General features: G+C 43.7%; 3 protein-coding genes across 7 annotated transcripts in view; 2 read left to right on the top strand and 1 right to left on the bottom strand.

Moving 5' to 3' along the window:
• The window catches only part of nup214 (nucleoporin 214), a 78,583-nt gene extending 63,664 nt beyond the window's left edge, over positions 1–14,919 (top strand). Inside the window, exons 34-37 of one of the 2 annotated variants that reach the window (XM_029709343.1) lie at positions 4,960–5,111; positions 6,154–6,187; positions 14,605–14,645; positions 14,742–14,919. In XM_029709343.1, the coding sequence (XP_029565203.1) occupies positions 4,960–5,111; positions 6,154–6,187; positions 14,605–14,608 (190 nt within the window). In that variant the 3' untranslated portion in view covers positions 14,609–14,645; positions 14,742–14,919. The remainder of the gene's footprint in view (positions 1–4,959; positions 5,112–6,153; positions 6,188–14,604; positions 14,646–14,741) is intronic. The other variant, XM_029709342.1, reaches the window with a different exon arrangement.
• A 15,884-nt stretch (positions 14,920–30,803) lies between these two features.
• On the bottom strand, positions 30,804–52,571 carry fam78ab (family with sequence similarity 78 member Ab). Of its 4 annotated transcripts, none has more exons than XM_029709341.1 (3): positions 52,466–52,571; positions 48,840–49,143; positions 30,804–35,115 (listed from the first exon to the last, which is right to left on the bottom strand). In XM_029709341.1, the coding sequence occupies exons 2-3, from the start codon at positions 49,100–49,102 to the stop codon at positions 34,590–34,592; spliced, it is 789 nt and encodes a 262-aa protein (XP_029565201.1). In that variant the 5' UTR covers positions 49,103–49,143; positions 52,466–52,571; the 3' UTR covers positions 30,804–34,589. The 4 variants fall into 4 exon arrangements, with proteins under 4 accessions (XP_029565201.1, XP_029565199.1, XP_029565200.1 ...); XM_029709339.1 differs by lacking the exon at positions 52,466–52,571 and adding an exon at positions 50,365–51,590; XM_029709340.1 differs by lacking the exon at positions 52,466–52,571 and adding an exon at positions 50,718–51,590.
• On the top strand, positions 51,574–59,389 carry LOC115159531 (inactive phospholipid phosphatase 7). The gene is made up of 3 exons (XM_029709336.1): positions 51,574–51,813; positions 52,052–52,761; positions 57,622–59,389. Exons 2-3 carry the CDS (start codon positions 52,284–52,286, stop codon positions 58,008–58,010), a joined length of 867 nt encoding a protein of 288 aa, XP_029565196.1. The 5' UTR covers positions 51,574–51,813; positions 52,052–52,283; the 3' UTR covers positions 58,011–59,389.
• The last annotated feature ends 12,700 nt before the right edge of the window (positions 59,390–72,089 follow it).

The raw sequence follows: 72,089 nt of genomic DNA, 5'->3' as shown, positions 1-72,089 counted from the left end.
TTTTTTATTTTTACCCATCTACCAATAGGTGCCCTTTGCGAGGCATTGGAAAACCTCCCTGGTCTTTGTGGTTGAATCTGTGTTGGGAATTCACTGCTTGACTGAGGGACCTTACAGATAATTGCAGTGTGTGAGGTACAGAGATGAGGTAGTCATTCTAAAGTCATGTTAATTAAGCAATAAGGCACAAAAGGCAGTGATGTAGCATGAATATAGTCACAGGTATATGGTGTTGTTCGACGCGATAAGTAACCCATTTACTTATTGCTTTTATAAAACTGTTACCAACCTATATTAAAATAATGAATTACATATTTTCATTAAAATGTTATTTTGATCAGTCAATTCATACAATTTCATTATTTGACCAGAAGCTGTACAGTAGTTTGGACAAAAATCTGGTTGTTAGTTCTTTTGGTCATGTTGCTACGGACACGACCCAGTTAATGTTTTTATAGTTGCTATGCAAAAAGGCCAAAATGGTTGCTATGCAGTCTGGATAACGTTCTTTTCGCTTGCTTGCATGCTAGCTTCAGTTAACTCGGTCACATTAAACATTAAACTTGGAATGACAGTACACTAGCTGCATTTTTGTTTCATTTAGCTTTTTTTTACATTGACATTTACTTGGATACGTCCATGATGATGCGTGATTTCGACTGGCTCAGAAAAAGTTCTCACCTGGGCACTGTTCACGCTACACGGAGTGTACAAAACATTAGGAACACCTTCCTAATATTGAGTTGCACCCCTTTTCCCCTCAGAACATCCTCAATTCGTCGGGGCATGGACTCTACAAGGTGTCAAAAGCGTTCCACAGGGATGCTGGCCCGTGTTGACTCCAATGCTTCCTTCCCACAGTTGTCTGCATGTCCTTTGGGTGGTGGATCATTCATGATACACACGGGAAACTGTTGAGTGTGAAGTTCCCAGCAGTGTTGCAGTTCTTGACACTCATACCGGTATTCCTGGCACCTATTACCATACTCCATTCAAAGGCACAAATCTTTTGTCTTGCCCATTCACCCTCTGAAAGGCATATTTACACAATCCATATCCCAGTTGTCTCAAGGCTTAAAAATCCCTATTTAACCTGTCTCCTCACCTTCATCTACACTGATTGAAGTGGATTTAACAGGTTACATCAATAAGGGATCATAGCTTTGACCTGGATTCACCTGGTCAGTCTATGTCATGGAAAGAGCAGGTGTTCCTAATGTTTTATACACTCAGTGTATGTACGGTACTACAGAGATCAAAATTCAAAAGTGAAACATTGTTTCCAGGTCAGACAGACCAAACTTTGCTAGGCTGGAAGCGAGGGGAAATTATGTGCGAGTTGGGATGAATACAAGAGATGATTCAGACGGCAACATTTACATGATATTCTTATGGCGGTGCAGTGATAATGTTTTAGATGGTACTGTTAGCAGGTATAGGTGTGTCTGTGACGGCCAATACAGCACGGCTTGGAATGCTGCTCATCCAATCAGCATCCAGGATCCAAACAACCAGTTTTATAAACATGTTCTTGCACACAAAGTGAGTCCATGCAATGTGTTATGTGACTTGTTAAGCAAAGTCTTACCATAATAATGGGGTAGAATACTTATTGACTCAAGACATTTCAGATTTTTATTTATAATTAATTTGTAAAAATGTCTAAAATTATTCCACTGACATTATGGGGTATTGTTTGTAGGTCATTGACACAAAATCTAAATTTAGCCATTTTTAAAATTCAGGCTGTAACACAATAACATTTGGAAAAAGTCACAGGGTGTGAATACTTTCTGAAGGCACTGTACTGAATAAAAATCTAAAGTTCAATGTGTTTCCATTTCATTTTCAACCGACTGTTGCGTTAAATAGCAAATGTGCCTACTCTGGTCTTGGTATGTGTGCTTTACCCAACAGCTCGCAGATGCAGTGCGGGTAGTCTACATGATGACATTATTATGGATCATTTAATGTCATTCAAGCATCGATCATCATGTCACCAGAATAAGACCCAAGTCTATTTATTGGAGAGGAGCATGTAGCTCATCAACGTGCACTTTCACCACTCTGTGACGTTCATCATAACTCATTTAATCTGTATTGTAATAAACTACATGGTTTCCAGATTTGTAGTGGGAGGACTACACACTATGTCATCGGGTGACTCCAAGTTTACTTCAATATGATCGTTATTATATCAATATTTTCATTAAGGCATTTCCACTACCATTTCTCACATAATACAATTTTTCGACACAAAAAGTTCCCACCATGTCGAATGAACAAATTATCTGTCAGCATTTATAAAATTGTACTCAAATGTCCTGTTTTTCTATACGGTATGACTTGAAAATATGGTTACTGGCACACGTGTGCTTCGTCTGCCTTCAATGAGTTTGAAATTTCATTTAGAAAAGTCCACAATAGTTTAGGGCAAGCATTGCTGGTATGTTTTAAACACAATTCATCAGGGGATGGGATTCAGTCAGCTCTAACGACCCAGACCCCCTGCTGAGTCAACCTCTATTCTGAGTTTAACTGCAACCCTCATTGTAAGATTATGGGTGAACATGGGATTATTCCTCCATCCCCTACCGCTCAGCTCCCTATTCCCCCCCACGTGCAGGCCTGCTGGGGCGCTGCGCACCTCTGCCAAGACCCAAACCATGGAGCCATGCAGAGTTAGATTATTCCACCTAGATAATCCCACTCTGGGGTCATACTGCCAGATGATTTTAAAATGGGCTGGTACCCGCCTTCTCTCTTCTATCTATCCTCTCCCTCTTTCCCCCCTGGGGGTCGTGTATTGGGCACAAATTGTCAGGAGGGGATTACCGCCTAAATCCCCACCCCTCAATCCTCTACCACCCCCTACTCTCACACACGCACACACACACTTTACACCATCTGCCTTAGGTCCTGTGGGTTTCAGGAAGACGAGCTAGCCTTGCCCTGAAGTCATTTCTCAGTTTTTCTTATTTTTCTCCTGTTCTGTTTTGTCAGGGTTTAATCCCATGGGACTGTCAAATGGCAGCAGGCTTAGTGTTTTCAGTCATTCCTTTCCTCAGTTCAGTCAGTTTTTTTCAGTGTTCTTTTCATAATGTCAGGACTCGTGAGGTAATATTTTTACCGCTCTTTATTTCGCTTGTCATCACCCGTCATCCTGTTCACAAAGATAAATATTGAAGTTGTTTACGAATGCCGGTTCTAGTTTAGTTGTTTCAAAACCTCTGCAGAGATTTATTAAAAGATAGTTCAAAGATAAAACGCCTCAGGAATCCCCACAGCCAGTAAATGTCACCCTCCCTATCTTTAGAAGTGGTTCCTCAATTTAGCAGTGTAGAGTAGGCTTGGGCGATATCCAGATTTTCATACCGTTTCTGTACCCAAACGGGTGTACGGTATTACCGAAAGTACACACAAGGGGTGCTATTTCCAAAAATATATTTTTTGTGGGGACGCACAAAACAATTTAGGCGACAGGGATCTTGATCCAGGAGGGTATTAAATGTCCCTGCTGTAACCAAGAAGCTTGATTTTGACATCTAGGCAGTAGGCAAGTTAGCAAACCTAATGCATAGCTGGAACCCTGAGCTGGATATCATTTATTTGACACATCTTAGATGTATTATAGTTATAATCAACCTATAATAATAAATAAGCACTGGCATTGCATGAAGCCCCCGCGAGGTATTGGAAATCATACCGGTGGTATTTCTAAATAACCCTGTATACTGTTTATACCATATACATCTCCCAAGCCTAGTACTTAAAGATGAGTCTGGTCCCGGATTGACCCAAGAGCGGGTAAAGAGGGCCGGCCAGAAGGCCGGCCGGCGATTGGCTGCTGTATTAAGGTCAGAGGTCAGCCTATATTTCGGTCCGGGGGTCTGCTTCCCAGATTAGAACCAGCAGAGCAGCTGAGCTGGCTGAATGGCCTGGACTATTCTCTACCCCTCTCTTCATTACTCTCTCACTCTTTTCTTTAATGTCACACTATCTTTTCGCCCTTGTTTCTGTTATCTTCCCCTCTTTCTTTCTCTCTCCTCTCTGAACGGCCACACACACACATGCTATATTGTACGTCCATTCCCCTTCCTCCTCCCCTTGTCTCTGCTGATGTTTGATGATTCTCAAAAACTAATCCTGGAGGTTCAGCTGTCTGACTGGTGCTGCTCTTGTATCTCACTCAGGGCAACTGAAGCCTCCATGTCAGAACGAAATATCTAAAAATATAAGATATGCCATTTATCGGACGCTTTTATCCAAAGCGACTTAGTCATGCATGCATACATTCTACATATGGCTGGTCCTGGGAATCAAACCAGCTATCCTGCCGTTGCAAGCGCAATGCTCTACCAACTGAGCTACAGAAGACATCTAGCTTTCCTTTAGACTGTTCTACTACACATTTAAACTGAATAAAACATGAAAACACACTCTGCTCCCTGACAGTGTCCCAGCCTCCACATACAGATCCCAGATCAGTAAGGGAAGCGCCGTGGGAGCGTTAGCGACTTATTCCATTGTAATTCAAATAAAGTATTATTGCAATATGCTTTGATGTAATGGGCTCTGATATTTTTCCAGGCAAGGCTGTTTCTCTGCATATTTTAGGAACCTGTCCTCTGGGTTAGAATGGTAATGTGAGCAGAGTAGAGGGACTGGGGCAGTGTGCTACAGTAACTATACTAGACAGTCTGTAACCTGGAGGGGAGGAGCGCAGGTCATAGTAATTCCACCTCCCTCTGTATGGCTTCAGGGGGTTCAGGACTGATGTAGTATATAGGGTGGATGTAAACTGACCAGCATATTTCCCAGTTTGTGTGTCAATGTAATAAATCAATTGTACCAATGGTTATTCTAAGCAACACATCTTCCTGAATTTTTATTAGGTTATTGTTAGATCTATTAAATCTGAATCTATTTTTAGTCATTTGTTTCTCTTTCCCCTCACAGCTTTGCCTCCACTCAACAAAGTACACCGTCGTTTGGTGCACTGGCCAACCAGAGTGCCCCATCGTTTGGTAACCTGGCCCAGCAGCAGCAGGGGTCAGGGTTCGGAGCTCCTCAGCCCAGCGGCTTCTCTGCGTTCGGACAGCAGGGAGGAGGTGTGTACTGCTATCTCACCCATTCAGTTCTTTCAGATCAGTGCAGAGGATGCCAGTCTAGAGGATGCACCCCAAGTCTTTATTGACATGTTCCCTTCCCTCCCTCTTCTAGTGACCAAAACTGTACAAAGCATATGAATGACTCCAACACCCGGCTTAGTTTTATCTGCCCCTGCAGTCTCCTCCCCACTCTCCCAGCCACGCTAACAAGGAACAAATAAACAAGAGCTCAAGTCTTCGTTTGAAGTCATGCCAATGAGTCTCTTCCCATATTCCCCTGAAGCAGAGTCACTGGTTAGCTCAACTCATTAGTGTCTGGATAAATAGCAGTCAGTTAGCCTAGTGGCTAATGCTATCCCCCAGCACTCTGTCTGCTGTGCAGTACAACAGGGCCACAAGATGCAGTGCTAGGCTAATGCTAGGATAGCTGTGGGGATGGTGGAATCCCACCAGTGGCTTCCTATTAACCCAAATACCTGCTATGGCCGCATGCCGCCACGCAAGCTACTTTCTGTCGGAATAATGTTTGTGCATGGCCCAGTTTTCTCAAAATGGGAAGAGGAGGGTGGGAAGACCACTTTTACCATCTTAGTTTCGCTCTCTCGTTCTCTTTTTCTTCTTGTTCTCTCACTGTGTTTCTCTCTCATTCCTCTACTCCCTCACATGCTTGCCCTCTTTCCCCCTTGCTTTGTGTCTAGCTCTCAATATGTCACTCTCTCACACACACTTACACACACACACTTTTTACTTTTCAAATCATCCAGCCTCCCTCTTATTTTTCCCTCGGTCTCCCTCCGCTCCTGCTCTGGAGCCCTGGATGGTGCTGTTTGCGTATGTCCGATCGTTAGGTCTAGAGGAGCTAGAACAACAGTCATATTATTGTGTCTTATGTGGTTGACTGGCTCTGTACCAGAGGTAATACAGTGGAAATAGTAGTAGTTTTCTCTCTGATTCAGTCTACATTTTACAGAGTTGTTTTAAATTGTTTCTGCTGGTACGTCTTCTTCTACATGGTTAATTGTGTTTGTTGGTTTTCTTGCAGGCTTTGGGTCTGCTGGTGGCTTTGGGTCCAATCAGTAAGTATCACTCATCGTTGGGCTCTTCTGTGTGGGGGGGTACGTGTTTCGGTAGTGTGCGCTCATTTGTTGTGTTCACATAAGAGTGTGTCTGTGTTTATCTTTGTTCTGGAGTGTATACATTTGTCTGAGTGTTTGAACCCTCCCTACACACACACACTCGCATGTGTGTCTCTGGCAGTAGTGTGTGGAGGAAAAGTGTGTGTGTGACCACAGCGCACTTCTGAGAATCTGAAGGGCAGCATGAAGTCACAGCTGGCTTTCCTACTTTATCATCCCTCCTTCCCCCCGACCCTCTTTTCTCCCCCTCTAGTCTTCCTCACTCCTTTCTCTTCTCCCTCCTGTACCTTTTTCAACCCTCGCCCTTCTCCTCCCTCAAACCACTGATCTCTGTACCCTTACCCCAGACACTTGCCTCCAATACCCTCTAATTGCTCTCCTTTTCCCCCTACCTCATCTACCACTCTCTCTACACTCTACCTCCTCCCTCTCACCCGCTCCCCTCCTTTATTTTTCTCTGCCCTCCTTTTCCTCCTCTTCCTCTCCTTCCTCCTCTCCCTGTGCTGCTGTGTATCCCCCAAGGTGCATTTTAGTGGAATGCGATCTGAAGGGCTCAGGAGAGTGTGGCGACGCAGCCCGGGCTTTGTTAGATAAGCCCCTCTCTCTCCCTCTGTTCTGCTTCACCCTCTCCCCCTCCTGCTCTTCTTCCTGTTCTCCTCTTCTTCTATTCCTTTCTCTCCCCTCCTTATTCCTCCCCATTTCCATCTTTGCTCCCTCCATCTCCCCCATCTTCCTCTTCTTCCTTCTCCACTCTCCTCACTCACTCTCCTCTTTGTCCCTCTCATCCTCTTCCTCTCATCATACCCATTTATTATTATTGATGAAAGCAAAATGCTGTGCCAACATGCTCTGAGAAGGGATATCTGTGTGTTTTATACTGAACAAAAATAAAAACGCAACATGCAACAATTTCAATGATTTCAGTACATATAAGGATATCAGTCAATTAAAATAAATTCAATAGGCCCTAATCTATGGATTTCACATGACTGGGCAGGGGCGCAGCCAATCAGAATGAGTTTTTCCCTCACAAAAGAGCTTTATTACAGACAGAAAGACTCCTTAGTTTCATTAGCTGTCCGGGTGGCTGGTCTCACATGATACCGCAGTTGAAGAAGCCGGATATGGAGGTTCTGGGCTGGTGTGGTTATACGTGGTTTGCGGTTGTGAGACCAGTTGGACGTACTGCCTAATTCTCTAAAATTACGTTGGAGGCGGCTTATGCTATAGAAATTAACATTTAATTATCTGGCAACAGCTCTGGTGGACATTCCTGTAGTCTCCATGCTAATTGCACGCTCCCTCAACTTGAGACATCTATGGTGACAACTGCCCATTTTAGTGGCCTTTTATTTTCCCCAGCACAAGGTACACCTGTGTAATGATCATGCTGTTTAATCAGCTTCTTGATATGCCACACCTGTCAGGTGGATGGGTTATCTTGGAAAAGGAGAAATGCTCACTATAAGGGATGTAAACAAATTTGTGCACAAAATAAGATTTTTGTGCATATGGAAAATGTCTGGGATCTTTTAGTTCAGCTCATGGGATCAACACTTTATATGTTGCGTTTATATTTAGTTCAGAATAGTTTAATTTCTTCAAAATAGAGTGTATGTTTAAAGAAACAAGGTTTATATTAATACACTTCACCACAAGTAAACATGACCTTTCGAGTCACTTGACTTTGGTGCATATTATTTAGTAAGTTGTTCTTAAATATCATTCTGAATACATTTTTATGAGCGGCAAAGCATTTTCATGTAGACGGAACGTATAGTACATAACAACTACAGCTATATGTACTTCTTAAATGAAGTACATTTCATTCTCCGTCCCATAGAAACTGATACCACTCTTCATGTAGCTGCCTAACAGTGTTGACTTTATCTGGACAGATCTCATGTCTGAAGTCCTTCTCATCATTCCTGCTTTCCTCTTCCCTCTCTTTCTCTCTTCTCCTAGTCCCATCCTATTTTTCTTCTCTCCACTTCCCTCAGTTCTACACCCCTCTCTAAACCCCCTCTATTATTTTCTGTTCCACCCATATCTTCCCTCTACTGTAGTATGTGTGGATATGTGTTCTGTCCAGGACTCCCTCCTATATTTTGTGTGTATACAGCAAGGTTATTATAGTAAATGAAAACTAAAAACAAAAATTGGAAAAACAATTTAGTGATGAACTATCCTGAGACTTATCTTTGACTGCAATTATTTTTTATTTAATAAAATTGTAATCCAATGTTTTTTTGTTTTTTTTCAATCTGGCAGTGAAATGCTGCCAGTAGATGGCGATGTTTCAAATAGGCCTAGCTTGTGTATCAGTAGCTAACAGGGAAGAAATCCGAGGGCGAGTGCCGAGGGCGAGCGTGAGCGTGAACATAAACCATAGGCTTGTACATTGGCGGCAGCAGAAGGTAAAGCCCTGTATAGGATTGTTTGGAGTATATTGCTGGAAAGGACAAAAGCAACTGTATTGTTGTCAGAAGATGGCAGCCTGTGTGGAACAGAGATCAAAGGGAAAAACCCAACGAACCTCAAAGTTCATCTGAACAGCACCCACATAGAATTTCAGGCTAAAGACAAGGTTAGACAGCCAACAGCTATTAGTAGCTGCACAACCAACTTGAGCAGTTTGCATGAAAAGAGCAGAAACATGGCAACCTCATTCAATTAGTTAAAAATAAAAAGAGAAGAAGCACTGGTTAATTTATTAATCCAGTCTGGCAAGTCCACGAGACTGTGCAATGAGCCACTTTTCAGAAAATTCAACCAAACACTTGATCCCAAATGTAAAACTCAAGGCGCTGCTAGAGTAAACTGGTTGATTGCTTTGCAAATGGATACAGCAACCCAGAAAGTTAAGAAGATTCTGAAAGAGGCATGAGAAATAACCCTGTGTGTTTATGAATGGAGCAAGAAAGGACTGACTGCTTTGTTTATGGGTGGCGCACAATTGGCCCAGCGTCGTCTGGGTTAGGGGAGGGTTTTGCCGGTAGGGATGTTCTTGTCCGGTCGCGCACTAGCAACTCATGTGGCGGGCCGGGCGCAATGCACGCTGACACGGTCGCCAGGTGTACGGTGTTTCCCCCGACACATTGGTGCGGCTGGCTTCCGGGTTAAGCGGTCGTTGTGTCAAGAAGCAGTGTGGCTTGGCTGGGTTGTGTTTCGGAGGACAAATCTGAGTCAGACACCGATGATTATCCTTTTAAATCCAAGTCACATTAAGATTGATCTATGATTTAAACCTAACCAAACCTTTGACCAGACCATCACCTTATGTATTACTGTCCCCCAGTAGCAAACAGTGACATCCCAAAAAAGCTGACTATTGGCCTACAACACATAAATGGCTCCTAGCCTGCCGCGCATAGGCTAGTTTCTGTCCCTAAAACTAAAATAATATAAAAAAGAAATAGAAATAATTGTATAAAACACAAATTAAATAAAAACTAGTAAATCAAGTCTGATATCTACCTGAAACTAAACTGAATTTCAAATACACATCTAAAAACTAATACAAACAAAAAATATGATATATCGGGTGGGTCTAATGCTGGTTGGTTAAGTGCATTCCAGTCGGTGTCTATTCTACAATTTACCACCGGCTAAAGCTATGACGATTAAAATGCCTATTTACTCTGTTCCATTTGACTGCGCAATCCACTGTCTCATCAGCCCAGCCAGGCAAGTTATAAACTTGATCTCCACTATAAAAAGCATCTAGACATTATCTCATATTTCGGTTTCAACAGCAGAGATTTGTATAAACTTTGCTGTCTGTGTCTCTGACATTTGCAACATTGTTTCAATATTCAAATTGGATCTCCAGCTGTCCCATAGTAATGAACGTGTATGGGTCGGGACAAGACAGGCAGGCAGCGTTTCTCAGTCACTCGAAATCATGAATCAGCTGGCATCATTTATTTTTGCAGTCTTTACAGCTTCAGTATTTGAAGTGATTGTGTTAGCTGTGTTGTTGGCTAGCTCCTCTGAACAATTTGTGTCAGGACTAACGTTTTTAATGAAAATATGTCAATCATTATTTGAATATGTTGGTAACCGTTGTATAAAAGTGATAATGCCCTCGAAGCCGGTGTTTGGAGCCTAACAACACCTATGCTAATATATCCTCCAAACACCGCCTTTGAGGGTATTATCACTTAAATAGAAAATCTCAAAACTATAATAACCTTGGTATACAATACTTACATACATCCCTCACAGTACTGTCAGGAAGCACTAGTACTCCTCATATTGATCAGTCGGGGCCAGGCAGGGGCTAAGGGGAAAGTCCAAACCATCACAAAGGTTGCTAGCTTCCCAACCAGACTCCCATTTTCAGCAACCTCTTTTTATATATATGTTTTTTGGGGGGTTTGTCTTCATGTTTTTCCCTCCAGATCTTCTCAAATGTTTGGAGCCAGTTCGGGTTGGAGAAGCTAGTTTTTGTAGACCCCCCCCCCCATTGGCAAGTGCACCCATGCTGTGTGTGGCCAGTCAACACTGCTCTCTGCAATCAAGCTCTCTGAGTAGACGTCTCTTAAAGGGTGGAGGGAGAGGGTGGGGTGTGGGTGGAAGCGGGGTGGTTGAGATGACAGTCCAAAACTAGTTGTATAGTATGGAACTGACCTTACAGACCATCGCAATAAACTTACGTCAAGTACATCAGTGGCCAACTAAAATGTGGAATGTGTAGTTGGATTAATTAATTGACATTTTGTGTATCAATTTTTTAAAATCAGGACAGTAATTATTTTTTACTTAAGTTTATCATCCACTAGGAAACATCTCTAAGGGCACCTAATGTAAAAATAAATAAATAAATAAAAAGGTTTTGGTCATATTTCAATAATAAACGTATCATGAACTTCCTTGGAATAACACCTGTATTCATATGACATAGAATACTGTTTGTATAAATATGTTATCCACTGTGGACTGTAACTCTAGTGTAGATTTATGTTCATCCATCTGAACTTTGCTTTGCTCTATGAAATAGTAATGTAGCCTTGTTGTTTGCACTTACTTTGAATCAGGGAAAAGTTCTAAGCTTTCATTTGAAGTTTTAAGATATCACATTTTCCAAGCTTTAGCAATTATAAGAATCATGTCCTCTGTTTCTCAAAACTCGTGTATTTTCTTAGTAAAGAAAGTTTTAAATACTGTAATCAGTAACTGACTCTAGGCAAGACTTGGACAGGTCGTTGATAAAAGTATCCTCTCTTGATTGCATACAATGAACTGAAATATTAGGAAAAAATGTATTCTGCTTTTTATAATCCATACTGCTGGAACCCCCTATTCCTATAAATGTGTATATTTTATACATGGAAAATGGGAAATAAACTTGGCAATTCTAAAATCTGTATCTAATGTAGTCTCTTTCTTTTTTTGGCATCCTACTGATGATGAGCACTAATTGATCGCCTGTGTTGTTTTAATGATGACAGCCTCTGGCTATTTTCCTCTTGCCTTTGTGTCTGGCTGTGTGCTTATTAAACAGAGATTTCATTTACGATTAGCCTACTGTTTAAAAGGCCCAACAATTAGACCTCTGGACTAAATGTTGATGTATTTAATGAGCCAATCTTTGATTAAGAGTTTTTGAGTCATTAGTCCAGAGAAAAGAGGTGCTGAAGGGTTTTGTCTATGGCATTAGCAGGCCGGTTAATGTAATAAATGTTATCATTTTAAAGCAGCATGGAGAAAGGTTAGGAAGCTCTGGGCTATGTTTAGACAGTGATGGGGACTTTGCTAGCTGCTAATTAGCGTACCATCCTTGACGTGAAGCAGCTTGCGTATGGTTTTGTAGCCCTCTCCTTCATCAAGGAATTCACTGGCCCTTATTAATAATAGACATTTGGATGTAAGCCTAAGACATTGCAGGAATGAGAGTATATTGAATAGAGGGGTGCTGGTCTTGTGTAGTGGCATCTGGTCTTTGGCATGTGGCTGTCATCAGATTGCCATCAATGGTCACCGCCATGGAGAATGTCACTGTCACCCTGTCCCCTCTGGTGTGCCTGGCGATGGATGGAAATGTTGCAGGCCCGCTGGCCCTGCCAATCAGACACTGAAGTGGTTGGGGAATGTTGGGTTCACAGCATGTGATCAAGAGTCCTAGCCTCCCACTGTAACAGTGGAATTCTCCTCGCCAGCCCGCTATGATATGATTGGTCACACACACTGTGTTCAGGGCAGCTAATATTAGAGATGGATAACGGTGGTATTAGAGGTGGGCAAGACTAGAGGGAGGAAGTTACATTTGTATTGGCCTTCTGGATGTTTTTCTACTGCTTGTCCTTCATACTGATGTATGTTTCCTGGGCCAGGGAGGCACAGTACGTGTGTGAAATGTAAATCATAGGTATACATATGTGGAATAGCTGATACGTTTTGATGACTCACTTGGCAATGCATTATAGATTTTGCGACGGAGGCTGTCATGGAGCTAAAACTCTGCACTGTTGTGATTTTGTAGCTAAAGAGGTTAAGCTGAAGAGGTTTTCAGCACAGTACCCTCTCTCCTTCCCGCAATTGACTTATTTGAACACGTCAAGGACTGTCTACGTTGTAGCTGTGCAGCACTGATTCATACTCCCGTGTCATGTTGTGCTCAACAATGACAACTCCCAGAGTGCAGCACTGTGTTCTCTCTCTCTCCTCGCCGTCAGTGCGTCTCTCTGACAGAGGGAGCAGGCCGGTCACACAGACACTCATGGGGATGGCAGCTGTTTGAGGAACCCAGATAAAAAGAACCATTCTGTTTCTCTCTACCTCACTTTTTACGGAGGGATGATTGGCATTGTTCTCGCTTCTTTATCGGTCCGGCCTTTTCAGCTCACTGGCTCGTCTGCAAGCCGTCTGAGACTGTAATGCAGTTAACCTGCTGAGAGTTAGATGCTGAAGGGATGTGTGGGGGGTCAACCTATGTTAATTTACCCAAAGACCTTCTGTGTAGTATTTAGAGCTATAAGCCCTGAAAGGGCTTACTTGCTTTACAACCCGTTCATCCCTGGAGAATTGGAATTGATTGTCTTCCACAACAACAAAAAACTATTTTTTGGGGGTGACAGAGGCATGGGTGCCAGGTGAGGGTAGTGTGGTGGGGTGACGGGGATAAAAACGACCCACCACACAGATTAGACCGGGAGAGAGGTAAACAGACATTTTAGAGGCTGATTTGGAGAGTGTAATCACCATAGCCTCGCTGTGGCTGGCAGCTTATTTATTGTGCAATGAGATGCAAGCAAACAGGAGCACATCAGAGGCTTCATATTTAAGATCATTGAGAGGTTTGCAAATTTGCACTATAAACTTCTGTGATTGTTTTCCTATTGCCTAATATACAGTGGCATTAGAGGTGTAGTTAGATGAGGGGTGTGTTTACCATACAGTAGAGTAATTCTGACCATGGAGGCTGTTTGACCTGGTTGACCTCCAATCTCCCAGTTGCCCAGTGCTATCTATCCCAACAACATCATGTCAAGTGCATGTAGCCAATGTTCCTGGTCAAAGTTCCCTTCACGTGGTCAGAGGTTTTGAAGTACTGCTCTGTGTGTGTATGCATCTGTGTTGCGTATATTGTTTAGTGTGTGTGATAGATAGTTGTCCCTACTTCGTCTGTATGGCCTTGTCTGATTGGACGGTAAGTGCAGGCATCAGTCTCTGTGCCCTCTAGGGCTTTTACAGTAATTACATGCGGACATTTCATATTTGATCGGTGTCTGTGCGAGAGTGTGCCAGTGAAATCAGCCAATGCTGTCCGACACGAACATCACAGCAGCCAGCCAGTTATCTGACAGATACATCATCCGCTGACTGAGGACAGAGAAATAATTTTCCATATCTCAATCTGTACTGTTTGTGTTTCTCTATGGATGTATGGATTTGACCTCAGTCGAGAGAGGAGTGTGGCGGACATCCTAAATGAAATGAATCAACATTAGTGTCCACTGAAGGCTGCAGTAATCTTGTTTAAGAGGCTCTCAGCCTTAGCTCTGTTAGCGGAGACTAGTTATTTATGCACAGAGTGGAAACTCTCTCGCTACTATGAAAACATCTTCTTTCTCTTTTTTCTCCCCTCTGATAATACAGTACTGTGTGTATGTTTATATATTCCCTGGTTTTAGACGGCTTACTGTGAATTCAGCCTCAGATTGAATCCCATGTGATCATAAAGTATTAGCTTAGTGATGAGTGAATTTCCTCTTATTTCAGCCAATGATTTAACTCCCCCTTTTCGGTTGGTGTTACAGTTAATGGTGTCCCCCCATGTTCATTGTTTGGACATTAACTTATCAAGTAGGAAATTGTGTTTAAACATGAATACCCTAAAAAGTTGTTTCTTTCAGATGATCCAGTGGGGTCCCCTAATCCAGGAGGAAACTAAATGGTGTGTTTTCAAGTTGAGGACAAACCTGCTACAGTTGATAATGGATGCCAGTGCGGCCATGCCGTGTCTAACACTGATGTTTCTGTGCTTTCACAGACCAAGATGGCCTGGACAACAATAAAGAATATACCCTTTTTGTCATTTTTTGGGGAGGGATTTCTGTTTTTTTTGCCTACAAGATGTTTGATATGAAAGTTTTGTCCACAGTGTCTGTTTTAAAAAATGTATTGTTTGTTTAATCACAGTAAAAGAGCTTAATAAAACTCTAATTTGATCTTTGTAGCCATCATGCTTTACTGTACCTTCATCATATTGCAAGGGATGATGCTGAAATACATTGGACCCTTGCCAATTCCAGAAAAGGTAGCAGATTATTGACCTTTACATGACACCAGAGTAGGCGTTTATCCATCTATAGCAGAGTTGTGATTATATTTCATTCATATTATCAAATATGATTTTTTCCAGATTACATCCTGAAATGTTCATTGTTTTGTGGGAATATCCCCATGCTCTTTTTTTGGTTGACATGGTGCACACTTGTGTAGACCGGATGTAGGATCTTAATATGATTACCCTGTTGCAGGAGAACAAGTTAAAACGTGTAGTGTATTTGAGGTTTAAAAATGCTTTTGAAGTATGTAATTTCCATTGACACTTTTCGTTAAAGTCTAAAATTTCTATCAATCCCTACAAAAATTACCATTAATTATAATCGCACATAATTCACATTTCCTTTTGCTGCGGGATTGTTTTCCTGCTATGTCAATCTGGCTCAAATTAAGATCCTACATCTGTACATAGAGGTTTTTCGGACCTTTTTGGTGACTGGAAGATTTCAGGATGACTACAGAGCTCAAATCATGACTTATTGCTCCCTAACTGCGGTTGTTTACCACGATTAAAGTGCCAGGGGCTATGAATGTTATTATTTTTCATTAAAACTCTTGGATATGGAAATTACACAGGACTAATCCCCTCCCAGTTTCCCCACATCATTAGTAATGGCTGGAAATACAATTGGCACTTTACATTTCAATTGTAGATTCTTGCATGAGCCACCGATTGTCGACAGTATGTATTGTACATATACAGGTAACTGCCAAGATAAAGAAAACTCTTCAGTAAATGGGGTATACAGTGCATTCAGAAAGTATTCAGACCCCTTGACTTTTTCCACATTTTGTTACGTTACAGGCTTATTCTAAAATTAATGAAAACAATTTTTTCCCTCTATCTACACATAATACCCCATAATGACAAAGCAAAAACAGGTTTTTTGAATATTTTAGCAAGTTTATGAAATAAAAAAATAAAAAGTATTGAGATGCTTTTCTCAGTGTTAAAGCACCGTTGGCAGTGATTACAGCATCGAGTCTTCTTGGGTATGACTCTACAAGCTTGGCACACCTGTATCTGGGGAGTTTCTCCCATTCTTCTCTGCAGATCCTCTCAAGCTCTGTCAGGTTAGATGGGGAGCTTCACTGCTCAGCTATTTTCAGGTCTCTCCAGAGATGTTCGATCAGGTTCATGTCCAGGATCTGGCTGGGCCACTCAAGGACATTCAGAGACTTGTCCCAAAGCCACTCCTGCGTCGTCTTGGCTTTGTGCTTAGGGTCGTTGTCCTATTGGAAGGTGAACCTTCGCCCCAGTCTTTAAAGCACGCTCTTTACTTTATTTATAGATTTTCAAATATGAGAACAAAAATATTACAACCCCAAACCCTCATTCTTCCACCCATCCTTCCCTCCCTCCAGTCCACCCTACCTCCCTTCAATCCACCCACCAACCAAGGCATCTTACAAGTATATACTATTCAAGTAAATTAAATAGGACAGAAACAAACAGAAAAACAGTAATAGAAACAAAAACAATGGAAAAGGTCAAGTAAAAATTCTTATCAGCACAAATGGCTTACCAAAATATGCAAGTTACACTAAGTAAAAGACAGGCTCTCCACGTATTGTATTAATGGGGACCAGGTTAAGTTTAACTTTTGTCGGGACCCAAGCACAGTGTACCTAACCTTCTCCAGAGGCAGAGATGACATCACCTCCTTAACCCACTGCATAAAGGAGGGTGGCTATGCAGACTTCCAGTGAAAGAGGACAAGGCGGCGAAAAATGCTGTCGCATTCGCCTGATGCATTGTAGCATTCTGGTCTAGGGGAAGTACCCCAAAAATGGCAGTGAACGGGTTGGGGCTAACAGTTGTGTTAAACATATGTGAGATTGCCTCAAAAATGGGGTCCCAGAAGCCACTCAAAGATTGGCATGAACATAACATGTGTCCCACAGTCGCTGGACTCTGGTGGCATCTCAAACACTTGGGGTCCACATTTGGGTATTTATTTTTGCCAATCTGGCCCTGAGCGCTCTTGAGCAGGTTTTCATCAAGGATCTCTCTACTTTGCTCTGTTCATCTTTCCTTCAATCCTGACTATTCTCCCAGCCCCTGCCGCTGAAAAACACCGTAGGGATGGTGCCAGGTTTCCACCAGAAGTGATGCTTATTCAGGCCAAAAAGTTCAATCTTGGATTTATCAGACCAGAGAATCTTGTTTATTATGGTCTGAGAGTCAATTAGGTGCCTTTTGGCAAACTCCAAGGGGGCTGTCATGCCTTTTACAGAGGAGTGGCTTCTAACTGGCCACTCTACCATAAAGATCTGATTGGTGGACTGCTGCAGAGGAATTTCCACAGAGGAACTCTGTAGCTCTGTCAGTGACCATCGGGTTCTTTGTCACCTACCTGATCAAGGCCCTTCTCCCCCGATTGGTCAGTTTGACTGAGCGGCCAGCTCTAGTAAGAGTCTTGGTGGTTCCAAACTTCTTCCATTTAAGAATGATGGAGGCCACTGTGTTCTTGGGACCTTCAATGCAGCAGACATTTTTTGTGCCTCGACACAGTCCTGTCTCGGAGCTCTAAGGACAATTCCTTCAACCTTGGTTTATGCTCTGACATACAGTATCAACTGTGGGACCTTATATAGACAGGTGTGTGCCTTACCAAATCATGTCCCATCAATTGAATTTACCACAGGTGGACTCCAATCAAATTGTAGAAACATCTCAAGGATGATCAATGGAAACAGGATGCACCTGAGCTCAATTTCGAGTCTCTGAACACTTATGTAAATAAGTTATTTCTGTTTTTTTATTTCTTTGTCATAATGGGGTATTGTGTGTAGATTGAGGAAAATGTTTAATCAATTTTAGAATAAGGCTGTAACGTAACAATGTGGAAAAGTGAAGTGGTCTGAATACTTTTTGAATACACTGAAAAAGTATATTGAAAGCAGATGCTTTTACTCAGGTATGATTCCTGAGTAAATTAAGCAATTAGCATCCCATCATGCTTAGGTCCATACATAAAAATGTTGGCCATTATTTTGGCTACCGTAGCTAGAAGAGATCTCAGTGACTTTGAAAGTGGGGTCTCAACGGAGCATAGGGGGTTTAATTGAACACTTCTGGAGAGGTGCCTGAGACAGCGTTTTCCACCACCATCAACAAAACACCCTTCCAATAGAGTTCCAGACACTTGTAGAATCTATGCCAAAGCGCATAGAAGCCGTTCTGGCGGCTCGTGGAGGCCCAACGCCCTATTAAGAAACTTTATGTTGGTGTTTCCTTTATTTTGGCAGTTACCTATATTACCAGTCAGAAGTTTGGACACACCTACTTATTGAAGGGTTTTTCTATATTATTACTATTTTCTACATTGTAGAATAATAGTGAAGATATCAAAACTATGAAATAACACAAATGGAATCATGTAGTAACCAAAAAAGTGTTAAAAATAATCAAAATATGTTTTAGATTCTTCAAAGTAGTCACACTTTGCCTTGATGTCAGCTTTGTTTACTCTTGGCATTCTCTCAACCAGCTTCATGAGGAATGCTTTTCCAACAGACTTGAAAGAGTTCCCACATATGGTTTTCCATTGCGCTGCGGTCCAACTCATCCCAAACCATCTCAATTGTGTTGAGGTTGGGTGATTGTAGAGGATGCAGCACTCCATCACTCTCCTTCTTGGTCAAATAGCCCTTAAACAGCCTGGAGATGTGTTTTGGGTCATTGTCCTGTTAAAAAACAAATGATAGTCCCACTAAGTGCAAACCAGATGGGTTGGCGTATCACTGCAGAATGCTGTGGTAGCCATGCTGGTTAAGTGTGCCTTGAATTGTAAATAAATCACAGACAGTGTCACCAGCAAAGCACCATCACACCACCTCCGCCATGCTTCACGGTGGGAACCACACATCCGTTCACCTTCTCTGCGTCTCACAAAGACAGATTTCACAAAGGACAGAATTCCACCGGTCTAATGTCCATTGCTCTGGTTTCTTGGCCCAAGCAAGTCTTTTCTTATTGGTGTCCTTTTAGTAGTGGTTTCTTTGCAGCAATTTGAACATGAAGCCCTGATTCACGATGTTGAGATGCTTCATTGTTTTTGCGACTGCACTTGAAACTTTCAAAGTTCTTGAAATTTTCCGTATTGACTGACCATGTCTTAAAGTAATGATGGACTTTCGTTTCTCTTTGCTTATTTGAGCTGTTCTTGCCATGATATGGACTTGGTCTTTTATCAAATAGGGCTATCTTCTGTATACCACCCCTACCTTGTCACAAACAACTGATTTGCTCAATCGCATTAAGAAGGAAAGAAATTCCACCAATGAACTTTAACAAGGCATACCTGTTCATTTAAATGCATTCCAGGTGACTACGTCTTGAACTGGTTGAGTGAATGCCAAGAGTGTATAAAGCTGTCATCAACGCAAAGGGTGGCTACTTTGAAGAATCTCAAATATAAAATATACTGCTAAAAAAAATAAAGGGAACACCTAAACAACACATCCTAGATCTGAATGAAAGAAATAATCTTATTAAATACTTTTTTCTTTACATAGTTGAATGTGCTGACAACAAAATCACACAAAAATAATCAATGGAAATCCAATTTATCAACCCATAGAGGTCTGGATTTGGAGTCACACTCAAAATTAAAGTGGAAAACCACACTACAGGCTGATCCAACTTTGATGTAATGTCCTTAAAACAAGTCAAAATGAGGCTCAGTAGTGTGTGTGGCCTCCACGTGCCTGTATGATCTTCCTACAACGCCTGGGCATGCTCCTGATGAGGTGGTGGATGGTCTCCTGAGGGATCTCCTCCCAGACCTGGACTAAAGCATCCGCCAACTCCTGGACAGTCTGTGGTGCAACGTGGCGTTGGTAGATGGAGCGAGACATGATGTCCCAGATGTGCTCAATTGGATTCAGGTCTGGGGAACGGGTGGGCCAGTCCATAGCATCAATGCCTTCCTCTTGCAGGAACTGCTGACACACTCCAGCCACATGAGGTCTAGCATTGTCTTGCATTAGGAGGAACCCAGGGCCAACCGCACCAGCATATGGTCTCACAAGGGGTCTGAGGAGCTCATCTCGGTACCTAATGGCAGTCAGGCTACCTCTGGCGAGCACATGGAGGGCTGTGCGGCCACCCAAAGAAATGCCACCCCACACCATGACTGACCCACCGCCAAACCGGTCATGCTGGAGGATGTTGCAGGCAGCAGAACGTTCTCCACGGCGTCTCCAGATTCTGTCACGTCTGTCACGTGCTCAGTGTGAACCTGCTTTCATCTGTGAAGAGCACAGGGCACCAGTGGCGAATTTGCCAATCTTGGTGTTCTCTGGCAAATGCCAAACGTCCTGCACGGTGTTTGGCTGTATGCACAACCCCCACCTGTGAACGTCGGGCCCTCATACCACCCTCATGGAGTCTGTTTCTGACCGTTTGAGCAGACACATGCACATTTGTGGCCTGCTGGAGGTCATTTTGCAGGGCTCTGGCAGTGCTTCTCCTGCTCCTCCTTACACAAAGGCGGAGGTAGCGGTCCTGCTGCTGGGTTGTTGCCCTCCTACGGCCTCCTCCACGTCTCCTGATGTACTGGCCTGTCTCCTGGTAGCGCCTCCATGCTCTGGACACTACGCTGACAGACACAGCAAACCTTCTTGCCACAGCTCGCATTGATGTGCCATCCTGGATGAGCTGCACTACCTGAGCCACTTGTGTGGGTTGTAGACTCCGTCTCATGCTACCACTAGAGTGAAAGCACCGCCAGCATTCAAAAGTGACCAAAACATCAGCCAGGAAGCATAGGAACTGAGAAGTGGTCTGTGGTCCCCACCTGCAGAACCACTCCTTTATTGGGGGTGACTTGCTAATTGCCTATAATTTCCACCTGTTGTCTATTCCATTTGCACAACAGCATGTGAAATTTATTGTCAATCAGTGTTGCTTCCTAAGTGGACAGTTTGATTTCACAGAAGTGTGATTGACTTGGAGTTACATTGTGTTGTTTAAGTGTTCCCTTTATTTTTTTGAGCAGTGTATATTTTTGTTTGTTTAATTAACACTTTTTTGGTTACTGCATGATTACATATGTGTATTTTTCATAATTTTCATGTCCACTTTTATTCTACAATGTAGAAAATATTCCAAATAAAAACCCTTGAATGAGTAGGTGTGTCCAAACTTTTGACTGGCACTGTATATACAGTCCATTCGGAAAGTATTCAGACCCCTTGACTTTTTCCACATTTTGATACATAACAGCCTTATTCTTAAATGTGTTAAATAAATCATTTCTTTCATCAATCTACACACAAACTGCCCCATAATGACAAAGCAAAAAAAAAAATGTTTAGAAATTGTTACAAATTTATAAAAAACAGAAATACCTTATTTACATAAGTATTCACACCCTTTGCTATGAGACTCGAAATTGAGCTCAGGTGCATCCTGTTTTTGTTGATCATCCTTGAGATGTTTCTACAACTTGGAGTCCACCTGTGGTAAAAAATTGACAAGACATGATTTGGAAATACACACAGGTCTATATAAGGACCCACTGTTGACAGTGCATGTCAGAGCAAAAACCAAGCCATGAGATCAAAGGAATTGTCCGTAGAGCTTTGAGACAGGATTGTGTCGAGGCACAGATCTGGGGAAGGTTACCAAAACATTTTTGCAGCATTGAAAGTCCCCAAGAACACAGTGGCCTCCATCATTCTTAAATGGAAGTTTAGAACCAACAAGATTCATTGAGCTGGCTGGTCGCCCGTCCAACTAAGCAATCGGGGGAGAAGGTCCTAACAGGGAAGCAGTGAAAACACTAGGGGGTCAGTAGAGATGCAGTGAGATGGAGCTATAAGCCCCATAGGGCCAGAGAGGCTGAACCATAGAGATCCATGGCTCAGTGTCTTGCTACACACTGCATTGTTCCTGAGATTAGGGTACTAGCACACTGCTATTGCTAGCTTAATATTAGCACAGGTTGGTATTAATAGTTTGTGGCTGGTGCCAAAGCTACAGTACAGGGAAGTCGCAATGTGATTACTTGGTATTACAGAGAAGGACAGGTGTGCAGCCTGGTGTAATAGAGAGTATATGGTGAGTGTGTGTGTTTGTATGTGCGTGTGTGTATGAAGCTGTGACATCAAGGACACACACATGCTACACACAGTTTACAGTATATAAAGCGCTGACCCTTATAAATATAGCTGTGAATGTGAAAGCGAGGAATGTAGGCAGGGCCAGATAGAGTATACGGCAGCCATACTCAACTGGGGGACCGCGGTCTGGATCTGGCCCCAGAACAAGGTCAGTACAGACTTTTAACTTACCGCTTTTGAGAGATGTAATAGTAAAATGCACAAGGTTCAATTTCTAAATTTGGTTGTGCATCAGCAGTTTTCCGCATGATATGTCATTCACTGACAGACCTTAGAGAGCTATTTTTAGAAATGGCCAGTTGATCAACTACTGGCCATATTAGCTAAATGGGTAAATTAGACGTACCAGCTATCTAAATATTGTTTGTAGTTTTCAAGGCCAGATTACATGCCCATAGCCCTCGACCCCGATTTTGTTGAGTCACTCAGGCACCATAACACACACAAGACATGGACAAATGTATAGAATTGCAGGAAATTTGCTTTAAAACATCAAAATGTTCTCTCCGCTCCATGGTAAAATGGTTAGAATTGCAGGGATTGAGCTTTAAAATGGCAGTATTTTCTCCGCCAACAAGCGGGTTGGGAACAGTTTCAACAGTTTGGGGTCGCATGGGGCGCGAGTTGGGGGTTTGTTACTACGCAGGTAAATTACAATAATCATCCGAACCTCTGCGATCTAGGAAATATGTGTGACTGGACCTTCTCAAATAGTAGTTGAGTACCTCTGGTATACGGGGTTGAGGAGGGCATTTTACTGAACTATCCAGACAGGGCAATCTGCACTTGGGGACAAATCTAGATCCCCCCCTCAAAGAAAAGACGCATTCAGTACTAAGATGCACTACAAATTCAAACAAAAAATATGCTATGACGTTCTTAATGGGATGACTTTATATGTAAATATAGTTACATCTTTACATACACAGTGCATTTGGAAAGTACTCATACCCCTTGACTTTTTCCACATTTTGCTGCTTTACAGCCTTATTCTAAAGTTGATTGAATAAATGTTTTTCAACATTAATCTCCACACAATACTGCATAATAGAAACTCAAATGAAAAACAAATACCTTATTTACATAAGTATTCAGACCCTTTGCTATGAGACTCGAAATCGAGCTCAGGTGCATCCTGTTTCCTTTGATCATTCTTGAGATGTTTCTTCAACTTGATTGGAGTCCACCTGTGGTAAATTAAATTGAATGGACATGATTAGGAAAGGCACACACCTGTCTGTATAAGGTCCCACAGTTGACAGTGCATGTCAGAGCAAAAACTAAGCCATGAGGTCGAAGGAATAGTCCGTAGAGCTCCGAGACAGGATTGTGTCGAGGCACAGATCTGGGGCATTGAAGGTCCCCAAGAACACAGTGGCCTACATCATTCTTAAATAGCTGGGTGACTCTTCCTAGAGCTGGCCGCCCGGCCAAACTGAGCAATCGGGGAAGAAGGGCCTTGGTCAGGGAGATGACCGAGAACCCGATGGTCAATCTGAAAGAGCTGCAGAGTTTCTCTATGGAGATTGGAGAACCTTCCATTAAGACAACCATCTCTGCAGCACTCCACCAATCAGGCCATTATGGTAGAGTGGCCAAAATCAAACGCACAGCCTTGCAATCTCCATAGACAAACATTGGTAGTAGAAGGGCTCAGTGACTTTGAACGTGGCACCGTCATTGGGCTCTCAAGTGGCGCAGCGGTCTAAGGTACTGCATCTCAGTGCTAGGCTGTGTCACAACCGGCCGTGATTGGGAGTCCCATAGAGCGGCGCACAATTGGCTCAGCGTCGTCCGGGTTAGGCTTGGCCCGGGGTAGGCCGTCATTGTCAATAAGATTTTGTTCTTAACTGACTTGCCTAGTTAAATAAAGGTACAAAATTAAATAAAAATTTGTCCACCTTTCCAGCAAGACAGTTTGTCAAATTCCTGCCCTGCTACAGCTATCCCGATCAACTGTAAGTGCTGTTATTGTGAAGTGGAAACGTCTAGGAGCAACAACGGCTCAGCCGCGAAGTGGTTGGCCACACAAGCTCACAGAACGGGACCGCTGAAGAGCATAGCGCGTAAAAATCATCTGTCCTCACCACCGAGTTCCAAACTGACTCTGGAAGCAACGTCAGCACAATAACTGTTTGTTGGGAGCTTCATGAAATAAATGGGTTTCCATGGCCGCGCAGCCAAACACAAGCCTAAGATCACCATGCGCAATGCCAAGCGTCGGCTGGAGTGGTGTAAAGCTCACTGCCATTGCACTCTGGAGCAGTGGAAATGCGTTCTCTGGAGTGATGAATCACACTTAACCATCTGGCAGTCCGACAAACGAATCTGGGTTGGCGGATGCCAGGAGAACGCTACGTGCCCGACTGCATAGTGCCAACTGTAAAGTTTGTTGGAGGATGAATAATGGTCTGGAGCTGTTTTTCCATGGTTTGGTGTAGGCCCCTTAGTTCCAGTGAAGGGAAATCTTAACGCTACAGCATACAATAACATTCTTGACGATTCTGTGCTTCCAATTTTGTGGTAACTGTTTGGGGATGGCCCTTTCCTGTTTCAGCATGACAATGCCTCTGTGCACGAAGCGAGGTCCGCTCAGAAATGTTTTTTTTTTCAAGATCGGCATGGAAGAATTTGACTGGCCTGCACAGAGCCCTGACCTCACCCCATCGAACACCTTTGGGATGAATGGGAACACCAACTGCGAGTCAGGCCTAATCGCCCAACATCAGTGTCCGACCTCACTAATGTTCTTGTGGCTGAATGGAAGCAAGTCCCCGCAGCAATGTTCCAACATCTAGTGGAAAGCCTTCCTAGAAGAGTGGAGGCTTTTATAGCAGCAAAGGGGGGGACCAACTCAATATTAATGCCCATGGTTTTGGAATGAGATGTTCGACAAGAAGGTGTCCACATACTTTTCTGGAGGGGCAGGAGGGGGACAGGTAGCTGACTAGTGGTGGTTCTTCAGCAGCCTGATGGTCTGGGGTAGACACTTGGCCAGTCTGTTAGTTTTAGCCATGATACTGCGTCTGAGTGATGGAAGCAGGTAGAACAGGCAGTGGCTTGGGTGGCTTAGGTCCCTGATGATCTTCTTGGCCTTCCTGCGACACCTGGTGTTGTAGGTATCCTGTAAGACAGGCAGTGTGCACCCAATGTACCACCCCCTGTAGAGCCTTGCGGTCTGCGACAGTGGAGTTGCTGTACCAGGCTGTGATGCAGCCCGACAGTATGCTCTCGATGGTGCTCCTGTAGAACACTGTGTGCTCTCGAGCACAGGCCGAGGTTGAAGAGTCCCTGTCATATCTCCCTGTTGTATCTCCCCTGTTTGTCTGTCTGGCTAGCTATATCTATTCCTCTCTGTCAGTCTCTACTCGTCTGTCATGTGACGCGCATCCTCACCCCACTCCCAGTGGAATGGCCTAAGCCAGTATCAGCCGTCTGATTGGTGACCCACGGAGCGGACCGTTCCATCCCAACGCTCCTCTCTCTCCATGGGTGACACACGGTGGGCTTTGATTGACACACATAGAAGTCCATGTTCCGTGCCACTTCTCTTTCCCCACACCACGCTGGCAGCACTGTGACAGACAGAAAGCAGAGGGCCCAGTGTTACAAGTCCAAGGGGAGAGGGACTTTCAGACAACACACAGAGGTGGGGGGGAACAGCTATTTCTATTGCCTTGTGTCTGTCTGCCTCTACTTCCACTTCACTGTGATACTGTAACCTTTGAGAATCAATATTGTCTACCCATTTATATACTTGTTTTTGTTTTGTTAAATGGTGGGAACAAGTTGTTTGTACATTTTTTGTTGTTGTTGCTTTATGTTCATTATTGGAGAAAGATTGTCTATTCCCTTAGGAAAGAGACCAACGGGGCCAGTGGAGGAGTTGATATTCTGCTCACAGCAGCGGACAATACCGCACACACCCCTGGTCCCACCCCTGCATCAAAAGCACCAGCCAGTCAGTCAGTCACATAGACTCGGCATCAGTCAAAGAACATCCATCATTACTATTTCAGTTATTTACTTCATCACCCAGAGATGAAAGGATTGAATTCTCACAACCTGGGTTGTCAATCAATTACTACTGATGGCTAAAAGAAGGTAGTTGATGAAGAGAGAAGAGGGCTGCCATTGGATGAAATGACTGATCATCAGTCCCAGATTGAACCCATTGATGTTCACACACCAACCATACATGCCTTTATATCACTCATGCTGTGTAGTTATATTGAAGCAGGGTAGAAAATATGCACCATTTAAACATGTACAACATATAAGTAAGTTATGAAGCTGGTGAAAGGAGTGATTCCATACAAATGTAATTCATAATTCATGAACACATGGCTTCAGCAAAACTATATAACATTGAATATTCAGAAGTCATACTTTTGGGAAATCTTGCTGACAGTGCAGTGGCTGTGATTCTATTTGCCTGCCCTTTCATATAATTTGTCGAGATGTCGCAGAGGAACAGCCTTGGGATCCAATCTAAGTGTCACCTCTCCCTCTAATACCATAAGCCCCAAGGCTGGTCTGCTTGATGTCATATTTCAATCAGTCTGGACTGCTGATTGCTCCTTGAAGGAGGCCTGCCAGAGATACTCTCTCACACATGCACACACACACGAATACACACACATGAGGAAAGTCGAAATCAATCAAGTAAGCTTTTTTTATGTTGCTTGCTGATCTCATTCCAGGTAATTCTAACTGAAGAATTGGTCTTGAAGTCTCTTCACAAAATCAGCACTGTCAATAAAAATATGGGTGAGGTCTTTGAGATTTCTCTCCCTCAGGACAATTATTTAGAGTAATGGAATTATACAATGAAAAGGGGCTAATTTGAAGAACTTAAGGTCAAATTTGACTTGCCATGGAGGCATTCCTTCAAATATTTACAATTGAGGAGCTTGATTTTTTTCCCAGTCTAAAACAGTCTGCCCCACAACCTCCTACGTGTGGCATGTAGCCTAGGGGTTAGACCGTTGGGAGTAACTGAAAGGTTATTAGTTCGAATCCCAGAGCTGACAAAGTGAACAATTGTCAGTTGAGTAAGGCACTTAACTCTAATTGCTCCAGGGTCGCAACTGATAATGGCTGACCCTGGCTGTGACCCCACTCTCCCAGGGTGTCTCGGGGGAGTTGGAATATGCAAAAAAAATATATATATATCCAGAAACAGGACAAATGTTAGCACCCACCAAATTATTATCTCTTTTGACCACTTTAGAAACACTCTTTTATGTGTTATAGGAGAGGTCAATTACTTTACTACAGCTGAAGTCGGAAGTTTACATACACTTAGGTTGGAGTCATTAAAACTTGTTTTTCAACCACTCCGCAAATTTCTTGTGAACAAACTATAGTTTTGGCAAGTCGGTTAGGACATCTACTTTGTGCATGACACAAGTAATTTTTCCCAACAATTGTTTACAGACAGATTATTTCACTTATAATTCACTGTATCACAATTCCAGTGGGTCAGAAGTTTACGTACACTAAGTTGACTGTGCCTTTAAACAGCTTGGAAAATTCCAGAAATGATGTCATGACTTTAGAAGCTTCTGATGGGCTAATTGACATCATTTGAGTCAATTGGAGGTGTACCTGTGGATGTATTTCAAGGCCTACCTTCAAACTCAGTGGCTCTTTGCGTGACATCATGGGAAAATCTAAAGAAAAATTGTAGACCTCCACAAGTCTGGTTCATCCTTGGGAGTAATTTCCAAACACCTGAAGGTACCACGTTCATCTGTACAAACAATAGTACGCAAGTATAAACACCATGGGACCACGCAGCCGTCATACCGCTCAGGAAGGAGACGCGTTCTGTCTCCTAGAGATGAACGTACTTCGGTGCAAAAAGTGCAAATCAATCCCAGAACAACAGCAAAGGACCTTGTGAAGATGCTGGAGGAAACAGGTACAAAAGTATCTATATCTACAGTAAAACGAGTCCTATATCAACATAACCTGAAAGGCCGCTCAGAAAGGAAGCCACTACTCCAAAACCGGCATAAAAAAGGCAGACTACGGTTTGTAACTGCACATGGGGACAAAGATCATACTTTTTGGAGAAATGTCCTCTGGTCTGATGAAACGAATATAAAACTGTTTAGCCATAATGACCATCATTATGTTTGGAGGAAAAAGGGGGAGCCTTGCAAGCTGAAGAACACCATCCCAACCATGAAGCACGGGGGTGGCCGCATCATGTTGTGGGGGTGCTTTACTGCAGTAGGGACTGGTGCACTTCACAAAATAGATGGCATCACGAGGAACGAAAATTATGTGGATATATGGAAGCAACATCTCAAGACATCAGTCAGGAAGTTAAAGCTTGGTCGCAAATGGGTCTTCCAAATGGACAATGACCCCAAGCATACTTCCAAAGTTGTGCCAAAATGGCTTAAGGACAACAAAGTCAGGATATTGGAGTGGCCATCACAAAGCCCTGACCTCAATCCTATAGAAAATGTGTGGGCAGAACTGAAAAAGCGTGTGCAAGCAAGGAGGCCTACAAACCTGACTCAGTTACACCAGCTCTGTCAGGAGGAATGGGCCAAAATTCACCCAACTTATTGTGGGAAGCTTGTGAAAGGCTACCTGAAACGTTTGACCCAAGTTAAACAATTTAAAGGCAATGCTACCAAATACTAATTGAGTGTATGTAAACTTCTGACCAACTGGGAATGTGATGAAAGAAATAAAAGCTGAAATAAATAATTCTCTCTACTATTATTCTGACAATTCACATTCTTAAAATAAAGTGGTGCTCCTAACTGACCTAAAACAGGGATTTTTTACTAGGATGAAATGTCAGGAATTGTGAAAAACTGAGTTTAAATGTATTTGGCTAAGGTGTATGTAAACTTCTGACTTCAACTGTATATGGGGAAAAGGTAGCTACTCATACAGAAAATTCCAATAGTAAGAGATTTGATTGGAACTCTGTGAATTATTTTTTGGGTTGCAATCTGAGGTGCAGTTTACTCTAAGGAATTTATCCTCTGCAGCAGAGGTAGCTCTGGGCCTTCCTTTCCTGTGATGGTCCTCATGAGAGCCAGTTTCATCAAGCGCTTGATGGTATTTGCGACTGCACTTGAAGAAACTTTAAAAGTTCTTGAAATATTCCATATTGACTGACCTTCATGTCTTAAAGTAATGATGGACTTTCATTTCCCTATGCTTATTTGAGCTGTTCTTGCCACAATATGGACTTGGTCTTTTACCAAATAGGGCTATAGTCTGTATACCACCCCGCCCCCCCCCGTCACAACACAACTGATTGGCTCAAACTCATTTAGAAGGAAAGAAATTAAAGAAATTAACTTTTAACAAGGCACATTGTTAATTGAAATGCATTCCAGGTGACTACCTCATGTAGCCGGTTGAGAGAATGCCCAGAGTGTGCAAAGCTGTCATCAAGGCAAAGGGTGGCTACTTTGAAAAATCTCAAATATTAAATATTTTTTTATTTGTTTAACACTTTTTTGGTTATGACATGATTCCATATGTGTTATTTCATAGTGTTGATGTCTTCACTATTATTCTACAATGTAGAAAAATAAAAAAATATATAGAAAAACCCTTGAATGAGTAGATGTGTCCAAACTTTTGACTGGTACTGTAACTCCTAAACTTACCCCTAACCCTAACCCCTGGTCTAGCTAACATTAGACAGCTAGCTAATATTAGCCACCTAGTCACCTAGCTAGAATTCGTAACATGTCATACATTTAGCAAATTTGTTACATATAGTACATTTAGAAAATTCATATAATAATATAATATGAATTGTAATTCGTAACATATTATACAAAATAGGTGATGGAGATCCACAAATTAATACGTACCATACGAAACATAACATACAGTATCATAGCAAATGTAGTGCCTCGGATTTACGTACAGAATAATACGAAATGCTCTGAGGCCAGGTTGGCCAATAACCTCTTCTCCTTTTCTCTCTCTCTCCTGCTCCCTCTCTCTTTCTTGCTCTCTTTGACCATCTCTCTCTCTCTTTCTGTCTCTCTTTGACTATCTCTCTCTCTTTCTGTCTCTCTTTGACTATCTCTCTCTCTCTTTCTGTCTCTCTTTGACCATCTCTCTCTCTTTGACCATCTCTCTCTCTTTCTTTCTCTTCGACCATCTCTCTCTCTCTTTCTGTCTCTCTTTGACCATCTCTCTCTCTTTCTTTCTCTTCGACCATCTCTCTCTCTCTTTCTGTCTCTCTTTGACCATCTCTCTCTCTCTTTCTGTCTCTCTTTGACTATCTCTCTCTCTCTTTCTCTTTGACCATCTCTCTCTCTAATCCTCCCCTATACCTTCACTCTCTTTCCACCCCTCTCTGGTTTGTACACGACTTACAGAATCAGAACTGATTCGATCAATATAAGTAATGTTCAGCAATGTGTGTGCTGTGCACAGCAAGGTGTCCAACTCCTGTCCCTAGGAGGTGCATGCAGGGTTCTTTCCCTTAACACTATAGGTAAATGAATGAAAGCCATGGATTGACTGAAGTCATGAAGGTGTCTACTCACCTGGTTTTGCTCTGAATCAGCAGTTCAGCAGTAAGAGGAGGCAAAAACCAGCAGACACGTGACATGGTAGAAAAGTGACAGGGAACAGATAACATTTGCACATTCTTATTTATTAATGAAAAATACTTTTTCCATTTTCATTTTTTTTTTACATTGTGCATTTTCACAGTTTTAAATATTTGCCAGTACTGTTCTATGTTCAAGTATCAGTGTCAATGACAAATACAAAAAAAACATACTGTATTTTTGTTTCAGTGCTGCAAAATATATTAAATTATTTTTCAGAAGACAAATCAAAACACCCAAAATTTGAAATACATTGTAGCCAGTTGTGTATAGTCTGCTACAGTTAGCCATAAGGCTACTCTACTGAAAACCTAGTCAGAGTTGCAGGGAGCGAATGGCAAGATAGACGGACAACTCTTTTGTTTATATGGGGTAAGCTAATAGTAAAGGATAGGAAACAACGATGGGTGATCCTGAGAGTGAGCTTGGGCTTGTTATTTGTAACTAAAAGAGAAACCTTTACTGCTGGTCTATGACGTGTTGGTGGGCTGTAGTTTACATTACTCTTTTACATAAAGATCCATAGAAAAGGTGGGCGCTCTCAGAACTAAGAGCTGTGGGTTTAGGAATGGAAGGCTACACAGTGGCACAACCCCAGAAGGAGACATGAAGTCCATGAACTTCACTTGTTCAATGATTGAATCGTAATCTCATGAATATTTACGTAAATGTCAATTTGTCCATTTCTAAAAACAGAACTCGGTTGGAGAAGTGTTTTGAGGAAGTAGTTGTACATGAGATAGACTCATCAGTAGCACATAACAACACTGTCAGAGTCCGACACAAATCGAGGCAATCGCCTTCCCGTTACCTCCCTCTCTCTAGTGTGTGTTTGTGTTGCTGGGGGCCACGTGCTCTGCTGATAAACGCTGTTAACACTCGGTCCCAGTGTGATGCTGTGATGATCAGATAGCATGCAAGGAGAGACCGCCCCTGCTGTCTTATGACAAGGATGTGCCCTGTGTGAGTGAACAGATGGAGCCATAGTTCAGCAACAGCTACAGCAGCGCCAGATCAATGAGAGTATTTAGGTCATGCCGTGACTAAGGACAGCTAGCCAGCTACTGATGTGTCAAGGTGTTTTATACATGGTGACAAGCGATCCCTGCTGGGCTTTCCAATGAATCACTCAGCAGTGTGCAGATTGTGACACAACCCCAACTCCTTGTCACTCTATCACCCATACCCCTGACTACCACCATTACCCCCTTCCACCTCAATCCCAACCCCCCACCCGTTCTAACACTGACCTTTGTCCTCTGGCCCCAAGAGGCCATCATATATTACTATAGCCAGCCTTGGCACAGCACAATGCATCTGAAGGGTGCTCAGTATTTCACAGACGATCTATTAATGACAGCACTTCTCCCCAGCAGACCCCTCCTCCTTCCTCCCTCCTCACTCCTCCTTCCCGCTCAGATGATTGAGTCCAGAGCAGGCAATCAGACTCTCTGGTTTCTGAGCCCTGGTCTTTCTTCATTCTATTCAGCTGCTACTGATAGGCTGCTCTGTCTTTTCTAACCAGGCAAAGATGTCAGATAAACGTCAAATTACGGTTGATATTTGGTTGAGATGTCAATAGATTTGAGTTTAATTTTAAATAAACCAAACCACAAAAACCTGTCGACACTATTTGATTATATCAAGACAAAATCTGTGTATGTCAATGACTTTTGGCAAATTCAATCAAGTAGCCAGGTTGATGCAGTGTGATAACGTTGATAAGGTAGGTTGAAATAACGAGCAAACAATGTTGCCCAATTGTTGGTGGCATTTGATGGAAATGTTATTCCTCTACCAAGGAAGCTTTGCATCCATAAAATATCACAACATCATAACTAGCATAAACTTAATGAAAAAACAATACCTTCCGTGACAGAAGCAGAGATGCAGTTTTCTTAACCACTTCAAACATCAGTCCCTGTTCCTTTTTTTAGCTCATACTGCTGATGCTGTTGTTCTTGTTGTCGTTGATATTATAAGGAGATAAAAAGCCTGATGCCAAATTCTATCCCCCAGCTATCCCTCTAAACCCCCACCCCCACCCTCCTCCATGAGCAATTTCAGCTCTGGGTAAAGCTGCCCTGCACATAGATTAACGAGTGTCTGGGCATGGTCACGTTTATGGAGGTATTTAGCGAGAGGAGAAAAAAAAGCACCACATTTCTGCAGCGGGCTACAACTGGTAGTGGCAACCCCAGAAGTGGGTCATCTATATGCCAGGCTGATCCTCGCATGCCTACTGCTGCAAAGAGGGCAGAGGACAGGGTGAAGGGTGAAGGGTGGGTGGAGGGATGGATGGATGGAGGAAATAGAGACCAATCATGGGGGGCAGAGAGAGAAAGATGGATCAGAGAGGAGAAAGTAGGGACAGGGTGAGAGAGGATGAATGGGGATGAACATCAGAAGAGCGAGAGAGAGTGCGAGGAGAGAAAGGGGGGACTACAGAAAGAGAGAGCAGAGATGGAGGGCGGTGCGCTGCAACCACCTCTGCACCATGTGGATTCACACACAGGCACCCTAAAGCCGAGATTATTTATCTCCCATAGCATCGCATGGAGGACCAATTTTTTTATTGCCCCTGTTATGAAATGCACAGTCATTTCCCCTGGCTGCTGCTTGCTGTAATAACAGTATTGATTAGGTGCTTGCAGGGTTGTCCCCTCCGACATCTGTAGAGAGGAGAGAAGAAAGGCAGAGGGAGGGAGGAGTACAGCGACAGGGCCCTGAGATGGAGGGAGTGGTGATAAAGCAAATGAAAGATAACATGATGAAATACTGTTTTCTTTCTGTAAAGGGAGGTTGTTGACAACTCTAAAAGTCAGCTGAATATCAGTCTCAACAGAATTGAATGTTGTCAGAAAACCTTTTCCACAGCAATGCATGAGATGACGACCTAACTGACTATTTGAAAGGGTTTGTTTGAATGTCTTTTCTCTTTTGTTCTGTGGTAGAAAAAGGGTTCCAGCAGTTTTAGGACCCAATTTGGTTCCTGATAACACATTGTCCACAACCCACTGTTCCGTTCCTAAACCCACACACACCAGCACCAACAGTCTGGATGGAAGAAGAGAAAGGACAGGTGAAGGAATACTGCATTGCACTTGGTTTAAGGCTAAACATTTGCAGTGGAAAGCGATTTAAACTTAAGGCAGCATGGATTGAATGACTCTCATGTTTAAAAAAGTACTAAAACTACATATGTCACCCCGATACGGTTCGTATTCACATATCACTCATGTGGAGCACAAAATAGCGCTTATTCACAAAAAATGCTCTCTCCCAGCCCATAAATAAAAACTCAACTGGTATACGCAAACTTTGTGCATGTATACATGTATGTACCATGTACATAAATATGAACATAAATACTATCTTTTTTTCAACCCACACACACTCCCCATCCCTCCCAACCCCAAACCCCAATCCCAAAAAGCAAAGTTCCTTATTTTAGATTTTTTTTGCAATGACTTTATCTAGCACAGTGAAACCCGACCCCGTTTGAAGGTAGAATGGTTGCAGTTTGTTCACTCCAGTTTTTAGTCAGCTTCAGCTCCCACTTATAGGGGACGTCCTCTTTCTCCAAACTGCTCTTGTCCTTGTTTCACTCTCTCTCTCCCTCTCTCCCTCTTTTGCTCAGTTCTTACAAAAAGAAGAGGAGAGGAGAGAAACAGAGAGGCAAATAGAGGCAAGGAGCTTGAGGGAAGGAGAAAAGGAGAAAAAAGGAAAGTAGGTAAAGAGAGAGAAAATGAAAAGTGAGAGTAGGTAGAGGAGGGGGAGAAGAGGAGTGTTTAACCCCCCAAGGTCATTCAATATTTGGGCGGGATGACCACGATGGGGTCCCCGGTCTTTGGCCGCCACATGAGCACTTGAGCGTCGTTGGCGTTGGGCTTGACCATGGCATTGGGGGGGATGGGCTCGTTCTTGCCCAGGACATGGGGCTGCTCCTGGGCCACAGGCTCACGCAGCGTGGCCCTCTGGCCTAGAGGCTTGTCCGGGTCCACCTCGATGTGGAGCTGCATCCTCCAGCAGATGGTCTGCAGCACCAGGGTCTCGGCCGTGGCCTGATTGATGGCCACCAGCCAGGTGGTGAAGCTCTGGTCGCGGCGGATGCTGCTGAGCTGTGGCAGGTTGCTATCGCTCACAGGCACACCCCATGTAACGCTGGGGTAGAAGTTGTCATTCATGCTGACCGTGAACTTGGTGGCCTTCTTGGTGGGACCTACGATGGTGCACGTCTCCGTGGTGTTGCCATACCACGGGTAGTTGACGCCGTCCGAGTCGCTGATGGCCTGGATCTTGCCATCCCGTAGGTCAGGGAGTTCCCAGCTCGACCTGGACGTGGAAAAGCAGGCAGTGAGATTTAACCCGGAAAGGAAAACAGAGTGAAGCTTAAAGGGATAGTGCACGCCAAAATCAAAGATGATGCCAATCACTCCCATTCATATGGGAATAAAGTATCCTAATATATAGCTAAATCTACACAACAGGTGATGTGAACTGTCAACCCAACACAATTTTAGACCACTTTTATGGTGTGAAAACAGGAAGAAATTGTTGATTTTGGGTGAACAAATCCTTTAACGTGGAAGTGGAAACAAAAGGCTGAGACTTGTTTTACAAGTGAGAATTCTCTCTGTTTCCTGCCTAGAATTGCTTGAGAGAGATATCAATCGTAATAGGCTCCTACCCACTGTTAGATAAAGGCTGGGGGATAAGAAGAGTGGAGGAGACTATCTATGTCCATGAGAGGCTCAAACAGCCTGACTGAGTGGGTTTGCTCTACAAACATCAGCTCAGTAGCTATTACGATTCAGGTCAGGGCAGCACAATCACAGCACACCACAGGTTCCCATTGTTAAGAGCCTCCCGTCTGTCTAACCTGTGTAGTAAGTCACTATAGGTGCATCTCAATAGTCTTACATGGCTTTCTTTTCTCATTTCCTTTACTTCTCACCTCTGCACTGACCACTGATCTGTCAACACAGGATAGGTGAAAGCAATATGCCCTAAGCCTATCAGGATTGCTTTACCTCATCCACTATTATTTCAGATCTGAGTGAATTAAGTGAAGGAAACTATGAAAGGAGGCCACTTTGGAGTATTGAGAAGCAGTGGGTGACATTGTGGGACAGAGGCACCTCATAAACACTCCGGTCCATCCGCCTATCGATTCCCCCTCGGCAGGAAGAAGTAAAGGAATCAGCAGAACTGCTGCAGATAACAGTGATCACCAGACACATGACAGGCCTGCATGGCCATTTATTCACAGAGGAGCTAGATTATGATCTCTAGAATAATAATAATAGTAAAAGGTAAGCCCCAGTCTGTGTGTTGGGGGGGGATTAAAGTTTGTGTGTTTCAGTTGAAAGTTTTATTAGTTGTGTACAGTATACACTGTCTTTTTTTAAATTTATTTATTTATTTCACCTTTATTTAACCAGGTAAGCTAGTTGAGAACAAGTTCTCATTTATAACTGCGACCTGGCCAAAATAAAGCAAAGCAGTGCGACGCAAACAACAACACAGAGTTACACATGGAATAAACAAGCGTACAGTCAATAACACAATAGGGGAAAAAAAGAAAGTCTGTATACAGTGTGTACAAATGGCGTGAGGAGGTAAGGCAATAAATAGGCCATAGTAGCGAAGTAATTACAGTTTAGCAAATTAATACTGGAGTGATAGATGAGCAGATGATGATGTGCAAGTAGAAATACTGGTGTGCAAAAGGGCAGAAAAGTAAATAAAAACAATATGGGGATGAGGTAGGTAGATTGGGTGGGCTATTTACAGATGGGCTACAGCTGCAGCGATTGGTTAGCTGCTCAGATAGCTGATGTTTAAAGTTAGTGAGGGAAATATAAGTCTCCAGCTTCAGCGATTTTTGCAATTTGTTCCAGTCATTGGCAGCAGAGAACTGGAAGGAAAGGCGGCCAAAGGAGGTGTTGGCTTTGAGGATGACCAGTGAGATATACCTGCTGGAGCGCGTGCTACGGGTGGGTGTTGTTATCGTGACCAGTGAGCTTAGATAAGGCGGAGCTTTACCTAGCATAGACTTATAGATGACCTGGAGCCAGTGGGTCTGGTGACGAATATGTAGCGAGGGCATACAGGTCGCAGTGGTGGGTGGTAGAAGGGGCTTTGGTGACAAAACGGATGGCACTGTGATAGACTGCATCCAGTTTGCTGAGTAGAGTATTGGAAGCTATTTTGTAAATGACATCACCGAAGTCGAGGATCGGTAGGATACTCAGTTTTACGAGGGTATGTTTGGCGGCGTGAGTGAAGGATGCTTTGTTTGCGAAATAGGAAGCTGATTCTAGATTTAGTTTAGGATTGGAAATGTTTAATATGAGTCTGGAAGGACAGTTTACAGTCTAGCCAGACACCTAGGTATTTGCAGTTGTCCACATATTCTAAGTCAGAACCATCCAGAGTAGTGATAGTCAGGCGGGTGGGTGTGGGCAGCAAACGGTTGAAAAGCATGCATTTGGTTTTACTAGCGTTTAAGAGCAGTTGGAGCCCACGGAAGGAGTGTTGTGTGGCATTGAAGCTCGTTTGGAGGTTATTTAACACGGTGTCCAAAGAAGGCCCAGATGTATACAGAATGGTGTCGTCTGCGTAGAGGTGAATCAGGGAATCACCTGCAGCAAGAGCGACATTGTTGATATATACAGAGAAAAGAGTCGGCCCAAGAATTGAACCCTGTGGTACCCCCATAGAGACTGACAGAGGTCCGGACAACAGGCCCTCCGATTTGACACACTGAACTCTGTCTGAGAAGTATTTGGTGAACCAGGCGAGGCAGTCATTTGAGAAACCAAGGATGTTGAGTCTGCCGATAAGAATACGGTGATTGACAGTCGAAAGCCTTGGCCAGGTCGATGAAGACGGCTGCACAGTACTGTCTTTTATCGATGGCGGTTATGATATCGTTTAGTTCCTTGAGCGTGGCTGAGGTGCACCCGTGACCAGCTCGGAAACCGGATTGCACAGCGGAGAAGGTACGGTGGGATTCGAAATGGTCAGTGATCTGTTTATTAACTTGGCTTTCGAAGACTTTAGAAAGGCAGGGCAGGATGGATATAGGTCTATAACAGTTTGGGTCTAGAGTGTCACCCACTTTGAAGAGGGGGATGACCGCGGCAGCTTTCTAATCTTTAGGGATCTCGGACGATACGAAAGAGAGGTTGAACAGACTGGTAATAGGGGTTGCAACAATGGCGGCGGATAATTTTAGAAAGAGAGGGTCCAGATTGTCTAGCCCAGCTGATTTGTACGGGTCCAGGTTTTGCAGCTATTATCTGGATTTGGGTGAAGGAGAAGCTGGGGAGGCTTGGGGAAGTAGCTGCGGGGGGTGTGGAGCTGTTGGCCGGGGTTGGGGTAGCCAGGAGGAAAGCATGGCCAGCCGTAGAGAAATGCTTATTGAAATTGTCGATTATAGTGGATTTATCGGTGGTAACAGTGTTACCTAGCCTCAGTGCAGTGGGCAGCTGGGAGGAGGTGCTCTTATTCTCCATGGGCTTTACCGTGTCCCAAAACTTTTTGGAGTTAGAGCTACAGGATGCAAATTTCTGTTTGAAAAAGCTAGCCTTTGCTTTCCTGACTGACTGCTTGTATTGGTCCCTGACTTCCATGAAAAGTTGCATATCGCGGGGACTATTCGATGCTAGTGCAGTCCGCCACAGGATGTTTTTGTGCTAGTCGAGGGCAGTCAGGTCTGGAGTGAACCAAGGGCTATATCTGTTCTTAGTTCTACATTTTTTGAAAGGGGCATGCTTATTTAAGATGGTGAGGAAATTACTTTCAAAGAACAACCAGGCATCCTCGACTGACGGGATGAGGTCAATATCCTTCCAGGATACCCGGGCCAGGTCGATTAGAAAGGCCTGCTCGCAGAAGTGTTTTAGGGAGCGTTTGACAGTGATGAGGGGTGGTCGTTTGACCGCGGACCCATAGCGGATGCAGGCAATGAGGCAGTGATCACTGATATCCTGATTGAAAACAACAGAGGTGTACTTGGAGGGCAAGTTGGTCAGGATAATAATTATGAGGGTGCCCATGTTTACGGATTTAGGGTTGTACCTGGTGGGTTCCTTGATAATTTGTGTGACATTGAGGGCATCTCGCTTAGATTGTAGGACTGCCAGGGTGTTAAGCATATCCCAGTTTAGGTCACCTAACAGAACGAACTCTGAAGATAGATGGGGGCAATCAATTCACATATGGTGTCCAGGGCACAGCTGGGAGCTGAGGGGGGTCTATAACAGGCGGCAACAGTGAGATACTTATTTCTGGAGAGATTCATTTTTAAAATTAGAAACTCTAACTGTTTGGGCATAGACCTGGAAAGTATGACAGAACTTTGCAAGCTATCTCTGGAGTAGATTGCAACTCATCCCCCTTTGGCAGCTCTATCTTGACGGAAAATGTTGTAGTTGGGTATGGAAATCTCAAAATTTTTGGTGGCCTTCCTAAGCCAGGATTCAGACACGGCAAGGACATCAGGGTTGGCGGAGTGTGCTAAAGCAGTGAGAAAAACAAACTTAGGGAGGAGGCTTCTGATGTTAACATGCATGAAACCAATACTTTTTCGGTTACAGAAGTCAACAAATGAGAGTGCCTGGGGACACGCAGGGCCTGAGTTAACCTCCACATCACTCGAGGAACAGAGGAGGAGTAGGATGAGGGTACAGCTAAAGGCTATCAAAACTGGTCGTCTAGTGCGTTGGGGACAGAGAATAAAAGGAGCAGATTTCTGGGCATGGTAGAATAGATTCAGGGCATAATGTACAGACAGGGGTATGGTGGGGTGCGGGTACAGTAGAGGTAAACCCAGGCACCGAGTGATGATAAGAGAGGTTGCATCTCTGGACGGGCTAGTTATGCTGGGTGAGGTCGCCACATGTGTGGGAGGTGGGACAAAGGAGGTATCTGAGGGATGTTGAGCGGGACTAGGGGCTCCGCAGTAAACTAAAACAATAATAACTAACCTAAACAACAGTGTACAAGGCATATTGACATTTGAGAGAGGCAGAAAGCGAGTCATAAAGCAATCACAGGTGTTGATTGGGAGAGCTAGCTAAGACTACAACATCTAAGCAGCTAAGACAACAACAACAGGTAAAATGGCGATGAATGGGCAGAGGGTCGGTTAACTACACACAGGGCCTGAGTTGGGGCCGACAGATAAACGAAATGCATACATGCAGGTTCCTTCTCGTCAATGCAACATCAATAAGAACTAATAAAAGATAAGAATACGAACATAAAGTTAATGGCTCAGTAGAATAGAATATACATTTTAGTGTGTGTGTGTGTGTGTCTATGGGAGTGGGTGTGAGTGGGCAATAGTGTTTTTCTTTGTGTGTGTGTGTGTGTGTGTGTGTGTGTGTGTGTGTGTGTGTGTGTGTGTGTGTCTGTACAGAACAAGGATTATGTTTCATCCATGTCCATTCTTGACTCTACAAATCACTACATCCTCTATCAATCTGTCTCCAAAACAAGATAAACAATTTTTCCATCTATAAATTCTGTATATCTCAGACAGGAGCCAAACTGTTACATCAATTCCACTGTGAAGGGCCAACGACTGCAGACAATGGCAACAAAGCACTCTCCTCGTATTTTTATCTTGATAACACATGGTCTCTTGAGAACAGAACATGCCCAAGAGCAAGAACATTTGCCTTGTGTTCATCATGCTCTTTTTCTCTCTCCCCCTATTGGAGTTCTAATGATACTACAGGATCTACCAACTCTTTATTACAGTGCTATACTATTTTCAGTATGGTACTCTCGTTCAAAACCATGGGAGGTGCTCTATTGAAATAGATCCTACAGATGTAGGATCTTAATTTTATCACTATTGTTGCTGCAAATTTTCCAGGAAATGCAAACTTGTATTGTATTTGACTTTTAAAAAGGCTTTTAAAGTTTGTCATTTCCACGTAGAAATGTCAGACCTGATTTGCCCTTATGAAAAAAATGGTCCATTCATTATTTTGCCCTACAAAATGTCAATTAATTGTAATCCACAAAATAATGAACATATCCTGTTGATGCAGGATTATTTTCCTGCTATAGCAAGTTGGCTACAGAAGGAAAATTAAGATCTTTCATCTGTAGAAAGGACCCAAAGGACTAAACGGCCAATCAACTTTAGTGGCGAGCGTGGCTTCTTTTGATGTTGAGTGACGGACTAGATACATGACAAGCAGAGACACCAACAATTTGCTGTACCCTCTTATAAAGTGATACAGTTGAAGTCGGAAGTTTACTTACACTTAGGTTGGAGTCATTAAAAAACTCATTTTTCAACCACTCCACAAATGTCTTGTTAACAAACTATAGTTTTGGCAAGTCGGTTAGAACATCTACTTTGTACATGAGACAAGTCATTTTTCCAACAATTGTTTACAGACAGATCATTTCACTTATAATTCACTGTATCACAATTCCAGTGGGTCAGAAGTTTACATACACTAAGTTGACTGTGCCTTTAAACAGCTTGAAAATTCCAGAAAATTATGTCATGGCTTTAGAAGCTTCTGATCGGCTAATTGACATAATTTGACTGTGGATGGGTTTCAAGGCCTACCTTCAAACGCAGTGCCTCTTTACTTGACATCATGGGAAAATCAAAGGAAATCAGCCAAGACCTCAGAAAAAAATGGTAGACCTCCACAAGTCTGGTTCATCCTTGGGAGCAATTTCCAAACGCCTGAAGGTACCACGTTCATCTGTACAAACAAAAGTACGCAAGTATAAACACCATGGGACCACGCAGCCGTCATACCGCTCAGGAAGGAGACGCGTTCTGTCTCCTAGAGATTAACGTACTTTAGTGCGAAAAGTGCAAATCAATCCCAGAACAACAGCAAAGGACCTTGTGAAGATGCTGGAGGAAACAGGTACAAAAGTATCTATATCTACAGTAAAACGAGTCCTATATCAACATAACCTGAAAGGCCGCTCAGAAAGGAAGCCACTACTCCAAAACCGGCATAAAAAAGGCAGACTACGGTTTGTAACTGCACATGGGGACAAAGATCATACTTTTTGGAGAAATGTCCTCTGGTCTGATGAAACGAATATAAAACTGTTTAGCCATAATGACCATCATTATGTTTGGAGGAAAAAGGGGGAGCCTTGCAAGCTGAAGAACACCATCCCAACCATCCCAAATGGGTGGCCACATCATGTTGTGGGGGTGCTTTGCTGCAGTAGGGACTGGTGCACTTAAAAAAATAGATGGCATCATGAGGCAGGAAAATGATGTGGATATATTGAAGCAGCATCTCAAGACATCAGTCAGGAAGTTAAAGCTTGGTCGCAAATGGGTCTTCCAAATGGACAATGACCCCAAGCATACTTCCAAAGTTGTGCCAAAATGGCTTAAGGACAACAAAGTCAAGGTATTGGAGTGACCATCACAAAGCCCTGACCTCAATCCTATAGAAAATGTGTGGGCAGAACTGAAAAAGCGTGTGCAAGCAAAGAGGCCTACAAACCTGACTCAGTTACACCAGCTCTGTCAGGAGGAATGGGCCAAAATGTACCCAACTTATTGTGGGAAGCTTGTGGAAGGCTACCCGAAATGTTTGACCCAAGTTAAACAATTTAAAGGCAATGCTAACAAATACTAATTGAGTGTATGTAAACTTCTGACCCACTGGGAATGTGATGAAAGAAATAAAAGCTGAAATAAATCCTTCTCTCTACTATTATTCTGACATTTCACATTCTTAAAATGAAGTGGTGATCCTAACTGACCTAAGACAGAGAATGTTTACTTGGATTAAATGTCATGAATTGTGAAAAACTGAGTTTAAATGTATTTGGCTAAGGTGTACGTAAACTTCCGACTTCAACTGTATATCTAAATTGTGCTAGTATAAAGGAGGTTTTATTGCAGGTTAAATGGATAGCAATCTTCTTTTACCAAACAGGGAAGGGAGAGATTATTTAGACCGGATACTCAGACACATGGGTGGCGAGCTGACTAATTCAGGGTAATCAATCATAGCATCCTTGAGCCTTTGTGTGAGTGTCTGCGTGTGTGTGTACACATAAATGGGTGTGATTGTATTTGGGCTTCTTGACATAGCCTCAACAAACAATGTGGGTGTGTGAGTATGTCTGTTGGATGTTGTGGGCGTGTGGATGTGATGTGTCTGAGCCTGTGTCTCTGTGCCGACGCGAGTGTGCACAGTCTGGAAAAACTGCTTGGGACAGCCCCCTTGAGTCTTACCAGAGTGTGTGGTCTGTGTGTGTGCATGTCTACGGCATGCATGCCCACCAGTGGAGGCTGGTGGAAGGAGCTATAGGAGGACGGGCTCATTGTAATGGTTGGAATAGAATAAATGGAATGGTATCAAACACATCAAACATATGGAAACAACATGTTTGACTCTGTTCCATTAATTTCATTCCAGCAATTATCAAGCCTCCTCTGGTGCCCACCTACAGTGCCTTCAGAAAGTATTCATAACCCATACCTTATTCCACATTTTGTTGTGTTACAGCCTGAATTCAAAATGGATTAAACGTAATTGTTTTCTCAACCTTCTACACACAATACCCCATAATGACAAAGTAAAAACATGTCAATACATTTTAGAATCACCTTTGGCAGCGATTATAGCTGTGAGTCTTTCTGTGTAGGTCTCTAAGAGTTTTTCACACCTGGATTGTACAATATTTGCACATTATTATTTCATTTTTATTCAAACTCTGTCAAATTGGTTGTTCATCATTGCTAGACAGCCATTTTCAAGTCTTGCCATAGATTTTCAAGCTGATTTAAGTCAAAACTGTAAGTAGGCCACTCAGGAACATTCAATGTCATCTTGGTGAGCAACTCCAGTGTATATTTGGCCTTGTGTTTTAGGTTATTGTCCTGCTGAAAGGTGATTTTGTCTCCCAGTGTCTGTTGGAAAGCAGACTGAACCAGGCTTTCCTATAGGATTTTGCCTGTGCTTATCTCTATTCCGTTTATTTTTATCCTAAAAAACTCCTTAGTCCTTGCCAATGACAAGCATACACATAACATGATGCAGCCACCACCATGCTTGAAAATATGAATAGTGGTACTCAGTGATGTGTTGTGTTGGATTTGACCCAAACATAACGCTTTGTATTCAGGACATGAAGTAAAAAGAATTGCCACATTTTTTTTCATTTTTACTTCAGTGCCTTATTGCAAACAGGATGCATGTTTTGGAATATGTTTTATTCTGTACAGGCTTCTGGGGGCGGCAGGTAGCCTAGTGGTTAGAGCGTTGGATCTAGTAACCGGAAGGTTGCAAGATTGAATCCCCAAGCTGACAAAGTAAAAATTTGTCGTTCTGCCCCTGAACAAGGCAGCTAACCCACTGTTCCTAGGCCGTCATTGAAAATAAGAATTTGTTCTTAACTGACTTGCCTAGTTAAATAAAGGTAAAATAAAATAATTCCTTCTTTTCACTGTCATTTACACTACCGGGCAAAAGTTTTAGAACACCTACTCATTCAAGTATTTTGACTATTTTTACACTGTAGAATAATAGTGAAGACATCAAAACTATGAAATAACACATATGGAATCATGTAGTATCCAAAAAAGTGTTAAACAAATCAAAATATATTTTATATTTGAGATTCTTTAAATAGCCACCCTTTGCTTTGATGACAGCTTTGCACACTCCTGGCATTCTCTCAACCAGATTCATGAGGTAGTCACCTGGAATGCATTTCAATTATATATTCAATGTCTGTGGGGTATTGTTGTAGGCCAGTGTAAAAAAATTGAATCCTTTTTAAATTCAGGCTGTACCACAACAAAATGTGGAAAAAGTCAAGGGGTGTGAATAGTTTCTGAACGCACTGTATGTGCTTGTATGTGTGTGTGTGTGTGTGTGTGTGTGTGTGTGTGTGTGTGTGTGTGTGTGTGTGTGTGTGTGTGTGTGTGTGTGTGTGTGTGTGTGTGTGTGTGTGTGTGTGTGTTGCATTACATCACTGTGTTTATACACCTAACACTATTATACCACTAAAAGTGAATAATAGACTACTGCTGCTCTATTCAACAGCTGTAAGACTGGGTGTCTGGCAGATTCAGAAACCAGGTCACGCACCTGAGCTGACAGAGAAATCATCCACAGTATTATCCTGAGTCACTCTGTCCAATTAGACCAGAGCATCCTGGAAGTTTACCGCAGTAATTGACAGAACTCAGAACAGGAGTCTCAATAGAGGGAGAGCTTACGTCCTGCATCTTAACTATCTCCTCAAACATGGATGACACATCTCTGGGTTATTAAGAAGCTACTAAGTACATTTAGTCTTTCTCTGAGATTGCAGTCAAAAGGGCCACACTGAATGATAATGGCAATGAGCTTAAATGTATGAAGGCATTTGTCAAGACTAACGACAAGTATTACAGGGAAATCATGGTTCTCTCTTTCAGAGAATAAGCTCTATACTGCACAGAAAAGCATAAGGGGGAAATGCTACTGTATTTACAAATCTGACTACCGGGGCATTCTTTATACCTCAAATCAGCAGAAATGTGTTGCTTTGAGGTCATAGCTGCTCTGAGAAAGAGAGAGGTTGTTAATGCCTGTTTTATCTCTCTCTCTCGCTCTCTCTTTCTCTTTTTCTCTCACTCTAGTCTCTCTTCAAATTAGGTTTTGTTTGCAGAGCAGAGGGACATGTCTCTCTAATCTCACACAGCATTAATATTGTTTTTCTCATTCAGTGTCTCTTTAGGCCCAGAGCGAGAGATTAACACACACACACACACCGACAAACACGCACAGACAAACACACATAGCCAGACTAGGGCAAGGGGAGAAGGCAATGTAGGGGAGGAGATCGTAGTATTGGGACGGTGTGTGTTATCTGTGACATGCAGACCCAAACATCTCATGCTGTAACGGGTGAAGATAAACCCTCAGCATTCTGGGTATACGTCAACTTGTGGTCGCCTCCACAGGATGTGGGACAAACTGAATTTGTGTAACATTGTGTAAGTCACAGACATCTGTAAACAGTCACCGAGACGAACGAAAGGGGTATTTTAATGAATTGTCTGGCCTTTAATTAATTTCCTAATATTTTGAGAATAATTTGATTTCTCATACCATACAGTTTTTGTTGACTCCAGTAGCCTACCTCACAATGAAACCCAGCTTGAGTTGATACATTTTATAAACGGTGTTTGTGAAAGCCTTCTCACTGGGAAAAAACTGGTTGAGTCAACAGTGTTTCAACGTAATTTCAACCCCAAAAATGTATGTAATAACTTTGAATCAATGTGGTTAACTGATCGCATTTGCGAAAAGTAATCAACGTAAGAATTTGTATTCTTTTTAACCAAATTTGAACCTAAATCCAATGATATGGTGACCTTTTTTGTTGATTTCACTTTGAATTCACATTAGTTGACAACTCAACCAAATGTAAATCAAAATTATACTGAACAAAAATATAAACCCAACATGCAACAATTTCAAAGGTTTTACTGAGTTACAGTTCATATAAGGAAATCGGTCAATTGAAATCAATTCATTAGGCCCTAATCTATGGATTTTACATGACTGGGAATACAGATATGCATCTGTTGGTCAGAGATACCTTTAAAAAAAAAGTAGGGGTGTGGATCAGAAAACCAGTCAGTATCCGGTGTGACCACCATTAGCCTCATGCAGTGCGTCACATCTCCTTTGCATATAATTGATCAGGCTGGTGATTGTGGCCTGTGAAATGTTGTCCCACTCCTCTTCGATGGCTGTGTGAAGTTGATGGATATTGGCGGGAACTGGAACACGCTGTCGTACACCTCACTCCAAAGCATCCCAAACATGCTCAATGGGTGACATGTCTGGTGAGTATACAGGCCCTGGAAGAACTGGGACATTTTCAGCTTCCAGGAATTGTGTACAGATCTTTGTGACATGGGGCCGTGCATTATCATGCTGAAACATGAGGGGAAACTGCAGATTTGAGTGGCCTTTTATTGTCCCCAGCACAAGGTACACCTCTGTTATGATCATGCTGTTTAATCAGCTTCTTGATATGCCACACCTGTCAGGTGGATGGATTATCTTGGCAAAGGAGAAATGCTCACTAACAGGAATGTAAAGAAATTTGTGCACAAAACTTCTGAGAAAAAAGCTTTGTGTGCGTATGGAACTTTTCAGAGATTTTTTATTTCAGTTCATGAAACATGGGACCAACACATTGTTCAGTATAATAATTGATTTTATTCTGCAATAGAGGATGGATTTGCAGTATGAATAAAAATGTACATCTTCATTCTAATTATCACTAACTTATCATGACGCACGGTTCAGTGATCCAGCTACGAGGAAGCCTAAAGTAGACTGTTGACGTTATAGAATTAACACCTCCAATATATCTGGAAATGCAGTGCATTCGGAAAGTATTCAGACCTCTTTATTTTTTCCACATGTTGTTACATTACAGCCTTAATCTAAAATGGATTAAATTGTTTTTTCCCCTCATCAATCTACACACAATACCCCATAATGACAAAGCAAATGAAATAAATATCACATTTACATAAGTATTCAGACCATTTACTCAGTACTTTGTTGAAGCACCTTTGACAGTGTTTACAGACTCAAGTATTCTTAGGAATGACGCTAAAAGCTTGGCACACCTGGATTTAGGGAGTTTCTCCCATTCTTCCCTGCAGATCCTCTCAATCTCTGTCAGTTTGGATGGGGAGTGTCACTGCACAGCTATTTTCAGGTCTCTCCAGAGATGTTCGATGGGGTTCAAGTCCGGGCTCTGGCTGGGCCACTCAAAGACATTCAGAGACTTGTCCTGAAGCCACTCCTGCGTTGTCTTGGCTTTGTGCTTAGGGTTGTTGTCCCGTTGGAAGGTGAACCTTGGGCCCAGTCTGAGGTCCTATATGCTCTGGAGAAGTTTTTCATCAAGGATTTCTCTGTACTCTGCTCCGTTCATCTTTCCCTCAATCCTGACTAGTCTCCCAGTCCCTGATGCTGAAAAACATCCCCACAGCATGATGCTGCCACCACCATGCTTCACCCGGGATAGTGCCATGTTTCCTCCAGATGTGTCGCTTGGTATTCAGGCCAAAGAGTTCAATCTTGGTTTCATCAGACCAGAGAATCTTGTTTCTCATGGTCTGAGAGTCTTTAAGTGCCTTTTGGCAAACTCCAAGCGGGCTGTCATGTGCCTTTTACTGAGGAGTGGCTTCCGTCTGGCCACTCTACCATAAAGGCCTGATTGGTGGAGTGCTGCAGAGATGGTTGTCTTTCTGGAAGGTTCTCCCATTGCCATAGAGGAACTCTGTAGCTCTGTCAGAGTGACCATCAGGTTCTTGGTCACCTCCCTGACCAAGGCCCTTCTCCTCCGATTGCTCAGTTTGGCCGGGCAGCCAGCTCTAGGAAGAGTCTTGGTGGTTCCAAACTTCTTCCATTTAAGAAGGATGGAGGCCACTGTGTTCTTGGGGACCTTCAATGCTGCAAACATTTTTTGGTACCCTTGCCCAGATCTGTGCCTACGGACAATTCCTTCGACCTCATGGCTTGGTTTTTGCTGTGACATGCACTGTCAACTGTGGGACCTTATATAGACAGGTGTGTGCCATTCCAAATAATTTCTAATAAATTGAATTTACCACAGGTGGACTCCAATCAAGTTGTAGAAACATCTCAAGGATGATCAATGTAAACAGGATGCACCTGAGCTTAATTTCGAGTATCATAACAAATGGTCTGAATACTTATGTAAATAAGGTATTTCTGTCTTTATTTTATATTGTGTGAAGATAGATGAGGGAACATTTTATTCCATCCATTTTAGAATAAGGCTGTAATGTAAAAAAATGTGGGAAAAGTAAAGGGGTCTGAATACTTTCCGAATGCCCCAGCGCCATTGAGAGGTGAACATGAATAATGAAGTAGATTGCGGGTGGCAGGTATTGTCTGCCATTTTAATTCGGAGTTATTTTTATTAGGCCTTAGTCTAATCAAATATGATAATAATTTAATTGTAATGTGGGTTGGGTTTAGGTTGATACTCACATCCCTTTGGTTCCATATTTGTTGTAGAACTCCATGTGGTTGCATGCTTGAATCCAGCCAACGGTCCACGTCTCTTTACTGGCCACGGGCGGCACTAGTACCCGAGCAGAGGCTCGGAAGTGCGGTGTCCGATAGCGCAGAACCACACTGGATGACTCGTCGATGCTGGTTGGCGTGGAGTCAATGGAGGAGTTCACCTCGAGAACGATGATACTTTCACGGAAACTCTTGGGCTTACACCTGATACTCTGGATACAGCCCATTGCATTAAATAGCAATACAATCCACAACAACGTCCCGAGGTCTGGAGGAGAAAGACGCATGGAAACAGCAAGAAATTCACAATTGCATCCACATTTTCAATAGTCAAAAAAGACAAAAAAAACGAAAAAGGGTGGCACTGTCAAATGGCCAGTATTCTCCGTTGAGAATGACTAGGCTATCTCTTTGCTGACATGTTCATAAAAGCCATGCATGTTGCAACCAGTTCTGTATTCCAACACTATGATGGAAAATGTAATAATTTACTCAATAATGGAAGAGTTGTGATTAAATTCACATCATCATGCTTTCTGCTTTTCATTGGCCATCAGATCACATCACCAAAACAGAGCCGATGCAACTTTCTTTTCCGTGTCTTGAAGCTTCCTCCATCAATAGAAGTGCCTCCAGATGGGTGCTGTGTGCTCTCTCTCACCTCCACAAGCAGCGTGAGATCGCCCGCGATTACTGGCAATTTGCGACCGTCGGGTATGTGCAACAGCCACTGCTCACATGTACCTTGTGGTCTAATTAAGCAGACTTTATTGATAATTGTGACCTAAGCATAATTTACAAAAACTGCTAACATAGCATTTCGACGTCATATTGGCCGAGCTCAGCGCCACTCATTTTTTAGCCTATTCATGTCAATTTTCATTCTCCTGAACATGCGTAAAACAACTTTTGCCTCAATTAAGCATTCTGTCACTGGTGAAAGGTTTTCATCCCAAAAAATAGTTTTGGTGTGAATAGGAGGACTGCAGCCAGCAATGGCTTGTGATGAACAACGTCTTAATTATGTAACAATAAACTGTTGACATTTAATACCACAGTAGGCTATAATAGGCCCCCTTTGCCACAATGCCACATAAAAATGGACTACATGAGGAGCACGTGCACATTAATTTAATCATATGTATCAAAAGTATTCCTTTCTACATATTAAATAACCCCTCTAGAATATGTTGCTTAAGGTTCACACTACAATAGATACACAGCTCGCGTGCAATCCCACAATAACTCTATGCACGGGGACTATATGAGGGATAAGAATAAATCTATCATAAATATGTCTGTCCTTAAAACGCCGCAAATTGTAGGCATGGTATGCGAAAGGAAATTGGTAAAGTGAAACGATTAGCCTAAAATAAAACAATTGGAAAATATTACTTTCCTGAACCAACACTCGCACTGGACTTTCCCCTCCCCCCTTACTAGCTCTGATTTTGCTGATAGCTACTTTATTGAGGAGAAATGTACTTACTATGACTGTGATATGTGGTTGTCCCACCTAGACATATTAAGATGAATGTCGCTCTGGATAAAAGCGTCTGCTAAATAACTAAAATGTAAATATAAATGTAGTCTCGTTGCAAAAAGCCTGTTGTAGCATAAACCAAATATATGTTTTTATTTTTTTGAAATAGAGGTTTACCACACTTTTGTCCAATGCAAGCCCGTCTTTGTGAATTGTCCCCTCAAGACAGTTTTATGGACTGCCCTAGATGCGTGCGCGCACGGTTCGAGTGGTAATTCCGTTATCTTCCCAGTTGGTTCCCTTCTCTTTTATTGTTGCATTCAATTTCAAGGTCCGGTAGTGGTATCATTTCAACTTACATTTATTTCATCGTGGGTCACAATGAACACCTGAAATATTCAAAGGCAACCAGGTTAACTTTCCCCTCTCCGTTTGGATCCATATCTTCTTGTATATCAACTAATAAAAAAACTATTTTAATACATGGAATGTCCGAAAACCCAACCAGTCTCCCTCCTCGATCCCTGTCCTTTCAGTATAATTTAGTCCCAATTCCAAGACAGACTGTCATTTCTGTGCGCTGGTCCCATCGCGTCCACAGCAGGTTCGCCCTCCCGCATTGGTCTATTCTAGCGGCTTGAGCTGCAGCTCCTTTATTTAAGTACCTTTGAGACGACACTTCCCCTCGCAACTGCAAGCATTCTGGGAAATGTAGTGATGGCTTCTTGCTACATTTATTAAATAGAACATAATTATAGGCTATAATAGGCCAATTCTATATGTCAAAGTTAAGCGAATAGCCCTAATTTAATTGACTGTTTTGGAGGATGTTATAGGCTATAGCTCACATCAATTTGGATGCATGTCTAATTATAAAGGATACAGTGGTGAATATTTAATAAAAATAAAATAATATACATTTAGGCCTACTTTGAATTAAATTGGTTCCCATGCTTTTCGCCTGATAATAGTCCTACTTATGTATGCTCCTCAGTCCTCCTGAGAAGAAACCTTTTAAGAAATTGATAAAGTCAGTTTTCATAATTTAATGTTTGTTATTGCTTCTTGATTTGCGGTTTATTTTCTTCTATTTTTGGTCATTGCCAAATTGGCGAAGACGTGCCATGGGTTCGTGCTGAGTGTCTCTGTTGCTGTCAATTTATGAACCTTGGAGAACTCCCATCCCGAAGAGCGTGTCCGTGAATGAGCACGGTTGCGTAGTCTACGTCATGTCCACGACTGACACGGCCCTAAGAGCTCTCATTGTTTTCTAAATATTGAATTTATTTTACCTGACTCGCCGAGATGACTATGGATTCGTTGATTTCCTTTAATTAACTCGACACTGTCTAGCTAGAATTATTTTCCGCATTCTCTAAATTCCAATCCAAGTGCCAGTGTTGTGCAGCGCGCGAAAGGGATCTGAACGATAGCCCATTCCTATACTTCGGCCTGGTAAGATGATACCATTTGTCTTTCTCCTTGAGCATAACAGACGTACAGTATGGCCCATCTATGTATGCATAAAACCAGTGTCTTCAGTTTCTGTTAGTGATAGGCCTACTGCACCGCCACACCTGCCGTTCAGGATCAAGACAAAACCTCCATGCCATTCCATGTTAGTTGCTCATTATTGTATATTTTAGTTCATGACATGTTAAAAGCTGATGATGACATTCTGTTTTCGCTGTAGATTGTGTCTCGTTCGATTGGCCCAGGCAGATGCCAGTCAAGCCTCTTCATGCCTGCATGGATCCCGTTGCAGGCTAAACACAGCAGCATGGGCAGCGCGCATTCCAACCGGCTAAATATATCTGATAGGGCCACAGGAGGGGAAGGACAGGGCTTAGCTTTGGACATTTAGCCTTCGTGCGTAAAACGAGAAATTGTCCTTCTGAAACGTAGTAAAGTTAGACCAATCCAAAATGCCCGCAATTCCGAGTTCTAGGTCCAGGACGCGGGATCGGAACAACGTCCTGAGCAGACCCGAGTTCATGTCCCTGAATCAGCCTCTCCGGTGCGTTAATTCTGAGACCCGTGGCACCGCAAGACGACCGGCCCAGCCCAAACACCAAGCAAGCCAACCGTGCGACCCGCAGGAACCTACCGACAGTGCCAACAAGGATCGGAAAGAGCCCGCGAAACTGCCCGATGAGGACTGTATCCAGCTGAACCCTTCCTTCAAAGGGATAGCGATGAGCTCCCTCCTCGCCATTGACATTTGTCTGTCCAAGCGCCTGGGGGTCTGCGCCTACACGTCGTCGTCTTGGGGCAGCGTTCGTTCCATGATCACTCTGTTGGCGCTTACAGGGCACGGCATCACGTGGATTTTTGGCACTATCGTGTGTCTGACAAGGAGTAATACGCTGGCCGGACAAGAGGTCTTGGTCAATCTATTACTTGGTAAATGCACTCCTCACTCTGTACCCAAAACACATTGTGTAATAATTCTGTTATTGAATTGTAAGCTACATGTGTGACTCAGCTCTTCTTTAATGGGTTGGTTATTATAGTGTGTCTATCAGTGCATTTTTAATAGGTGTAGCCCAGGGGTCCCCAACCTAAGAGGCTCGCCCCCCTCACTTGCTTAGAAAGTAATCTTATACAATATGTGACTCTGTCACTATCAATTGAATGAATTACTTTCTGTAAAAGACAATATGTATAATTCAATTGGGTTTTCATATAAATGATCATAAAAAACTATATTTGGTAGCGGAATAGCATTTGGGAAATTATAATAATGATAATTATTAATATTATTATGATTATAATTATAATTATATAGCCTACCTAAAATATGTGATGCGTCTTGTTAAACTATGTTGAATTGCAGGAATTGAGCTTCAAAACAACCACATTTTCCTAAGGGGGTGTGACATTTTTCAAATGTGAAAAAGGGGGGGCCTGGGGGAAAAAAGTTGGGAACCGCTGGTGTAGCCTACTGATATGATCACATATCCCTCTACTTCCTTAACCCTGGACCCAGCCTATATAATCCATGGGAACCCCTGGTGTAGCCTACTGATATGATCACATATCCCTCTACTTCCTTAACCCTGGACCCAGCCTATATAATCCATGGGAACCCCTGGTGTAGCCTACTGATATGATCACATATCCCTCTACTTCCTTAACCCTGGACCCAGCCTATATAATCCATGGGAACCCCTGGTGTAGCCTACTGATATGATCACATATCCCTCTACTTCCTTAACCCTGGACCCAGCCTATATAATCCATGGGAACCCCTGGTGTAGCCTACTGATATGATCACATATCCCTCTACTTCCTTAACCCTGGACCCAGCCTATATAATCCATGGGAACCCCTGGTGTAGCCTACTGATATGATCACATATCCCTCTACTTCCTTAACCCTGGACCCAGCCTATATAATCCATGGGAACTCCTGGTGTAGCCTACTGATATGATCACATATCCCTCTACTTCCTTAACCCTGGACCCAGCCTATATAATCCATGGGAACCCCTGGTGTAGCCTACTGATATGATCACATATCCCTCTACTTCCTTAACCCTGGACCCAGCCTATATAATCCATGGGAACTCCTGGTGTAGCCTACTGATATGATCACATATCCCTCTACTTCCTTAACCCTGGACCCAGCCTATATAATCCATGGGAACCCCTGGTGTAGCCTACTGATATGATCACATATCCCTCTACTTCCTTAACCCTGGACCCAGCCTATATAATCCATGGGAACCCCTGGTGTAGCCTACTGATATGATCACATATCCCTCTACTTCCTTAACCCTGGACCCAGCCTATATAATCCATGTCAATATAGGATATATTTAAAGCATCATTGTTAACAACATCTCACCAAAGGATGTCATTGTCCACCAGAATGTGATTTTAGAGCATTCCATGGTAGAGTATCAGAAGCAGGTCATTATGAAATCGTAGCCCTCCATGGTCTCTACTCTCTCCATCACCCAGTACAGAACCAGGCCTGGGGAACAGGTGCAAGGCTTAAGGCTCCACACATCACAATTTGACTTTGGAATGAATAACTATAAGTAGACATTTTGAACAAGCCAGGGGCCTACATCGAAAGACTCAGTGAAGTCAGTATCATTAGTGTCAAGCATAGGCCTATATGAAGATACAGGCCTACACACTGCTTTGCACTTCTTATCCCCACTATGGCAGCTGCTACAGAAGCTACAGTAGAATCATTTTCCAAAGTACCTTATGAAAGTAATAAATACTTTATGATACTTACTTCCTTGATATAGGATCAATAGGTTATTTCCCTACAGTTACTTTAGTCAAATGAATGTGACATAGCCAACCTAAAGTACGACCCTGATTTCTCTAACTAGCGGTAATGGAATCCTCCTAGATGGTGAACTCATTTTAGGTGGTTATTTTTACACACTTCTGTGAAGGAGAGCAGCAGACTATCCCCCAGATTGATTTGAGTGAATTATGCATTTCTCAGAACAAATTGGGGCCACTGTGACAAATTGTGATTGTGTGTGTGTGCATGTGTGTGTGTGTGTACATGCGTGTGTGTATGTGATACTTCAAAAGTACTATACTTTTGCCTGTAAATTCACCATGTCCCCCCTGAGGGATTTCATTTTTACTCCTGTGCCAGATGCCTGGTTTAGGCAGGATTACTCAGAAAAACACTGCAAATCTGTGGACTGAAGGTGTATTGTGTTCAGTCTATAATCTGTTTAATTTGGGACAGTTTGGGATATTGTGTTTGGGGCATTGTTCGGGTCATTAATAGTGAACCAGGATGGGATAGGGAACCACTGTGTTTAAACAAACATCCTGATTAAGGCAAGCTGTGAATGCAGTATATTCTCAATAACACTTCTCTTTGACTTCATTTTGCCAGGAATAGACAGGCACAGTCAAATAGACAGATACACTATGTGGACATCTGCTCGTTGAACATCTCATTCCAAAATCATGGGCATTAATATGGAGTTGGACCCCACTTTGCTGCTATAACAGCCTCCACTCTTCTGGGAAGGCTTGAAACTAAATGTTGGAACGTTGCTGTGGGGACTGGCTTCCATTCAGCCACAAGAGCATTAGGGAGGTAGGGCACTGATATTGGGCGATTAGGCCTGGCTCGCAGTCTGCGTTCCAATTCATCCCAAAGGTCCGATTGGGTTGAGGTCAGGGCTCTGTGCAGACAAGTCAAGTTCTTCCACACCAATCTTGACAAACCATTTCTGTATGGACCTCGCTTTGTGCAAGGGGGCATTGTCATACTGAAGCAGGAAAGAGCCTTCCCAAAACTGTTGCCACAAGTTGGAAGCACAGAATCATCTAGAATGTCACTGTATGCTGTAGCGTTAAGATTTCCCTTCACTGGAACTAAGGGGTTTAGCCCGAACCATGAAAAACAGCCCCGGACCATTATTCCTCCTCCGCCCGAACTCTACAGTTGGCACTATGCATTGGGACAGGTAGCGTTCTCCTGGCATCCGCCAAACCCAGATTTGTCCGTCGGACTGCCAGATGGTGAAGGGTGATTCATCACTCCAGAGAACTTGTTTCCACTACTCCAGAGTCCAATGGCGGCAAGCTTTACACCACTCCAGCTGACGCTTGGCATTGTACATGGTGCTCTTAGACTTGTGTGTGGCTGCTCGGCCATGGAAACCCATTTAATGAAGCTCCCGACGAACAGTTCTTGTGCTGACGTTGCGTCCAGAGGCAGTTTGGAACTCGGTAGTGAGTGTTGAAATCAAGGACAGATGACTTTTACATATTACGCACTTCAGCACTCGGCGGTTCTGTTCTGTGAGCTTGTGTGTGTGGCCTACCACTTCACGGCTGAGCCGTTGTTGATCCTAGACATTTCCACTTCACAATAACAGCACTTATAGTTGACCAGGGCAGCTCTAGCAGGGCAGACATTTTATGAATTGACTTGTTGGAAAGGTGGCATCGTTGAAAGTCACTGAGCTCTTCAGTATGGGCCATTCTACTGCCAATATTTGTCTATGGAGATTACATGGCTGTGTGCTCGATTTTAGAAAAGATACACATCTTTTTGCTTTGAAGGGCATCATACAGTACATAACGTTCTAGACTGGTGAAATCCATGGCTCTCCTCCCTTACCTTCAGTAGTGCTGAGGTGGGCTGTATCAGGGAGCAGAGCTGGGTCCTATAGTTGGTACCAATTGCTTTCTTTCCAAGCGACTCAGAGCTGTGTCCCCACTGTCCAGAATGACCCCAATGTACCACCTACTCACTTCCATGCTGTCCATTTTCCTCTCTCTGACTTCTTTCAATTTTCCCCACATTCCTTTTCCTTTTTCATCCTTAACCCAGTTCTTTCTTCCCATTCCATGTTATGTAATGTTAATGTCGGATACCACAGTAAATTCTTTAATTGCTAAAAGTTTACTTTACTCCAGAACTAGGGGGTTATGTGTGTGTGGGTGTACAGGAAGAAGACAGCGTAATCAATGTTGTAATCCTGAGTCCTGACAGATTCCACGGGGGGGGGGTAATCAAAAATGAAAGGTGGTGATTGTGGGGATATTTTGGGCTGCACGTAGAGGGTTGGATGCTTCTAAAAAGAGGTCTGCAGAAGACATGACTGAAAATATCAACTTTAGGCCTGCATCAAGTCAGACATATTTAAATAATTCATAGGTATCTATATCACACCCAAGCATGGTTAAGTAAGTCTATTATACGTCTATTACCAGTTTATTACAGTCTAATTACAAGGGTTTGAGGAGGAAAATGTTTCTATCTCAGTATTTCACTTGCAAATACTCTCAGCGACAGTCGCCTCAGATCAAATTACTACACAGACAGTGCACATAAATTAAGCCAAAGCTGAACTAACTATAAGCTAAGAACTCTCCCAGTCCTGTGCTAGCTTCCAGACCTATTTATAGAGTAACTGGGCTGCTAGCCTGATAATGTTGCCATTGGGATGCTGTAGCATAGAGGCTCATACATTCTGATCACATACAGGGAAGAGAGGGGGGATGAGGCGATACGCTACTGTTCCACAAACTCTCGGCTCTTCGTTAAATCCACTGCGGCATTGCTGAGGTACTGCCTGGCCTGCCTCGTTGCTTACCCACTGATGCTTAGCCCTGTAACAGATATTACATAATTGAGAATGTAATTGATCTCCATGGGTTTTTGACTACTTGGTATTGTGTGTTGTGGTTTACTGCCCTATGGTTAATTGATCTAATTGGGCTTTTTCATGCAACATTGTTTTTTTTAATCCTCCATCCTCAGCCCTCCTACTTGACATCATGACTGTGGCCGGTGTCCAGAAGCTGATCAAACGCAAAGGACCCTGGGAGATGACTCCGGGCTTCCTGGACTACTGTGCCATGGACGTGTACTCCTTCCCGGCGGCCCATGCCAGTCGCGCCGCCATGGTATCCAAGTTCCTGCTTTCCCACCTGGTCCTGGCCGTTCCACTCCGCATCCTGCTGGTGCTCTGGGCCTTCCTGGTGGGCATGTCCCGGGTGTTGCTGGGTAGGCACCACCTGACCGACATGGCGTGTGGCTTCGCCCTTGGCCTGCTGCACTTCAGCCTGGTGGAGACGGTGTGGCTGTCGTCCAGCACCTGTCAGACCCTCATCTCTATAGGGACCCTCAGCTGGAGCCCTTTCTATTGAGGGCTATCTATCAAGGCCCTCAACGCTTGTTTGAAGCTGTAAAGCCTGGCTTTATGAAGCCATATAAGTAAGGCCAGGAGTTTTTCCTGACGAGAGTTTTTCCTGATCAGGGCCTACTGTCTAAGGCTGCGTTAGACCTACATATAAGCTTTATCTGTGATGACAATAACTTCTATACACACAATTAGGTCCTATCTGGTTGACCTCATTTACAGTATTTGCAGTAAATGTTATTTGAGGGAGGTAAATGTGCTCGTTGGAGTCATTTTGATCATTGATGCCTCACAGAAAGAAAATGTGGTAGTGTGGATATTTATTAATATTTACAAAGACTTCTATAATGTCTCTACCACCTTTTCTCTTCCAAGGACTAATCATAATGCTTGAGAGCCCACACTGGCGTATATCTAATGTCATTGGTTCTCACTGCTGTCAGTTTCTTTATTTTCTTTCTACCTATTCCACCAATCCTCACCTTCCTCTTTCTCTTCTGCATCCATTTCCTCTTTCCCCCATTCCTTTTTCCTCCTGTCTGTCAACCTTTACCCCTTCTGTCTTTTGTATTTTAATTTAATTGTACTTGATCAAAATATTGCCCAGTACTTTGAAGTGATGAAATGGTTTTCTAAAGGTTTTGAAATGTGTCCACACATGATTGGTCCATTTGCAGATTAAGAAAAGAGATGTTAGGAAGCTCCTTGATTTCCTTTCAATTATGTTGTTGGTATGTTTCTGCTGGAAACTATCAATTGTTAAAACTACCAATTGTTGAGATGGACTGGACTCCAAATGAATATATTTCTGCTGTCATTGAATTGGGCTATTATGTCAAATAAATGAGATCATTGTTGTCTAGATCAGGGATTTTTCTACTGGGTTAAATATTTATCTTATCCAAATAAGTTTCAAAAGTAGGTTTTGATTAGTTTGAGGCTAGCAGTTTCATCATAGATGTGTATGTGTATTCCGTATTGTTTGCCTTCCCTGCAGCAATAAGCATTAACCAAACAGACACTGTCGGTTTGGTAATGATGCTGATTTCATGCCTCACTGACTGAACAACATCTGTGAGAAGTCATCTCCATCAGGCCTGGGCTTACCATTGACACTGTGTATGGGTGTGTGTGTGACGTGGGTATGTGCGGGTGATTGCATGTGTGTCTCTGTGTGTCTGTGTGTGTCTGTGCATGTGTGTGTGCATTGCTTGCATGCATGCATGCATGATCTCTTATGTTTGTGCCTTTGTGAGCCAAATGTAATGTATTTTGGAGGGTTAAGTCACTGAGTAAACCTATGCAGTCTGGGTAAAGTCATGAATGTTCACTGAAGTGTACAAAATATGTATTATACCTGATATCTTTATAAACTCAGCAAAAAAAGAAACGTCCTCTCACTGTCAACTACGTTTATTTTCAGCAAACTTAACATGTGTAAATATTTGTATGAACATAACAAGATTCAACAACTGAGACATAAACTGAACAAGTTCCACAGACATGTGACTAACAGAAATGGAATAATGTGTCCCTGAACAAAGGAGGGGTCAAAATCAAAAGTAACAGTCAATATCTGGTGTGGCCACCAGATGCATTAAGTACTGCAGTGCATCTCCTCCTCTTGGACTGCACCAGATTTGCCAGTTCTTGCTATGAGATGTTACCCCACTCTTCCACCAAGGCACCTGCAAGTTTCCGGACATTTCTGGGGGGAATGACCCTAGCCCTCACCCTCCGATCCGACAGGTCCCAGACATGCTCAATTGGATTGAGATGCGGGCTCTTTGCTGGCCATGGCAGAACACTGACATTCCTGTCTTGCAGGAAATCATGCACAGAACGAGCAGTATGGCTGGTGGCATTGTCATGCTGGAGGGTCATGTCAGGATGAGCCTGCAGGAAGGGTACCACATGAGGGAGGAGGATGTCTTCCCGTAACGCACTGCGTTGAAATTGCCTGCAATGACAACAAGCTCAGTCCGATGATGCTGTAACACACCCCCCCAGACTATGATGGACCTCCACCTCCAAATCGATCACGCTCCAGAGTACAGGCCTCAGTGTGACGCTTATTCCTTCGACGATAAACGCGAATCCGACCATCACCCCTGGTGAGACAAAACCACGACTCGTCAGTGAAGAGCACTTTTTGCCAATCCTGTTTGGTCCAGCGACGGTGGGTTTGTGCCCATAGGCGACGTTGTTGCCGGTGATGTCTTGTGAGGACCTGCCTTATAACAGGCCTACAAGCCCTCAGTCCAGCCTCTCTCAGCCTATTGTGGACAGTCTGAGCACTGATGGAGGGATTGTGCGTTCCTGGTGTAACTCAGGTAGTTGTTGTGCCATCCTGTACCTATCCTGCATGTGTGATGTTTGGATGTATCGATTCTTTGCAGGTGTTGTTACACGTGGTTTGCCACTGTGAGGATGATCAGCTGTCCGTCCTGTCTCCCTGTATCGCTGTCTTAGGCGTCTCACAGTACGGACATTGCAATTTATTGCCCTGTCCACATCTGCAGTCCTCATGCCTTCTTGCAGCATCCCCAAGGCACGTTCAAGCAGATGAGGAGGGACCCTGGGCATCTTTCTTTTGGTGTTTTTCAGAGTCAGTCGAAAGGCCTCTTTAGTGTCCTAAGTTTTCATAACTGTGACCTTAATTGCCTACCGTCTGTAAGCTGTTAGTGTCTTAACGACCGTTCCACAGGTGCATGTTCATTAATTGTTTATGGTTCATTGAACAAGCATGGGAAACAGTGTTTAAACGCTTTACAATGAAGATCTGTGAAGTTATTTGGATTTTTACTAATTATCTTTGAAAGACAGGATCCTGAAAAAGGGATGTTTCTTTTTTTGCTGAGTATACCTACTGTATGCTTTCATTCACATATTTCATTTATTGGTCTTCTGCTGATAATCTCTTTTGGCTGTTTATTTTTGTTGTGATATTATGGACTTGGGAACCAAACTATTTAAGCCGTAGCCTTTTTGCTGCCACAAAAAAAAATATATTTAATTGGGTTGGACCTGTATGTATAGATACAATATTGCATTTGTGCAAGTCAGCATGATTTGTTTTGCACAAGGATGATAAAAAAGTCATATTTTCATGCAGTGTTTCAATTTATCCAGTCTAATTTACAAAATTAAGAAGATGGATTGATAGTCTTTGTAAGATGTGGACTCTGAAAAAGTGGAATGTCTTGTTCAGTATTTCCTAGGTTGTTTATGCATGCTCATAAATACACCATTTGCCTTGACTAATTTTCGTGTTGTTTTTCTATGAGTGTACGCATCCGTGTGTGACATGTATGTTTTGATTGTGGTGTATCAAATCAAAGTTTACTGGTCGCGTACACAGTTTAGAAGATGTTATAGCGGGTGAAGTGAAATGCTTATGTTACTACCTCCTAACAACGCAGTAAAATGTCATACAAGTACACAAATAATCACACAAAACGACACAAGTAATCAAGAAATGTCAGAACGAATCCAATTAACAACCCAAATTGCATTTGTAACAGTAATCAAAATGAAATCTAAACATACACTACCATTCAAAAGTTTGGGGTCACTTAGAAATGTCCTTGTTTTTGAAAGAAAAGCACATTTTTCGTTCATTAAAATAACATCAAATTTATAGGAAATACAGTTTAGACATTGTTAATGTTGTAAATGACTATTGTAGCTGGAAACGGGTGTTTTTTATGGAATATCTACATAGGCGTTCAGAGGCCCATTATCAGCTGTAACGGGTTGGCAGTCGTGGTGAAGGAATGAGGCACAGGAAGCAGCGAGCACAGGGTAGTGGCGTATTTAATTTACACTCACTCATCAAACAAATACTCCCAAACACAGGGGAGAAAATACACACGGCGTAAAATAGCGCCGACACGAACATGAGCCGTCACAATAGAAATAATCCCGCACAACACGGAAGCGGACCAGCTAACATAAATAGCCCCGCTAATTAACCAAACTAACACAGGTGTACAAAACCAAAAAGAAGGGAAAACCAAAAAGGGAATCAATGGTAGCTAATAGGCCGGTGACGATGACCGCCGAGCACCACCCGAGCAGGAGGGGGCGCCACCGTCGGTGGGAATCGTGACAGTACCCCCCTCCTGACGCGCGGCTCCCGCAGCGCGCCGACACCGGCCTCGAGGACGACCCGGAGGGCGAGGCGCAGGGCGATCCGGACGGAGGCGATGGAAATCCTTCAACATGGATGGGTCCAAGACGTCCTCTGCTGGCACCCAGCACCTCTCCTCCGGGCCATACCCCTCCCAGGCCCCTCGCCCGGCGTCTCGAGTCCAGAATGGCCCGTATGCTGTACGCCGGGGACCCCCCGATGTCCAGAGGGGGTGGAGGGACCTCCGGCACCTCACCTTCCTGCAGGGGACCAGCTACCACCGGCCTGAGGAGAGACACATGAAACGAGGGGTTAATACGGTAATAGGAAGGGAGTTGTAACCAATAACACACCTCGTTTATCCTCCTCAGGACTTTAAAGGGCCCCACACACTGCGGCCCCAGCTTCCGGCAGGGCACGCGGAGGGGCAGGTTCCGGGTCGAGGGGCAGGTTCCGGGTCGAGAGCCAGACCCTGTCTCCCGGTACGAACACGGGTGCCTCACTGCGGTGGCAGTCAGCACTCCTCTTCTGCCGTCCACTGGCCTCCTTCAGGGAGTCCTGGACGGCTCTCCAGGTCTCCTTGGAGTGCTGTACCCAGTCCTCCACCGCAGGAGCCTCGGTCTGGCTCCGGTGCCATGGTGCCAGGACCGGCTGGTAACCCATAACACACTGAAAGGGTGACATGTTAGTAGAGGAGTGGCGAAGTGAGGTCTGGGCTAACTCAGCCCAGGGAATGTACCTCGCCCACTCCCCTGGCCGGTCCTGGCAATACGACCTCAGAAACCTGCCCACCTCCTGGTTCACCCTCTCCGCCTGCCCATTGCTCTCGGGGTGAAAACCCGGAGGTCAAACTGACCGAGACCCCCAGCCGCTCCATAAACGCCCTCCAGACCCTGGATGTGAACTGGGAACCTCGATCAGAGACAATGTCCTCCGGCACCCCGTAGTGCCGGAAGACGTGGGTAAATAGGGCCTCCGCAGTCTGCAGGGCCGTAGGGAGACCGGGCAACGGGAGGAGATGGCAGGACTTAGAGAACCGATCCACAACCACCAGAATCGCAGTGTTCCCCTGAGAGGGGGGAAGATCTGTCAAGAAATCTATAGACAGGTGCGACCATGGCCGTTGTGGAACGGGGAGGGGCTGTAACTTCCCTCCTTTTTCTTCACAAAAAAGAAACTTGAGGAGGTGGGTGAGATGGAGGGCCGAATGTACCCCTGTCCCAGGGATTCCGTGACATATGTCTCCATAGCTGCCGTCTCCTCCTGTGACAAGGGGTACACGTGACTCTTGGGAAGCGCAGTGTTAACCTGGAGATCTATCGCACAATCCCCCTGTCGATGGGGTGGTAATTTAGTCGCCCTCTTTTTACAGAAGGCGATCGCCAAATCGGCGTACTCAGGGGGAATGTGCACGGTGGACACCTGGTCTGGACTCTCCACCGACGTGGCACCTATGGAAACTCCTAGACACCTCCCTGAACACTCCTCTGACCACCCCTGGAGAACCCCCTGTTTCCACGAAATACGGGGATTGTGACCAGCCAGCCAGGGGACCCCCAGCACCACCGGAAACGCAGGTGAATCAATAAGGAAAAAACTAATGCGTTCCTTATGATTCCCCTGCGTTACCATGTCCAGTGGCACCGTAGACTCCCTGACTAGCCCTGACCCTAATGGTCGGCTATCTAGGGAGTGCACGGAGAAGGGGGATCTATCGGCACCCGCGGAATGCCCAGCTTAATGGCAAGTCCACGATCCATAAAGTTCCCAGCTGCGCCTGAATCGACTAGCACCCTATGCTGGGAAGAGGGATGTTCTGCCTGCCCTCTCGACTCCCAGACTGGCTCCTCCAGCACCGGTCGGCCGTGTGTCCTCTCCGACCACAGCTGGTGCAGGAGGAGCCAGCTCCTCCGGTGCCCCTTGGCACGGCCCCCCCTACCTCCATAGGGGTAGGGGCGGGGGTGCACGGAGGTGGAACGGGCAGGACCCTCTCAGAACGCCCGCGGGCAGCCAGCAGATTGTCCAAAGGAATGGACATGTCGATGAGCTCGTCCAGGGATAGAGCGGCATCTCGACAGGCCAGCTCCCTGCGGACGTCCGACCGGAGACTGCATCTATAGTGGTCTATGAGGGCCCTGTCGTTCCACCTTGCCCCAGCAGCCAAGGTCCTGAACTCCAACGCGAAGTCCTGAGCGCTCCTCGTCTCCTGCCTGAGGTGGAACAGCCGTTCACCCGCCGCTCTTCCTTCCGGAGGGTGGTCGAACACGGCCCGAAAGCGGCGGGTGAACTCTGGATAATGGTCCCTCGCCGAGTCTGGGCCATTCCAGACCGCATTAGCCCACTCCAGAGCTCGGCCCGTCAGGCAGGAAATGAGGGCACTCACGCTCTCCTCTCCTGAGGGAGCAGGTCTGATGGTGGCCAGGTACAGCTCGAGCTGGAGCAGAAATCCCTGGCACCCAGCCGCCGCCCCATCGTACTCCCTCGGGAGCGCCAAACGAAGCGCGCCTGAGCCAGACGTAGTGGGAGGAGGAGGTGGCTGCATCGGAGGAGCCGGAGGTGGAGAGAGGAGACCACTTCTCTCCCATTGGTCCATCCTCTCCATCATCTGGTCCATCGCGGATCCTATGCGGTGGAGGACCGTAGTGTGGTGGAGGACGCGTTCCTCCATTGAGGGGACAGGGGTGGCCGCTGCTCCTGCTGATTCCATGCCTTTTCGTGGTGCGGGATTCTGTAACGGGTTGGCAGTCGTGGTGAAGGAATGAGGCACAGGAAGCAGCGGGCACAGGGTAGTGGCGTATTTAATTTACACTCACTCATCAAACAAATACTCCCAAACACAGTATTTTAAAAGGTTAATTGATCATTAGAAAACCCTTTTGCAATTATGTTAGCACAGGTGAAAACTGTTGTCCTGATTAAAGAAGCAATAAAACTGGCCTTTAGACGAGTTGAGTTCCAACTAAAATCAGGTTCCGTTAAAATCAGCCGTTTCCAGCTGCAATAGTCATTGTGTGTCAGTGGCGGTCACCTTGTTCTATTACATCATATTGGATGACTGTCATTCATATTCCATTCACCCAGCTCAATGTAACATCGATAGGTTTAGGCTACTACATAATACTCAAATTTTCCCTTTATCCATCATGAGGTTGCATTAATCTAACCTATGAATGAAAGTTTACAATGAAGGTAAACAGGTCGAGAGAATTTCGTGTAATCAATGTGACAGATAGTGACACATTCAATACCGCCTTGCACACTCTTGCCTGAATCTAGCTGATCTAGTGTGTAGTTGCAAACAGTTGCAAACAAGAGTTTTGTTCCGTTTGCTTCTGTTAAAGAAATGTTTTTCAACAGAATCGGCGCAATGAATACACACCTGATCACACGCAAACACACTTCCATTTCATTGCAGCCACATACAAACAGCTTGTTGTATATACAATTCCTTCTCGCATCTATCTACTTCAGTGCACAACACATCAGCTGTCTGTGACCAGGCAAAAAAAAACTTTCCAAACCAAACCTTCATATCCTGACCGTTAACTGCTACACACAGCCTATATTGTTGTCACCATATTAGCTAATTTCATAGTCAACATAGCTACTTGAACTAACATGCTGACCAGACCGCTCGCGTGCGTGCGTCTGCGTGCGCCAACTCATGCATGTTGATTTTGTCCACCCACACCAGGCGCGATCAGGACAAGCAGGTTGAATCAACTATATTAATTCCGAGCCCTGAATTAATCTCTCCTCCTTCAGGCTTCTTCTTCTTCTTCTTTGGACTTAAAATGGCAGTTGGAAACCAACTTTAAGGTGCATTACCACCACCAACTGGACTGGAGTGTGGACCTTAGTTAATCTTTCAATCACTCACATGGGTATATGCTCCTAAAAACCAATGAGGAAATGAGAGAGGCGGGACATGCAGCCAAGTTCTATTTTAGCCCCTGGCTATGCAGACGCTTGTTGACACGCATGAGCAATCTGGGTGCAATGATTGAATAACATGTATGTGTACATTTGTTTTGCAACGCTCATGCACACGACGCGAGTGGAGTGGTCAGCATGTAACACATTAGTAAAACCGCTACAATCATGCAGTATAGTGTACAGTCAGCAGAAAGCAGTTTAGCAGTTACACCGGCAGGCCCCAGTGGCAATACATTAATAAAACCAAAAGCTTACCTTGACTTAGAAGAGTTCCAGTGTTGGATAGCCATAGCCAGCTAGTTAGCATAGCATCCCTTTCCGTTTGAGCCAGGTGCATTCAATGCTAGCTAAGTAAGTGAAAGTGAAAAAAAACATACTACGAAATATCTCTCTCTCTCTCTCAGTCAACAACTCACCACATTGTATGCACTGCAGTACTGGCTACTGTAGCTGTAGCTTCTGCTTTCAGTCAGTGCTTAATTTGAGCCGGATCCTGCCGGAACAGGATCCGGCACCTCTCAGATTTGACTTATTTTGTTCTGGCACCTATTTGCCCGGAACCAGTACCTCTCGCAGCATGATTTATTAATTGTTTTACTGTTCGCACTGTAAACATTTTAATAAAAGCGATCAGAGTTAAATCAAGTTGCCTCCTCGTTATTTCTCCCCCCCCAATGAAAAACCATCATGTAAAAGAGCGGGGATCCTTCTGTAGTGAATGATTTGTCCCAAATACAATGCTTCTAGTTTTATAAATATATAGGGCTAACTTATTCCTTGCCACCAATTCTGAAACTAGCTGCAGCTCTTTGTTAAGTGTTGTAGTCATTTCAGCTTCTGTACTAGCTGACATGTATAGTGTTGAGTCATCTGCATACATAGACACACTGGCTTTACTCAAAAGCCAGTGGCATGTCAGCATGTAAATCAGCTAGAAAGATGTGTCGGCATCGATTAATTGTCTCTGGCCCCCTCCCAGTTAGGGGGAGTGATGAGCTCTACAGCAGAGTCTCACAACTCAATCGCTGGATGAAAACTGTTTTCTGCCCCTCCCAAAAGATAGAATTTGTAGATAACTGGCCCTCTTTCTGGGATTCACCCACAAACAGGACCAAGCCTGGCCTGCTGAGGAGTGACGGACTCCATCCTAGCTGGAGGGGTGCTCTCATCTTATCTACGAACATAGACAGGGCTCTAACTCCTCTAGCTCCACAATGAAATAGGGTGCAGGCCAGGCAACAGGCTGTTAGCCAGCCTGCCAGCTTAGTGGAGTCTGCCACTAGCACAGTTAGCGTAGTCAGCTCAGCTTTCCCCATTGAGACCGTGTCTGTGCCTCGATCTAGGTTGGGCAAAATTAAAAATGGCGGTGTTCGCTTCAGTAATCTTACTAGTATAAAGACCTCCTCCATTCCTGCCATTATTGAAAGAGATTGTGATACTTCACATCTCAAAATTGGGTTACTTAATGTTAGATCCCTCACTTCCAAGGCAGTTATAGTCAATGAACTAATCACTGATCATAATCTTGATGTGATTGGCCTGACTGAAATATGGCTTAAGCCTGATGAATTTACTGTGTTAAATGAGGCCTCACCCCCTGGTTACACTAGTGACCATACCCCCCGTGCATCCGGCAAAGGCGGAGGTGTTGCTAACATTTACGATAGCAAATTTCAATTTACAAAAAAAAAAACAATGACGTTTTCGTCTTTTGAGCTTCTAGTCATGAAATCAATGCAGCCTACTCAATCACTTTTTATAGCTACTGTTTACAGGCCTCCTGGGCCATATGCAGTGTTCCTTACTGAGTTCCCTGAATTCCTATCGGATCTTGTAGTCATAGCAGATAATATTCTAATTTTTGGTGACTTTAACATTCACATGGAAAAGTCCACAGACCCACTCCAAAAGGCTTTCGGAGCCATCATCGACTCAGTGGGTTTTGTCCAACATGTCTCTGGACCTACTCACTGCCACAGTCATACTCTGGACCTAGTTTTGTCCCATGGAATAAATGTTGTGGATCTTAATGTTTTTCCTCATAATCCTGGATTATCGGACCACCATTTTATTGCGTTTACAATTGCAACAAATAATCTGCTCAGACCCCAACCAAGGAAGATTAAAAGTCGTGCTATAAATTCTCAGACAACCCAAAGATTCCTTGATGCCCTTCCAGACTCCCTCTGCCTACCCAAGGACGTCAGAGGACAAGAATCAGTTAACCACCTAACCGAGGAACTCAATTTAACCTTGCGCAATACCCTAGATGCAGTTGCACCCCTAAAAATTAAAAACATCTGTCATAAGAAACTAGCTCCCTGGTATACAGAAAATACACGAGCTCTGAAGCAAGCTTCCAGAAAATTGGAACGGAAATGGCGCCACACTAAACTGGAAGTCTTCCGACTAGCTTGGAAAGACAGTACCGTGCAGTATCGAAGAGCCCTCACTGCTGCACGATCATCCTATTTTTCCAACTTAATTGAGGAAAATAAGAACAATCCGAAATTTCTTTTTGACACTGTCGCAAAGCTAACTAAAAAGCAGCATTCGCAAATGGAGGATGGCTTTCACTTCAGCAGTAATAAATTTATGAACTTCTTTGAGGAAAAGATCATGATCATTAGAAAGCAAATTACGGACTCCTCTTTAAATCTGGGTATTCCTCCAGGGCTCCATTGTCCTGAGTCTGCACAACTCTGCCAGGACCTAGGATCAAGGGAGATACTAAAGTGTTTTAGTACTATATCTCTTGACATAATGATGAAAATAATCATGGCCTCCAAACCCTCAAGCTGCATACTGGACCCTATTCCAACTAAACTACTGAAAGAGCTGCTTCCTGTGCTTGGCCCTCCTATGTTGAACATAATAAACGGCTCTCTATCCACCTGATGTGTACCAAGCTCACTAAAAGTGGCAGTAATAAAGCCTCTCTTGAAAAAGCCAAATCTTGACCCAGAAATTATAAAAAACTATCGGCCTATATCGAATCTTCCATTCCTCTCAAAAATTTTAGAAAAAGTTGTTGCGCAGCAACTCACTGCCTTCCTGAAGACAAACAATTTATACGAAACGCTTCAGTCTGGTTTTAGACCCCATCATAGCACTGAGACTGCACTTGTGAAGGTGGTAAATGACCTTTTAATGACGTCAGACCGAGGCTCTGCATCTGTCCTCATGCTCCTAGATCTTAGTGCCGCTTTTGATACCATCGATCACCACATTCTTTTGGAGAGATTGGAAACCCAAATTGGTCTACATGGACAAGTTCTGGCCTGGTTTAGATCTTATCTGTCGGAAAGATATCAGTTTGTCTCTGTGAATGGTTCGTCCTCTGACAAATCAATTGTAAATTTCGGTGTTCCTCAAGGTTCCGTTCTAGGACCACTATTGTTTTCACTATATATTTTACCTCTTGGGGATGTCATTCGAAAACATAATGTTAAATTTCACTGCTATGCGGACGACACACAGCTGTACATTTCAATGAAACATGGTGAAGCCCCAAAATTGCCCTCGCTAGAAGCCTGTGTTTCAGACATAAGGAAGTGGATGGCTGCAAATTTTCTACTTTTAAACTCGGACAAAACAGAGATGCTTGTCCTAGGTCCCAAGAAACAAAGAGATCTTCTGCTGAATCTGACAATTAATCTGGATGGTTGTACAGTCGTCTCAAATAAAACTGTGAAGGACCTCGGCGTTACTCTGGACCCTGATCTCTCTTTTGAAGAACATATCAAGACTGCTTCAAGGACAGCTTTTTTCCATCTACGTAACATTGCAAAAATCAGAAACTTTCTGTCCAAAAATGACGCAGAAAAATTAATCCTTGCTTTTGTTACTTCTAGGCTCGACTACTGCAATGCTCTACTTTCCGGCTACCCGGATAAAGCACTAAACAAACTTCAGTTAGTGCTAAATACGGCTGCTAGAATCCTGACTAGAACCAAAAAATTTGATCATATTACTCCAGTGCTAGCCTCCCTACACTGGCTTCCTGTTAAGGCAAGGGCTGATTTCAAGGTTTTACTGCTAACCTACAAAGCATTACATGGGCTTGCTCCTACCTATCTTTCCGATTTGGTCCTGCCGTACATACCTACACGTACGCTACGGTCACAAGACGCAGGCCTCCTAATTGTTCCTAGAATTTCTAAGCAAACGGCTGGAGGTAGGGCTTTCTCCTATAGAGCTCCATTTTTATGGAATGGTCTGCCTACCCATGTGAGAGACGCAGACTCAGTCTCAACCTTTAAGTCTTTACTGAAGACTTATCTCTTCAGTAGGTCCTATGATCAAGTATAGTCTGGCCCAGGAGTGTGAAGGTGAACGGAAAGGCTGGAGCAACGAACCGCCCTTGCTGTCTCTGCCTTGTCGGTTCCCCTCTTCCCACTGGGATTCTCTGCCTCTAACCCTTTTACAGGGGCTGAGTCACTGACTTACTGGTGTTCTTCCATGCCGTCCATGGGAGGGGTGCGTCACTTGAGTAGGTTGAGCCACTGACGTGGTCTTCCTGTCTGGGTTGGCGCCCCCCCCTTGGGTTGTGCCGTGGCGGAGATCTTTGTGGGCTATACTCGGCCTTGTCTTCGGACGGTAAGTTGGTGGTTGTAGATATCCCTCTAGTGGTGTGGGGGCTGTGCTTTGGCAAAGTGGGTGGGGTTATATCCTGCCTGTTTGGCCCTGTCCGGGGGTATCATCGGATGGGGCCACAGTGTCTTCTGATCCCTCCTGTCTCAGCCTCCAGTATTTATGCTGCAGTAGTTTATGTGTCGGGGGGCTAGGGTCAGTCTGTTACATCTGGAGTATTCTCTTGTCTTATCCGGTGTCCTGTGTGAATGTAAATATGCTCTCTCTAATTCTCTCTTTCTCTCTTTCTTTCTTTCTCTCGGAGGACCTGAGCCCTAGGACCATGCCTCAGGACTACCTGGCATGATGACTCCTTGCTGTCCCCAGTCCACCTGGCCATGCTGCTGCTCCAGTTTCAACTGTTCTGCCTGCAGCTACGGAACCCTGACCTGTTCACCGGACGTGCTTGTTGCACCCTCGACAATTACTATGATTATTATTATTTGACCATGCTGGTCATTTACGAACATTTTAACATCTTGACCATGTTCTGTTATAATATCCACCCGGCACAGCCAGAAGAGGACTGGCCACCCCTCATAGCCTGGTTCCTCTCTAGGTTTCTTCCTAGGTTTTTGGCCTTTCTCAGGAGTTTTTCCTAGGGAGTTTTTCCCAGCCACCGTGCTTATTTCACATGCATTGCTTGCTGTTTGGGGTTTTAGGCTGGGTTTCTGTACAGCACTTTGAGATTTCAGCTGATGTACGAAGGGCTATATAAATAAATTTGATTTGATTTGATTTGATGTCGTTAGTAAAAACAGAAAAAAGTAAGGGGCTGAGATAGCTGCCCTGGGGAATTGCTGATTCTACCTGGATTATGTAGGAGAGGCTTCCATTAAACCCCCAGTAGAGTTGAAAATGTGATGGAAACCCATTTTTTATTTGATACATGGGAATTTAACCTAAAATGTTATTTTTATATACACGACATCATCACGCACAGACTTTTATTTACTATAAGTCAGTTCGATGGAAACACATTTCTGGTGGGAAAATGCGCATATTATTTTATGCAGATGTTAGAATATTTGCATGAAAATCTGTCGCAAATTGGATGGAAACCTAGCAAATATCTGATTTAAAAACATTATAGGTTCAGATAGCAGTTTTCTGCTCCATGAAGGCTTGCTTGCTAGCTAGCCAAGTAATTTGTTGTACATCCTTAACATGTTTTTTCCTAGTCAATACATGCATTCCGTGTCTGATTACTATCAATTCAACAACCTCTCTGTATTGTGTTGCACCATTGGATTTAGGGGCTATGTTACCAGCTAAAGATGCACTATGCTGAAATCGCTCTTCCATTTCCTGGTTTCTAAAATTCAAATAGTTTGCCTAATTTCAGTTTATGTGACAAAACAAGCACGTATAGTGTAGAGAATTGTA

Source organism: Salmo trutta, chromosome 23 (genome assembly GCF_901001165.1).
Source record: "Salmo trutta chromosome 23, fSalTru1.1, whole genome shotgun sequence".
Lineage (NCBI taxonomy): Eukaryota > Metazoa > Chordata > Actinopteri > Salmoniformes > Salmonidae > Salmo > Salmo trutta.
The sequence above is the reverse complement of the archived record's forward strand: the minus strand, read 5'-3'. Positions and strand labels throughout refer to the sequence as shown.

Coding starts and splice junctions, on each gene's coding strand:
- fam78ab (XM_029709337.1), bottom strand. CDS start 49,162: ATGCGTCTTTCTCCTCCAGACCTCGGGACGTTGTTGTGGATTGTATTG. Junction 35,116..48,839: donor AAATATGGAACCAAAGGGAT/GTGAGTATCAAC, acceptor TTCCACGTCCAG/GTCGAGCTGGGAACTCCCTG.
- LOC115159531 (XM_029709336.1), top strand. CDS start 52,284: ATGCCCGCAATTCCGAGTTCTAGGTCCAGGACGCGGGATCGGAACAAC. Junction 52,762..57,621: donor CTTGGTCAATCTATTACTTG/GTAAATGCACTC, acceptor CTCCATCCTCAG/CCCTCCTACTTGACATCATG.